At 43.5% G+C, this 72,089-nt stretch overlaps 1 long non-coding RNA gene across 1 annotated transcript; it reads right to left on the bottom strand.

The window, feature by feature from the left end:
• Positions 1-31,425: 31,425 nt before the first annotated feature.
• LOC132249979 (uncharacterized) lies at positions 31,426-37,963 on the bottom strand. The gene is made up of 2 exons (XR_009461540.1): positions 37,521-37,963; positions 31,426-33,421 (listed from the first exon to the last, which is right to left on the bottom strand). It is a non-coding gene; the product is annotated as an uncharacterized LOC132249979 (long non-coding RNA).
• Between the last annotated feature and the right edge of the window lie 34,126 nt (positions 37,964-72,089).

The raw sequence follows: 72,089 nt of genomic DNA on the forward strand, positions 1-72,089 counted from the left end.
GCTCCCTTGTACATGCCTTTGGAAGTTAATTCTAATTAGAATTGCTGTAGAACTGTTTGGCATATGTCTCATAGAATTCTTTACCCCCTGCCCTCCTCCATACTTAATACTTCCTAATTAAGTCTGAAAAGAAAATGAAAAAGAATAAAATTGCATATCAGTTTTCACCCAGACAAACATACTAGAGGTCACCAAAGAGTACCCACAAGAACTTCATTCACATAAAATGAATCAATTAGGAAAAAAAAAAAGAGATGACATTAGCTTTGATATGACCTGAGCACAGTTCTTCATCTTCTAAGACAATGCCCTGCTGCTAAAAATCAACCCAGCCATCAGACAATCTCACACTCTGCAGTTCCTAACATTATTTTGGATCCTAGAGGCTTATGAGTTAAAGAGATAAGCTTGGTATTACTGAATATTTATGAATATATATATATATATATATATATATATATATATATATATCTAATATGATGTAATCAACTTAGCTAATGCTTGCGAGATGACTATGTTCTAAGAATGGACAAAAACAGTAAATATGGAAACTGTAGTGAAGGACTTACTATATGAACAGCTATTAACAACTCTGTGTTGGACTAGATAAAATTTTCTAAGTTTTCATGTTAAGACAAAACCAAATCTATTATTATTGTGATTGTATGGTATATAATGCAATAGAATCTTGGAGTGTGTTTGGGTTCCTATGTGATCTTTTAATTACAAATACAAATAATAATAATAAAATAATAGGAACAAACTACTCTAATTGGTAACAAATTAAGACTTGTTTTTACAGTGTATTCAATGCTGTGATCAACAGTCTTGTGTTTGAATATATTTAAAACATGGGAGAAAATTAGCATTCAAAAAAATCTTGTAGGACTCTTGCAATTTATGTGCATTTTTAACATGGTGTACAGAGCTTGAACTTGCATTTGTATTATTAATCTAGTCTAAAGCACTGATCATTAGGAACTACTGTTATCAAATGTATTTCCTCTTCTGATTATAAAGAAATCAGTTTTGTATCAGATTCCACAGATTCTACATGTGTACATGACAATATGCAAGATCTGATTTACTCTTAGTTTTTCAATTTCTTAATGATTGATAGATCATTAAAGGACAGTCTCTCTTCCTTTTAGTTCCCATAAATGCCAATTTTACAGTAAAATAATCACCATGATATTCATAGATTCATAGATTATAGAGTCAGAAGGGACCCAATGGATCATCATGTCTGACCCCCTGCCCCTGGCAAAAAAGAGGGCTGAGGTCAGACAACCCCAGCCAGGTGACTGCCAAGCTTCCTCTTGAAGACCTGCATGCACAGCGCCCAACTAATCGGTGGCAGCAGGTTCCTGTCAAGGCCACGGCAGTCATACAACTGTTGTGCTTGCTCCCCAGACACCACTCAGGAATAGGTATGCGGCCCTGGCCCCCCTGGAGGAGGAGGCAGAAGAACAGGTCCCCAGAGGAATTGAAGCCACTCAACCTACATCACCGGCTCAGAACAGGCATACCCCAAGAAGAAGGAGATGCAAAGTTCTGGTCATCGGAGACTCCATCCTGAGGGGAACTGATGGTCCAATCTGTCGCCCGGAGCCCTGGTCACAGCAGGTCTGCTGCATGCCCGGAGCAAGGATTTGCAATGTCACAGAGACAATCCCTAAAATCATCAAGCCCTCTGACTACTACCTACTGGTTGTGGTCCATGTGGGTACAAATGATGCATCCAAGGGCAAGTCAGATAACATCATGGAGGACTATAAGGCCTTGGGACACAAATTGAAGAAGACAGGAGCCCAAGTGGTATTTTCCTCCATTCTCCTGGTAAGTGGATGGGGTAGGCATCATGAGGCTTGCATTGCCGTAGTTAACCAGCGGCTACAGAGCTGGTGCCACAAGGCAGGCTTTGGGTTTTTTGACAACGACCCATGTTTTTGTAAGGAAGGCATGCTGGGGCAGGATGGGCTTCACCTCTCCCCTAATGGCAGACGTATCTTTTCCTCTAGGTTGGCTGATCGCATATGGTGGGCTTTAAACTAGCTTCACCGGGGGAGGGGGCTGCTTCGAGTGGAGAGGATGCTTCACCAGCACGCAGGGTGACAAGAGGAAGGGAAGCCCAGGTAAGCATCAACGTCCAGGGAGCAGGGGGCCACAACTGTCCTGGGAGTGGGAGGAAGGCATGTGCACCCTCAGGTGCCTCTAAACTAATGCTTGTAGGATGGGGTGTAAGAAGAAGGAACTGTGTCTTCTGATTGAAAGTAAGAACCCAGACTTAGTAGGGCTCACAGAAACCTGGTGGGACCCTACCTACGACTGGGCAGTGGGCATTCAGGGGTACACCGTATATAGAAGAGACAGGACAGAGAGGAAAGTGGGGGGGGTTGCACTCTATGTCAAAGAGCACCTCGCATCATCAAGGATTAGCTTCGGGTTAGAGGAGGGTCGGGCAGAGACGCTATGGGTCAAACTATAGGAGAGGCATGGTGAAAGGGACCTTACAGTGGGTGTCTACTACAGACCACCCAATCAGGGGGAAGAGCTAGACCAGAACTTCTCCAGTCAGCTTATGGAGGTGGTTAGGTCAAGGGATGTTATTGTCTTGGCTGACCTAAACTACCCAAACATTTGCTGGGAGGAGCAGACAGCCAGATCTGACTGCTCGTGTAGGTTCCTGGCTGTGTTACAGGACCTTCACCTTATCCAGGAAGTGCACAGCCCCACTAGGGGTAATGCCTTGCTGGACCTGGTCCTGGCCACAGGGGATGACCTGGTGAGGGGACTGCAGGCCCTTGACCACCTGGGCAATAGCGATCATCACCTGCTGGATTTCATTATCCAACGCAGGGCGTCTAGGGCTCACACCAAGGCTAAAGTCCTTGACTTCAGAAAGGCCAACTTCAATGAGCTTAGGAGACTAGTGAGGGAAGCACTAAGGGCCCAGAAGGTAGAGGAGATGGGAGTCCATGAGGGATGGTCGTACCTTAAGGGGGCGATCCTCCAGGCCCAAAGGATAACAGTTCCTGAGAGAAGCAAGGTGCGTAAGAGTGCTCAGAAATACCCTTGGCTCAGCAAGGGCATACAGGAATGCCTGAGGACTAAAAGGGAGGCGTACAACCAGTGGAAGGGAGGAGCTATCACCAAGGAGGAGTACTCCTCCTTGGCCCAGGAGTGTAGGAGGGCTATTAGGAAGGCCAAGGTAGAGATGGAACTCAGACTAGCATCCAGGATTAAGGACAACAAAAAGTCTTTTTTCAAGTACATTGGGAGCAAGAAGAGGGCACCAGGCAATGTAGGGCCCCTGCAAGACACAAACGGTAGTCTGGTGGCCACACCAGACAAGAAAGCTGATATTTTTAACAGTTTCTTTGCCTCTGTTTTCTTGAACAGGGACTGGGATATCCCACCTACCAGAGGTAGGGACAATCTTGGGGATAGCTGTATCAAGACTTCAGTCAGTGCAGATGTAGTTAGAGGTCTTCTGGAAGGGCTAGACATCTTTAAATCTGCAGGTCCAGATGCCCTCCACCCAAGGGTGTTGAGGGAGCTGGCAGGGGTCATCGCGGAGCCCTTGGCCTGGCTGTATGAGCATTCATGGTCATCTGGCCAGGTGCTGGGGGATTGGAAACTGGCTAAAGTGGTTCCTATTTTCAAGAAGAGGAGTAAGGAGGACCCAAGTAACTATAGGCCTGTAAGCCTCACCTCAGTGCTTGGGAAGATCTTGGAAAGAATCATCAAGGAGCACATCTGTGGGGGCCTGCAGGGTAGATCATGCTCGGGGGCAATCAGCATGGGTTCATCAAGGGCAGGTCCCGTCTGACCAACGTGATTGCCTTTTATGACCTATGATCATCCACCATGATCTTGGATGATGGTGAAACTGTGGACATAGTCTTTCTAGACTTTAAGAAGGCCTTTGACACTATCTCTCACCCCATCCTCATCAATAAATTAAGTGACTGTGGCATTGATGCCTGCACAGTTGGATGGATAAAAAAAAGGTTGATGAGGCACACCCAGAGAGTGGTGGTGGAAGGGATGTACTCAACTTGGCAAGATGTGAGCAGTGGGGTATCCCAGGGCTCGGTCCTCGGGCCCACACTGTTTAACATCTTCATCAGCAACTTGGACGAGGAGGTGGAAAGCACGCTGTCCAAATTTGCTGATGACACTAAGATGTGGGGCGAGGTGGACACACTTGAAGGGAGAAAGAGGCTGCAACTAGATTTAGAAAGACTACAAAAGTGGGCAGATGAGAATAGGATGGGGTTCAACATAGACAAATGCAAGGTGCTGTACCTTGGGAGAAGGAATCCACAGCATACATACAGGCTGGGGAGTTCCCTTCTTGAAAGCACAAAGGCGGAAAGGGATCTTGGGGTCATTACTGACTCCAAGATGACCATGAGTCACCAATGCCAGACCGCAGCCAGCAAGGCCAGCCATACCTTGTCATGCATCCAAAGGTGCATCTCAAGCCGGTCTAGAGAAATGATACTCCTCCTTTATGCGACTTTGGTCAGGCCGCAGTTGGAGTACTTTATCCAGTACAGGGCACCACAATTCAAAAGGGATGTGGCCAGCCTGGAGAGGGTTCAGAGGAGGGCCACCCATTTGATGGGAGGGAAGGACAGGCCCTACGAGGAGAGACTGAAGGACCTGAACCTGTTCAGCCTCAGCAAGAGGAGGGTGAGGGAGGACCTGGAGGCTGCCTACAAGCTTATCAGGGGGGATCAACACCAAATAGGCAGAGCTCTTTTCTCCCCAGCACCACCTGGGGTGACAAGGAACAATGGTAATAAGCTGATGGAGAATAGGTTTAGGTTAGGGATCAGAAGGCAATATTTTACAGCTAGGGTGGCCAAAATCTGGAACCAACTTCCCAGGGAAGTTGTCCTCGCCCCTACCTTGGGCAAATTCAAGAGGAGGTTGGATGATCACCTGTCTGGGGTCTTGTGAACCCAGTATTCATTCCTGCCTGTGGCAAGGGGTCAGGCTAGATGATCTGTTCAGGTCCCTCCTGACCCTAGCTACTATGAAAACTCCAAGTTAGATGATAGAACCACCTCTCTTGGAAGCCCATTCCAGACTTTTGCCACCCTTACTGTAAAAAAATTCTTCCTAATGTCTAACCTAAATTTACTCCCCACTAGTTTGCACCCATTATCCCTATTTACTTCCTGGGGCACTCTGGTAAACAGTGCATCACCGATTCCCTGCTTCCCTCCCCTAATAAACTTATAGGCAGCTAAAAGTTCACCCCTCAGCCATCTTTTGTAAAGGCTGGAGAGATCTAGATCTCTTAACCTCCCCTCGTAGGGTCTTTCACAGAGGCCACTAATAATTTGAGTGGCCCTCCTCTGAACCCTCTCCAGATTCTTCATGTTCCTCTTGAAGTGGGGCACCCAAAAGTGGACACAGTACTCCAACTGTGGCCTGACCTATGCCTCATAGAGGGGGAGCATCACCTCCCTCAATCTGTTGGTCATGCATCTGCTAATACACGAAAAGGTGCGATTTGCTTTGTTGATGCTCTCGTGACACTGTCGGTTCATGTTCATCTTGGAGTCAACTATGATTCCAAGATCTCTCTCAGCCTCTGAGCTGCTGAGGAGGTCATCCCCCAATCTGTAGATGTGGTGGAGATTCCTAATTCCTAGGTGGAGTACCTTACATTTATCTTTATTGAACTGCATCCTATTTCATTCCACCCATTGATCCAACCTGTCCAGGTTGGCCTATATCTGCTCCCTGCCCTCCAGTGTATTAACTGTGCCCCATAACTTGGTATCATCTGCATACTTGGAAAGGGTGCTTTCCACACCCTCATCCAAATCACTGATGAAGATATTAAATAACACTGGCCCAAGGACTGAACCCTGCGGGACCCCACTGCCCACCTCCTTCCAGACTGAGAACAACCCATCCAGCACCACCCTCTGGCTGTGGGCCCTAAGCCAGTTAGCCACCCACCTGACTGTGTAGGTGTCCAATCCACTGCCTGTTAGCTTTCCTATGAGAATAGGATGCGAAACTGTCAAAGGCCTTCCTAAATTTCAGGTAAATGACATCACCCTCAGCTCCTGTGTCAAGGCAGCATGTGATTTGGTCATGAAAGGCTATAAGGTTTGTTGGGCAGGATCTACCTGTGACAAGCCCCTGCTGGTTTCCTTTCAGCATTGTTTCCCCTGCTGGGCCTTTACAAATGCGCTCTTTGATGATTTTTTCCAGTATTATCCCAGGGATAGAGGTAAGACTGATTGGCCTAAAGTTACCCAGCTCATCTCTTCTTCCCTTCTTAAAAATGGGCACCATGTTGGCCTTTTTCCAGTCCTCAAGGACCTGGCTGGAGTACCATGAGTGCTCAAACAACCATGCCAGAAGCTCAGCTATGACACTGGCTAATTCCTTCAGCACCCGTGGATGGAGATCATCCAGGCCGGCTGGCTTGTATCCATCCATCCCGTCCAAGTGCTCTTTAAGTCAGCACTAACCTTTGGCAGTCTGGTGCCTTTTGGACATCTGTCTATGCTCAAGGTGGGGGAATTGTCTTGGTCAATATTAAGGAATACTGAAGCGAAGAACTCATTGAAGAGCTCTGCCTTTTTCTCTGCGCCAACCACCAACTGACCTGATTTGTCCTGCAGGGGCCCTATGTTACTTTGTGCTTTCCTTTTGTTTGCTATGTATTTGTAGAAGGACTTTTTATTGTCCTTTAATTGTTAAAGCCAACCTAAGCTCCAGTCCTGCCTTGGCCTACCTGACTCCCTGCAATAACGTGCCAGGGTGTTGTATGCCTCCTTGTATGACTGCCCCCTGCTTCTACAGCCTATAAATCTCTTTCTTTGTCCCCAGTCTTTCCTGGAGCTCCCTGTTCATATCTAAACACTTGAACAAGATTGCATAAAAAGCAGAACATTGGAGAGATGGGGGAAGGGAGAAAAAGAAAACTCACAGTTGCAAACATTGAAATATTTAGGTTTATTCAAGTTCCAAGAGAATTCCCATTCATAGCCTAAAATTATGTGCAAAAAGAACATAAATTATAAGTGAAATTCAGTGAAATTTCAGGGAAATTACATTATTTTCATCTGAAAGTTAGCAATTTGTTTTAACATGACTTGCTGATTTCTGTCATACTCCTCCTGTTCTAGAAGTCTATCTCCTGCTCAACAGCAGGTGTAAGTATATTTTGCATAATGTACAAATCAAAACACTTCCCTTGATGAATTTCATTAATACAGATTCTTCTTAATATTTTTCTTGCAGTTCCATATAACCACAGAAATGACACCGGGGAAGCTCATGGCAGGATCTAGGCTCAACTTTAAATGGTATTCAACAAATTCACTAAATATCTGTCAGGTTAGTGGGCAATTATTTCATCTGGAGGTCTGCTTAAAGTGTTTTGGTGAGTTGTTGTGGCCAGCAAAGGTTGTCCATCCCTTACAGATGCCCCTGACAGATGCCCTGCCCCTTGGTTGCCATCTCAGGACTGGAAGTCTCACCCCTAACCTTTGCCACCCAAAGTCCTTCTCGTTTGCACTGGAGGGTGGGGGTGGGGAGGGACTGCCATCTTGGAATCAGTAAAAAAACAAATCATATACTTAAAAAAAAATCAAACATTTATTATAACATATTTTATTTTTTTAAATTGTCCTGATGTATGTGTGTTTGCATAGTGTATCTAGACTTGATTGCATAATAGCTCAAAATACAGTCTTACTCTTGTATATTGGGGGGAGGGGTAAGGGGGTGCATGTTTGGCAAAGTGGGGGTTTGTGTGTGGGGTGTGGGTATGGTGGGTGAGGTGTATGTGTAGGTGTGGTGGAAGGTGTGGGTATATGTGTGGGGTGGGTGGGTGAAGGGGTGTGGCAGGGTGTGTGGGGGCTGTAGGAAAGTGTCGGTGTGTGTGGGGGTATGGTGAGAGTGAGGTGGTGGGAAGGTATGGGTGTGTGTGGAGAGGGAGTGTGGGTTGTCAGAGTCCCTGAAGTGTGTGAGTCCTTGGAGCCTCATATAGTGACAGTGAGTGGGGCCAGCCCTGCCTGGCCACACAGCATGCATTTTCTGTGCTCCCATCCATGTCCCCGGCTGCATATGGTGGCAGGTGCAGAGCCAGCTGCACCCAGTCCAATAACAAGCAGCTCCTGTACTTCCACCTGAGTCCCTGGCCACATGTGGCAGTAGGGTGTGGGGTCTGTCCTGCCCGGCCCCTTAGTGCACAGCTCCTGTGCTCCTCCCTGAGTCCCTGGGCACACAGGGTGGCAGCATGCAGGGCCAGCCCCACCCAGCCCCATAGCACTCCCACATGACACCCTGACCACACATGGTGGCAGATAGAGGAGACAGCCCCACCTACCCCATAGTGTGCAGCTCTTGGACTCATGCCTGAGTCCCTGGCCACATGAAGAGACAGCATATGGGACCAGTCCTACCCAGCCCCATAGTGTGCAGCTTCCATGCTCCTGCTGTGTGCGGAGCCAGCCCAGCCTGACCCTATAGCATGCAGCTCCCCATGCCTAGTGTCCCCTACCTTGGGGCTGGGAGTGGGTCAGGCCAGGCTGGGGTGGGGGTTAGTTGCTTAGCAACCAGAGTGGCACTTCCTGCATGGAGGTCCTGGCTTTCAGAGGGGAAGTCAAGGGTTAGGGCCTATGATAATTATTTCAGCTGACAGAATGTCCTCAAGGGCTGGGTGGAATCGTGTGGCAGGCCAGATCCAGCCCTTGGGCTGTATTTTGCCCACCCTAGCTTACTCTATAAGGTAGTTATTTTGAAATAACTGTTGTCCATAGCTAAGCATCAAATTGAATTAGGTACAATAGTATCTGAAAACAGCTGCTCCATTCATGCCTGACAGCATTCTCAGTCCTGGCTGTGATTAGCATATTCTATAATCTGTTGTGGACAAGGCCTAAAATTAATTCAGAATCTTTTTTACAATAGCTTCCCCAGGAATGAAGTCACACAATTATTACCATCTGCATTTAGAGGAAGCTACCATATTGTGATATTAAATTAAAATATGTTTAATTTAATGTATTATATTGTTTTAATGAAAAGAGCATAAATTCTGATAAATGACATACTTTAATCCAAGTTCATTTATTTTTCAGTTCAATTGAAAATATATCTAGATATTTAGAAGAGTTTCTTCAAGAAGGTAATCATCAGTTAACTAAGGATTGAAGTAAAGTTGACTGAACCGAGTGCTACCAAATGACTAAAAATAATCAAATGTGGAAGGGAACCCAATAGGATCATGGGATCATAAGAAAGTAGGGTTGAAGTTATCAAGTCCAGCCTCCTCAGAACAGGAACATTCCTGACTACATCAGTCCAGAGAAGTGTCTGTCTGATCTTCATCCATTTCTAGGGATGGTGGTTCTAGGTAGCCTGTTCCAATTCTTACCCATGCTTATAGTCAAAAAGTTCTTCCTAATTTCTAACCTAAATTTCACCAGCAGCAGTTTGAGGCCATTTCTTCTACACCCAAAGACGAAAGGCCATCTCCATCCTCTCTATAATTACCCTTCAGGTTTTAAGATGATGAGATGACTGGTTCTGTGAATGTGGGGAGATTGGTGGATGTGGTGTACCTTAATTTTAGCAAGGCTTTTGGCATGGTCTCCCACAACATTCTCATAGGCAACCTAAGGAAGTATGGGCTTGATGAATAGACTATCAGGTAGAAAGAAAGCTGTCTGGAGCATCTGGCTCAAAGAGTAGTAATCAATGGCAGAAAGGGATCTGTGGGCTACGGTGCACAATAAGCTGAATATGAGCCAGCAGTGTGCCCTTGTTGCAAAGAAGACTAATGGATTATTGGGCTGCATTGGTAGGTGTGTTGCCAGTAAGCCAAGGAAAGTGATTATTCACCTCTATTCAGCATTGGTGGGGCCACATCCGGAGTACTGTGTCCAGTTTTGGGGTCCCCACTACAGAAAGGATGTGGCCAAATTAGAGAGAGTCCAGCAGAGGGCAACACAAATGGTGAGGGGGCTGGGACAAATGACTTGAGGACAGGCTGAGGAAATTGCACTTATTTAGTCTAGAGAAGAGGAGTCTGAGGAGGGATTTTATAGCAACCTTCAGATACCTGAAGGGGAGTTCAAAAGGATGGAGCTACACTGTTCTCAGTGGTGGGAGATGACTTAACAAGGAGCAATGGTCTCAAGTTGCAACAAGTTTAGGTTAGATATTAGGAAGAATTTTCTCATTAGGAGGGTAGTAAAACACTGGAACAGGTTACCCAGTGAGGTAGTGGAATCTCCAATCTTAGAGGTTTTCAAGACCCAGCTAGACAAAGCTTTGGCTGGTCTGATCTAGTTGGGCATGGTCCTGCTCTGAGCAGGGGGTTGGACTAAATGACCTCCTGAGGTCCCTTCCAACCCTAATTTCCTGTGATTCTAAGAATGATATCAAAACCCTGCTGAGGCTTCTCTTCACTAGACTAAATAACCTTAGTTCTTTTGGCCTTTCCCAGTCTTTCTTCCCAGGACCGTAATAATTTGTGTTGCTCTCCACTGGACTCTTTTCAATTTGTCTACTTTCTCCTTAAAGTTCAGTGATCTAGGTGAGGCTTCACCAGTGCTGAGAACAGAGCAGGAGAATCATTTCCCTTGATTTTTAAGGGACATTAACCCCTGTCTAATGTGCCATTGGCTTTTTTTTTTTTTTTTTTCCAATAGAAGTAGCATTGGCTCATTTTCATCTTATGTCTTCTGTAACACCCAGGTCCTTCTCTGCAGTATTTCATCCTAGCCAATAATTCCCTATTTGTACATATAATTATTCTGTCCCAGATACAGATTTCCCTGTGACTTATTTTGTCATGGCATTTTAGGGGTTACTTGTAACTGCAGTAAGTTATAGCAGTGTAAAACAGAAATGGAGGCAAGCTCTTTCATCTGTGGTGGGTAATGCCATGGAAAAAGTTCTCTTTCTATTGATTTGAATGGAAGTATGTGTGCCATTTTATATCGGCAAAGATTCTGCTCCTCCCACCAAACCTTGTTGTTTCTCTTGTTGTTAAGTTGAAGGCTTCATTAGAAATGGATCCTTTGTGTGACAGGTCAGTGCTTTGGTCCCCATCTCTTTCTGTCCATATTCTTCAGATTGCCATCAGATGAGAAGCAGGAGGCAAAGTAATCAATGTTTTCAGAGGGAAGCGGCCCTTGTGACTGTGGTAGTTCTTTCCTTGGTTTTTTAGAGCTATTATCATGGCCTTTTTGCCAACCCCATACCTAGCTGATGTGACTCTTCATCTGTTTTTTTTTTTGTAGAGACTCTCTATCATGCTCTCTTTCTCTGTATCCAAAACCAACACAGGGCTCCTCAGGCCCTGAACCTTGTTTACACTTCAGCCCTTTTTCACCTCGCTAAGACCCCTCAGCTCAGGTCCACTATTTTGAGCCATGGCTCTCTGAGTCTCAGACCTGCAGTGGCTGTGTAGCAAAACCCCAGTTTTTCTTTTTTTTTTTAATTTTAAAATGCATTCCCTCCCCTTCCTCAACAATTTCTGACTTTTTTTTTCTCCCTCTCTATTCCCTATAGATAAGTATAAATGAGCTCAGACTTAGGATAAGCTTCAGCAGTTTATTTTGGTAATGAGTAGTGTTTGTTTTGGGTTTTTTTCTCCTTCTTTTCAAATAAGTGCCCTGTTATGGGTATCCACTGTTTTGTATTGTATAATTATTATGTTTATATTGATTTTTACTGTTCTATATTACTGTTTTACTGATACTGTTATCTGTTTTACTGAACCTGTTATTTTGAAACCCTGAGTTGGGTTTTTGTCTGTTTCCTAACTGGCCACTACTTATCTGCCCCCTGATCTCCCAGCTGTCTGCCTCAGTTTCCAGCCCCAATCTCTCAGCTGTCTGCCTCAGTTTCCAGGCCCAAGCTGCCAAGTTTCTGCTTCTCTCTCTTTCCTGGCTATCTCCTCCTTGCCGCTAGGCTTCTCCCTTTGCACCAGTGACCTCCAGTAACCCTGGGTCCACTTGACCTTAAGTAACCCCAGCTACCCTTCAGTCTGCAGATTCTAATCCTGGCCCCAGCAACTTTCACTCCTGGCACTTTCACTGTCTCATTTTAACCTCCATCCATGTTCCTCCTTCCCTACCTTCTGGAGATCTTTGACCCTTGATTCCCCCTGGCATAGTCACCAAGCACCCTAGGTATCCCAAGTACCCTAAGCACACACGCACACCCCACACCACCCAAATTAGGAACTCACCTGTGTGTACGTGTAGGTGGGTGGTTTGTGTGTGAACTGATGAATATACACATATGTCATCATGTGTGTGATATACGAATTAGTGATTCGTGTATGTGTATTGGGTGTGCGGGTATTGACAATTGATTTTTGTCTAACTTTTGGTGTGTATAGTGTATAGGTGCTTGAACTGGTGATAGGTGTGTGTGTGTTTAGGCTGGTATTTTTGGATGTGTGTGTGTGCCTGATTTGGTAGTGTGTGGGTATATGCGCCTAGTGTGTGTATGTGCCTAATGGATTTTTGAGTGTGTGCATGTGCAATTGTACACCATGCCCTCCTGTGTAACAGCACAATATTGAGATCCTGAGCATTGGCCTGACCCCACAGGGCAACAGAGGGTGTGTTAGGTACCTTGCTCTTGGTTTCCTCTACCTCTACAGTCACATGTAGTCCTTCGATGTTTAACTTAATTCCAAAACAAAGAATCAGAACAAAAAGGGGTTTTGTTACAAGCTACTCCCAACCCTCCAGGGTTATAGCAAGTTCCCACTGTCTGGATCTACTGAGGCTTCCTTCCCCAGCTCACAGGAATTCCCCTTACACCCAGACCTATGACCTACAGGCTAGAAACCTCCTCCCCTCACAGCTTGGGGCCTGGGTTTATAGTCTTAAGCCCTGCCTTCATTTGTTACCTGGCTTTTGCCCTGAAGGAGAAGGAGCTGTCCAAGTATCCCTATTTAGCTTAATAGGCTGCCTGGCTTCCCATGTTTTGCAGCCTTTCCTGGATCCTTAGCTGCTCTTGTCTTCCAGGCTTCAGTGTCTTTTGAGCTGCCTGCTGCATCCCCGTTGCCTGTGAGTCCCAAAAGTTCAGCTCCTAGAAAGGGCCTGCTTCCCTTTCTTCTCCCTCTGTTGTGTACAAGTAACAGGGTTTGAGTTTCCTGTTATGCCTTGTTTTCTAATTCTCTTATCATGCCTATAATTGCTAGAAATCTTCTGTGTAAAAATGCATCCCTGAACATTTTGGCACTGTTTTCATTCATTTGAAAATGCCCTAGTCAGACTCCTTAGTCTATATTTATACACTCCCTAGGAGAATGTATGCCAGCAGTGAAACAGACTCAGAATTATCAAACGATTTTAAAAACATAACTGTCAATATCAAAGGATGAAATAAGGATGGCTATATAACTTTTTCCAATACATTCTTTTGCATCCTAGACCATTGTCCCTCCCATCTCCCCATTTTCACTGGCAAACTTCCTTTTTTTTCCAGTTATTTTTCAGTGTAATCTATTCCTAATCAAGCATTAGTTGATGCCTCCCTAAAGAAAGAAAAGAATAATATATGCCTACTTTAAAGAGGATTGACTTGTCTAGCCCTCTTCTCAGTAGAATAGACACAGGGATTCCAGTAATGCAACTCAGCACAGCCATTATTAAACCCTTGTAAATGAAATAATTCTATACTGTATTTATCATGTATCCTACTTTACTATCATCTTCTGGTAACATTCACTTAGTAGCAATGTTGAGAGGGGAAGTTAGAATTGATAGGGTAAAGGGATCCCAGATCTCAGATAGCTGGAACTGGCTCTCTGCTTTGTCCCCTGGACTATGTTCTAACCTGGCATAAGACCTCATTAGGGAGCCATGCTACTACTGAATGACAGCCCCGCCCCCAGCTCCTCATTAGCAGACAAAGAAGATATCCTGCAAAAGTTGTTGCTGTTTTAAATAGCATTAGCTCTTTAAATTAGTTCAAATATTCTTATACTAAGAAAGGAAATACCTCGTATGACTGCTATTCCACTTCTCTCCACCAAGCCCTTTCATGCACTCTTACATGTGTGAAAGGAACAATACCCGCTATAGATTTCCTTCCTTATAAATCAACAGAAGAAAGGCAAGCAGGCAGCCCTGAGGAGAGGAGAACCAATGTCTAAGGCTTCCACCCCCTTTCATAACACAATAGAAAACTCCAGCCTCCTCATTGCCCTCATATGGGCACCATAAAATACAACATCTTCCTTGCTTTAAAGAGCTTAATTTGGAAAGCAGTATAAATAATAACGAAATATTTTTTACAAGATTTAGGATGATAGTCAGGAAAACAGTTTTGCCATACCCATATAAAGAATGTCTAGGTATGCACACTTAGTCTCACCTCTTGGTGAGCTGATGCCTGATAGGCAGGAACACTGGAAAGGTGGATCTTTCGGTTTGCATGATACTGGTGTGTACCTTTTTCCAAATAACTTAGTGAAGACCGCCTTTCCCCAGCACATAATAGAGCTGGGTTCTAGGTCCACTTTACCCTGATGGGATCTGACTCTAAATCCATCACTTTTCAAGACAAGAGAGCAAGCTAGGCAGAGCATAAAGAAAGTAGCACATGTAGCCTACTGGATCACTTCTGTGCATGTACTGCATTCTAAATCCAGAAACCTGTGGCTCTTTTCAGACCAAGAAGGGGAAACAAACGTATTATTTTACTTTTATACAACATGGAGCAGCTAAGTCCCTGATTTCTTTTGCAGGCTTCCACACCGGAAATTAGGAGGGAAGTTCTATGTTATGAAGGAATGTAACTTCAACTTTGGTTTTGTTTTCTTATAGAGAAAATGAGAAAATGAGCAGTGGCTTTAGTTTAGAATGAAAGAAATGGACGAGTTCCTTAACTGGTGTCAGTCTTCAAAATCAATGGAACCTCTACTAAATTAGTTGGATAAGCATATAGTCCATATAGATTTTTTTTTGGGGGGGGGAGGGGAAAGGGGAAGGAGGGAATATGATGATGTATGTGAAAGCATGAGGGAGGTAGCATAGCAAATAATATGGGTTATCAAATAAAGGAGAATAATGACAACTGGCTTGGCTTTATTCAGCACATGTTGCTCAAACAGAATTAAGTTGCTTTGTAAGCTTGTAATATTTTCTATATGAAAGAGATAACAGGGATCCAGAGGACTACTGGTACTGTAAGAGGAAGCTTCAGCGGACTGAGCTGGCTCTGGGAGCTCTGGCAGCTAGGAAGCAGGATAACTGCTAGTGAATGATCTGCTGGCAAACAGGCAGATATGCAGCTGCACTGATAGAAGCTACCCCTGGGGAGAGTAACTCTCCCAGGGAATAGTTACAGAAAAGTAAGCTGCACCAGGGTAAGTATGTAGGCATCTCAAAAGCACAGAACCACAAGCAGCTGAGCCAAGTAGTAGTAAGGAAAATCAGGCTGGTCATCAGGCCCAGAATGAAAATGTGTGGGTGGCTGGAGAGTCACCTGGCTAGCAGAGGCAGGGCTTAAAAGGCATATAAAGCCAGTGCCTGAGACCAGGTGGTCACTTGGGCCTTGCAGAGCTTCAGGGTGGAATGGGTACTAGAGAGGGATTGACCGGAAATGTGCAATGCAAGGGAAGGATTGTGGCTTGCAAGAAAGTATAACCTGGTTTAGGGGAGTTTAGTCGTAGCCAGTGGGCTTGTCTTTTTGCATAAGCTTTTTAGCAGTGGACTAGAAGTGGGTATAAGGGATTGGGAGGAGACCAGAGAAGGGTGCCCGAGGACACACTGCGGTTTAGCCCACAGTAGGGCACCTGAGAAGTACATGCCTACTTAAGCCACAGTGGGATGTCTGAAGCACACATTGGTGCCTGAGGGGCATGCATGCACACACTGGTGCCTGAGGGGCATGCATGGTTCTGGAGCCCTGCCAGGGACTAAAGATTAAGACCAAGCAGGCAGAAAGCAGAGAAGAGCAAAGCCTGTGAGGCCAAGGACTGAGAGCTAAAGAAGGTAAAATCAGAGCCAAGACTCCAGAGCTGAGGAGGGAGAGACAAGGTACAAGGGCCCACAGGCTGAAAGGGGTGATACTGGGGCCGGGGGCCCAAAGCCCAAGGAAGGGCAATAAGACAGGGGCTGGAACCTGGAAGTCAGGTCTGGCACAATGGACCTAGGCTGAGGGGCCCACCCACGTGCCAAATCTGGGAAGGTAGAAGCCCCAGTGAGGGTGTGAAGACATGTCAAGGGGTAACTTGGTAAGTGGTAACACCTGCAAGTCATGGCTGTGACTGGGACCAGTGGGATCCAGGAGGGACCTGCTGGCTGGCAGACAGATGAGGGCTTTCTTTGGAATCCTAGGGCAGCCTCCCTTTTCATAATCAAATGATTACAACCAAGCTGTGTCAGGCAAGAGGAAAGGGAGGGTACCCTAGGAGCTGGAGCAGTGCATGAGTCATGTGGCCATCAGCAGGCATCACAGCCACCCCTGGGGGCCCAACTCTGTTATAAAAGGCTCCTTAAAATGACCCAAGCAAATTAGAAGATGTGAACATAGTCCAGTTTTGCCTTAAACTTCAATACTGGACTTTTTTGGACTCAAGGCATCGTCCAAAACTTCAGAAAATGGAGTGGCAACCAATTTAAAAAAAAATGATTTTTTTACAAACAAATGAAACAAATATAATTATAAACTTAAATATGTTTAATTTACCAGGGCTTCTGGTGTTAGACAATCTAGTTATACCTATTTGGTGTCACCAAATTGTGGAATGGGTGGTCAGAGAAAGGGTGTTGTAATCCGCAAGTGGATTGCATGAATTCAGTTAGTGCTCTTGGCCAGACCCTATCAAAAGGGCCATCAAAGAGTCTAACCTGCAAATTAAATCTATGCTGCCATAGTGGAGTCCCTAAAGAAGGTGCAAATACTGCTTGCTCTCCCTCACAGGCAGTTCTTGTGTGGCACAGACTTCTCTGCTAGTGCAAATTGCAAATGGATAAGAACCAAACCCATATATGACATCTTTTAGCTGTGGTTTGTAGTGACAAAATATTCTTTTCATCTCTTTTCTATATGTTCATTATTCACTTCAGAATCAGCTTCAAGCTAAGATAAATTTCAACTAAACCTTGAAGTAGAATCCAATTTAGATGTTCTGCTAATTCAGTAGGGCTAATTAACTTGGTTCTGCTTTTTTGAAGCAGTTTGCTTGAATTTAATGCTTATGTTTGGTAAGCAGTGAGATAAAGAGATAAATGGGTCACTGTATTTATGACTGCTCATTATTTCCTTTAATATCCATGCTGAATTGTGTAAGCTCTGATTACAATTAAAATGCTTTTATTCCATTTTAGCAGTAATTGACTGAAACAGGCGATTTGTACTTTGATTCTGTCTGTTAAGTAATTGACGATCACAAACCATTTCTTGATAGCACACTTAATCATTCAGCTCTTTTTGGAGTGTTTAGAATTAGTTGAAGAATATGATCTTGTTCTATGCAGTGGGAGTGCATATAGTATATTCTTCCTCTTCTGCCTGTCCTCTGATTACTCTAATCACTCCCCCAGTGTTTCCTTTGGAAGACAGTCTCTGATTTTCTTTGGGAATTTATACAGCTTTGTAGTTGGCCCTCTCTGCCCTCTGTGTACACTTTATCTCCAGGTAATCTCAGCCACTAACATGAATTCAGCTACCATTTCTATGCAGAAGACTAGCAGCCATAACCCTCTATGCCAAATCTGTCTCTTTCTACCTGAACTAAAAGTATTTACGCCCTTGAGATTTTCCTAAACCATTTGAGGCAGATGCCTATTCAAATTCTTCTTGAAAACTTCCCCTGAAGGAGATTCCATAACTTCTGGAGACACCTTGTTCTCTTGTGCCACTGTTCTGAGAGCTAAGCAGTGTTTTGCCTTAATATTTAATCTGAACATGTTTAATTCAGTTTTTACCCATTGCCTTATGGCCTACACACTGTGAGCAGTTATCCCTCTTCTTTGCAGTAGATTTTCAAATATTTGAAAAGTGGTATCTTGTCCTCCTTTGATCTTCTTTTCTCCATATTACTTATTCCTAGTTCCCTCAAACCTTCCTTGCACATCTTGCATTTCAACCTCTTTGTCGGTCATCTTTGTCACTTACCCCTGAATCCTCTGTACTTTCTCTACCTCCTCATTAAAATGATGTGCCCAGACCTGAACTCCAGTTCAGGAACCAAGTGTGGTACTATCACCCCCTAATAGTGGTACTATCACCCTCTGTGGCTTGTCTACAATATTCTATGAATGCAGCCCAAATTCCATTAACATTTTTGTATTAGTCCCATATGAAACAAAGTTTTAAAACACAAAGCATGCAACTAATGGCTTCTATGGCAGCTGCAACCAAAGTTCAGCTTTAGGCAAATCATCAAAGGCTTTCAGCAGACAGTGATCACATCAATAAAGTTCGTACCTGTCATTGTGCACCTGTGCTTGAATTGTGGGTGCAAATGCTCTTGCAAATTAGCATCTGTAAGTGCTTTATTGTACCCAAATTTACCATGTGGGTGCAAAGCCATGAATACAAATTGCATGGCTTTAATACATGTAAACATATCAAAATAAAACAATCTCAGTAGGGCATTTTTTTTTTTTTTAAGAATGCTAGATATTTTATGACTCATAATCAGATGATACCAATCAGAATTCAAAACATTCTCTGTGTGCATTAATTTAAGGCCAAATCTTTAATTACGTTTGATTTCTTCTTCCTTTCAGATGTTGCTGGACTCATAAAGACAACTTAGTTTTATAGATAAAGGAATAAAAGAAAAGTAGGTCCCATTAAAGGATTTACACCTGCTTTAAATAATCTTATGCCTTTCTTAATAAGCTTTCTGTAAAGCCATTGGCATATTGAAACTAGAGGGATGCAAAATTTAGAGTCCTGAGCACTGATTCTTCATCCACATATTTGTCTGGGGGTTCCCTGCACAGAAGATCTCAAGGGATGTGTGAATCAGGAGGTCATTTAGTCCACTACCCTCCTCAAGACAAGATCATCCCTGTCTAAAACAGTCAAGCCAAGTATTCTTCTAACCTGATTTTAAACTTTTCCAAGGATAGAGTCCATAACCTCTTTAAGTAATCTCTCTCAATCCTTAACCAGTATTAATCCTTAATTCTTGAAATTCTCCCTGTTACCCAACTTAAATTTCCTTTGATGCAATTTAAGATGGTTTCTTCTTTCTAGTTCCTCTGGCAAATTATTATGATCCTTTTCATAACGACCCTTCAGATATTTGAGGACTGTTGTAAAATCCCACCTCAATCATCTCTTCTCCAAGTAAAATAATCTGTTTTTCCAAACTTTTATTGTAATATCATATGTCATGTTTCTGAGACCTCCAATCACTTTTGTTACTCTTTAGATTTTCTAATTTGTTTACATCTTGAAGTGTGATGCCCATAACTGGATACAGTACTCAAGGTAAGGCCTCACCAGTAATGTAAAAGGAGGAATAATTACTTCCATAAACCTTCAGGAGACATTCCTGTTAATACAAGCCAATATGATGTTGGCTTTTTTATTTTTGCAACAAGAGCACACTGGTGACTCATATTCAGTTTCTGGTCCACTATAGCTCCCACGTGATGTTCTGCAATATTGCACCCTAACCAGTTCAATTTGTATTTTTGCATTTGGTCATTTCATCTCAAGTGCAGTACTTTGCACTTGTCTTGTTTGAATTCCATCTGATTAATTATAGGCCATTTATCTGTCTTATCAAGGTTGTTCTGAATCCTGACCCTATCTTCCAAAGTACTTACAACTCCTAACATGTGGAGTTGTAATGTGTGACATCTAAATTTGCTATCTGTGCACTCTTTCACATCTACCAAGTCATAAATGAAGAAATCAGATAGTATCATATTCAGGACAGACTTGAAACCTCCTGCCAGTTAGAAATTGAATGTTTGATGACCATTCCTTCCATTCCTTAAGTATGATGATCCAACTTGTAATGTATCCACCTTACAGTCCTTCTAAATTGCATTGCATTAGCTTGCTAATGAGAATGTCATGGAGCCAATGTTAAAACCCTTTGACCCATGTTAATGGATCAAATCATTTCATGTGAAATTTCAAAGGGTTTACATAGCTTCATAAATGAGGACATCCAAGTGAATATGCAAGTATCACTTAATCATTTAACTTCTTTTCAGACTTCTACTTGTTATAGTGAAACCTTCTGTAGTCATTGATTTTAATACAATAAGTCTATAACAGGCTCTTGGATCTTGTACAAATACTTGAACAATGGCTTTAAATGAGATTATTTTTTCTAGGGCTAAATAGAATAATAAGTCAATGATCCATTTGTAGCTTCATGGTAGTTTACTTATCTCCGAGAAAAAAAAAAATTACATCCTTTTTTCGATACGTTCAACAAATATAACGTTCATTCTGCTTTTTTAATTTTCTTTTTCTACATGGTTTACACCAGTGATATTCAATGTGTTGGCACCACAGACTAGATGGGTTGTCTGAGGCTGGTCCATGGGCTGGATGGGGGCCTGCATGCCATCCCTGCCTAGCCCCACATACTGGAATTAGGCCCTACATGTTAGGATCAGGTCCTGGCACAATACCAGGGGCTGGATTTGGCCTATGGGCACAGGATTAAGCACCCCTGATTTACACTGATTACCCTTATAACTTCTTCATTTGTATTTCAAATAAATTCATGATATTAATTTAGCATGCCCATTGCAGTATTCTCTTCACATACTACTATTGCTAGCACACTGTGGTAACGCATTCTTTTTTTTAAGTTTGGAATGTTAAAGAAGCCAGTAACATAAATGGGGATTTGCCACTGACTTCAGTGGAGCCAGGATTTCACCCTAAGTTTGACAAACATAAGTTTGGTAAATATCTTCCATAGAAGCCTGGATACAAATGTATGGATTAGCTGACTTAGCCCCTCTCCAAGCTGATATAGATTGCCCTCTGGTTTTCAGAATTTGTGCAACAGTCATGCATATGTCTAGTTGGTCCAATAAGTATACACCAGCATGAATCCTTGCCCCTCAGATTTGTCTAGAATATTGATTTTTTTTTTTTTTCATAAAGCACATACCAGAGTGGTATCATTGAAAATTGCTTAATTTCCATAACATACATTTTTTTACAGAGAAATGAATGATGGTTCACATGCCAAATCCTGCCCAACAAAAATCATCCACATCCTTGGTCTCAGCAGGGACTATGGATTCTTATCCTGCTACCTGGTATAGATAAACAGCTATTTGCCAGATTGCAACATAACCACAAAAACTTTCCACAGTAAAGCAGGTCTCAATAAAAAAAAATGCCAATAAGATTTGTGAACTCAAATACTCTCATTTTAATTGCTTTGGGGGTGGGGTTTGTTTGTTTGTTTCTTGAGGATCTCATAAACAATTTGACTTTACTCTGAGTTGTTTGTTTTTTTTAGACGGCGCTAGTATGAAGCTAGGTGTATATATTCATATGTTGTTATTTAGCATGTTGAAATGATCCCACAAATAAGTACATTCAGGCTTTAGGTTGCCATTATTGATTGGATAAATACTTTAGTCTAAATTACTATTTGGGAAGTAATTTCAATCAAGATCTCTCATAAGTTCCAGATGGCAAACTGACTGCTAATTGTCCAGATCTTTGCACTAGTGATAGAGTGCACAGACAAAATCTATAATATAAAGAAGTACCAAAAGCCCTTTTTTTCCTTTTCCAAGGGGAAAAATGCATTTTTTTAATTATTTGGTTGAGAATCAATTAGGCTAGCTGTTGCCTTAACATGTATTTCCTATTTACAGTACCCTTTCTAAATATTTGATAGCATCTAAAAATAGTTGTCAAAATTTAATTAATTACCAAAAGGTAAAACATCCATGTTTTCTCATTTTAATTGCTACTTCTCAAAATGTCTCTGAACCCCTGCACACAAAAGGAAACCAAATTTCATTCTATGTTAATGAACTTCAGGAATCAAAAGGGAAAAGTGATAAAATATACATCTTATTGGACTTTCCTCCTGCTGTGTATAGAGTAAGTCAAACTGGCACTTGGGACTGTAGACGTGCTAAAAATTTTAGCTTCATTTCCTCCATTCTCAACACAATAACCTATCAAGAACTCACAATTAACTAAATTGGAAATACTATTTCATGTCTTACGTATGCTATTTTCAAAAATTTTAAAAATCATTAAAACCAATCTAAAATGTACTCATTGGATTTGTAGTAAGGCAAAAATGTTCTACAGAGTTTCCATTAACCTAAATGGTGGGAACATTTGCTTAAACCATGATGAGTAGATTGTTAACTGAGTTCAGCAGCAGGGGAGAGTACACATAATCAGTTCTCCTTTCACCAGAAAATACAGAGGAGTTAATAAGAGCTAGACTTTAGCATCTAGATCCCCTAGATATACAGTAAATTGTATTATAAGATGAAGTTTGATCTGTTTACCTATATATCCATAATACTAAAAATGGAGTACAAGACATTATTCCTGTACTTAAATAAAACATATTGTTAAAAAGAGTACACACTATTAAAAAGGCAGTCTAAGAAATTATAGGGTGAAAACATTTTATAAATTTATAAATTAGTATGGCCAATTAGCAATGGTTTCGGTTTAAAAACAAAAAACAAAAACAAAAAAAAATCCTGGGATTTGGGTCAATGATTTTTTTTTTTTTAAAGGCAAATTTTGATTGTACACTTTAAATAAAAATGGATTTAAAATAGCTTTACTCATTACACATATATTTTAACATGAAAACATTGAATAAAAATCTTCTAAATTATTGGAGAGATCTATAACAGACTCATGCCTGACAGAGTGGAATCTGTTGCCAACCCCCCCCCCCCCCCCAAAAATAGAGCATCTCCATGGGTATATTAGTTATAACACTTGAATAAGAAAGCATTTGAACTCATTTTCAAAGTAGCATTTACTTAGGAATTAGAAGCCAGTTCAATCATGAGGCAAGGACTCCCAAAGATATCAAATTCAGCCCAAGCCCATTCAAGCATCCGTTTTAACTCATTTTCCCATTATGTTGTTGTTAAATTCTGAAGATGCACATGTCAGAATCAGAATTTCCTTCCAGTCTAACAGTAGGAAGTCTATGAGCTAATCAGCTTTGTCTCACCACTGGCTGTGACTATAGTCTGTGTGAATTAAAATGGAGGTATTTAAAAGAATTTCACTAGCTAAAGAGGCATAGCACAAATTGTACAAAGGGCCATTGAGAAACTACAAATGGATGAAGACTCTGAAGTGTCAAGGAAACATTCAGAAGCTAAATCTTCATTTTTCATTTGTTTGAGCTATGCCTTGATAAGCTTTTTCTTGCCTCCATCTGTTTGGTAGGGAGCATTATTAATGCTCAGTATTTTGATGCCTTCTACAAAATGTGTGTTACAGTTATCAATGCTCAGGTACAGTAACTTTGATTCCTAAACCATTCAGAAAGATTAGGACTTTATCTTGGCTGTTTTCTATAGGCAAATCTCCTTCCTCTTTCAAGTTTGAAGAGTTTCGTTATACAAATGTGTAATAATTATGCATAGGTTTATGATTAAGAAAAGACAGGGAGGAGAGGTGCAGCAGATACAACCCCTCAGACAATGGGGGAATAAGGGGAGGTGCATTTGGAGACCCTGGGCTGGCAGGCAACACCAGGGCCCCAGGAAGGGAGCAGTGGGCAGGAAAGAGGAACCTTCCTACAACTGCTGCTGTCCTCTGATGAGCCTGGCATACCATGCAGCCACCCCCTGTAGCCCCAGCTGTCATGGAGTAGAAGAGGCTCTCAGGCTTCCTCCAAGCCCAAAACAGTGGTCATATCCCTGTTTATCACCCTTGCTCCCTGCCTGATCCCACTGGATGTTCCCCACCAGCCTGGGTGCTCCAGTTTTGAAGACCAGCTGCATGGGCTGCTGGGTTTAGCAGGGGATAGTGTCATAGAGGGCAGCCCCTCATCTTGTTCCTGCTCTCTGCCTAGCTCCCTGTGCCCCAGCTGTAGCTATACCTAACAGAATTGTCCCCTCACCCTGGTGTTGCTTGTAGCACTCCAGGCTGCTGCAGTTGGAGAAATAATTGCAGCTTGGTCTGACTTCTTCTCGTATTCCTTCCCTCCCCCATGGTCTGACTTCATTTCAGAGAGTTTTGGACTGTGGAGAACTGGAGTCAGCCAGCATGAATTAAGGAGAGCTAGTTCCAGCATACAGTGCATGGGGGTGGGGAGGGGGTAACCACACCATTGCACCCCTTTGGATCCATCCTTGTTAGTATGAAAGTAGCATTTCACATATGAGGGTATATGTTCTCATGTCTCCCTGCACCTAAATCTCACTCTATAAATCCCAAAGTAATTTAAAAGCCTGTTGGGAGATCGGATCTAGCTATCATGGGAAAGTGTCAGAAAACTGTGGGATTAATTAAGTAATTGTAGGAGTTCCTTGTCTAATCAAGGCTTTGGGTCCGAATGAAGCAAATGAGATCCATAGTGTTACATTAACAACACCAGCAAGCTTTGTTCCATAATGTATAAAATACCGAGCAGAGAGAAGCGGCAGTGATACAACACATGCAGCCATCCTAGAAATTGTCATGTTATTAGATAAAGGGTTAGAACAAAAGCCCTTTGTCTCAGTCAGTAGAAAGGAGGAGGAGGCTGTGAAAATGGAGACAGGGAATGGGATGTCATTTTTAATAAGAGATCAGATATGTTGGGCCACTACAACCACGTTTGCAGTATTTGAGCCAGAGTCTTGGTCTCTGTCCCCTTCAGTAGGACAAAGTGTCTAGAAATTATCTGTATCTGGTCAACTAAGGATTTTCCCAATATATAAATTTCTTATGGGCTATTTCTATGGCATCCCTCTTGTCAAGTATCTTTGGTTGGCTTTGCTGGCTGTGTCCCTATGTGCTGGGGTGTGTGCCACTGCTTATCTCCCCATGGCAACTGCACCCCCTGCACATGGGGTTAGCACAGGAAAAAATGCTCCAGGTGCGTTGGGGAGTCTGTGGCCAACATCTGGGCTGGCTTCAGCAGCCTACTTGGGGTCCTCGGGACCTCCCCAGACTCCAGCATTGGCGATCCAAGCACGAGTGGCTCCACCTAGCCAGGCTCTGGTTTCACATGGCACACACAGCTGCCACACACACTGCCCCACTTTTTTCAGCATGCTTCTTTTTGATAGCAAGATTTCCTTTATCTAAATTTGGCTCTGTGCTGCAAATAAACAGTGTGGAGAACCAAATCATGTGCTCAGGGTGTGTTTTGTGGCACCTCAGAAGCCTTTGAGGCACTGCAAAATGCACATGCACACTTGTGTGGACATGGCTGCTGTGTCTTATGTACCCCTCAAAACTATCAGCTTGGAAAGAATACTAGGAAGGAGGAGGTGTAAAGCAGGAAGATAAGATTTGGCCTAAACAGAATACAAGTAGAGCACTGCTATATTCTGGTGATAGTATGGGTGTTTGTGAGTCATTCCCAGACAGCAAAAACTAAACCTTCCCCAGGAACTGAGTGTTAAAGGGCCACAGATTCATCTTTGACATATCTTAAGTATGGCAAAGAAGCCTCAAAGAACTGGTCCCATTTCATTCACTTGATTGTTTTTGAATTTACCAAACTGAAACATAATCTAGGCATTCTCAAATATACATAACCACATACAAATTGAAGAAAGGTTTAGATCATCTCTACTCCCCTCTTGAATGTTTCCTCGAGGTTCCTTTGGTTTAGTTTTAAGCATCTTTTCCACTGAGGAAATATTCTGCCATTTGTACAGGTGTGGCTTCATGATATTCAGTTTTCTATAAAAACTGAAATGATCTCTGCTTTAATTTAATCATATTATTCCTAGTTATTCCTTTGTGCATTCAAGTTGGCTTTATCTAAGATCTTCAGAATACTACAATTATATTATAGGTGACATGTTGGTTTTGAAAGACATATTGTAGGGCAGATAATTTTGTTTTTAAAAAGACCTTTCATTCCTGAAAAGAGACAAATTAGCTATGACAGTTAGAAGACAAAGAAAGAGTGCACATACACAGAAGCAGAAAATGGATAATTATACCCATTATCTTTAATGGTGAATGGCAAGCTACATTATGTGAATAGAAATCTAATTTTAATCATAAAAGACCAAATTTTGCCCTTACTCCTACCTGTGCAATCCCATTAAAGTTACTGTGACTGCATGAATGAAACAGTGCAGAATTTGGCCTTCAGAGATATGTCATTAATATTAATAATGGCAACATTTTAGTTAAAGTGCATTTGAGTTCTCTAGACAGTTATTTATTAACAGTCTTGGAGAGAAGTCAAGCTCTTTCTTGCTTTAGATTAGAAAGATTATGGACAAGAGAGAGAGCCAACGTTTTTTAGAGAACTAGCCAGTCACTCCAGGGTCTCTTTCCTGAGTTATAAGAGGTAGTTTGGAGGCCAGCACTGTGTACATATATGTTTCAGATTATTTTCATCCATGTTCATTGCTTTGCCCTTATCAATACTAAAGTTAATTTCCCACATTTTTGCCCATTCCATTTTGTTTTATCTTTCAGCACCTTTTCATTTTAAGATCAGTATTTGGCTACTTGGAATAATTTAGTATTGTCTAACTGGAACTAGAACCAGCCACCACTTTCTACATCAGTGAAAGATTGCATCATCATCCCTACGACTATTAAATGACTTCTTGTCTATTTTTTGTTATTAATTAAAATCATTTTCAAGAAGATCAGTGAAGAAGCAGCTCTCATCATTAAGTTCTAGAGTTCTTTTCACACTTTTAATCTCCTTTTAATTTCCTGCAACTGATTATCAGTAGATCTGCAGACATTCCCTTTGAGAATCTGTTTTGCACATTAGTTTGAAGGATATACATTTTCTCTAAAACATCCTAATGAAAACATTTGTTGAAGGTTTTGTAAGGGAATAATTATACCTTCCTACCCTCAGCTACAATTTTGCCGTTGACAGAGTTGTAAAGTATCTAAAACATGTAATCAAAGCAAAGCAGAGTTTATGCTTAGGCTGTGATTGCTTACATGTTAAATATTGTAATCAACAATTCAGCATTGCTCTATGTGCAGTAAGCTTCAATACATGTGTCAAGGATACATTGTACAATTTCAGTTAGACCTTGTTTGGGTTACCTACACATAAACTTATTCCTCAGTTGCTATAGTCTGAATATGTAAAATTCCAATTCAGTTTAAAATATTCAGATTTACATACCCTATATCTTTTCCTTTGGCCAATATTTACTAATGGTATAAGGTGCCTTTCTTCTTGAATGTCCAAATTAAAAGCATCAGGACACAGGAAACTTAATTAGGGAAAGATGCACAGGGATTTACAGTGTGTCCAGTGTTCCATGACAACTGCTCATGTGCATGATCTGACCAACTTTTAAGTGAAAGCTTAACCCATAGTAACTAATTCACTATGTAGTTAATTGTGGGTTTTCTTTCATTCACTACAAAATGCAAGGCCAAAATGTGCACACTGGAAGTGGTGGATCCAAACTGGGTGCAATGGCATGGTCACACCTCACTTTTAGACCATGTGGCAGGAGCAGCAGCTGGGGTCATTTTTAAGTCCCAGAAGAAGAAAATAATTCTTCCCCTCCCTTTCCCTTTGTCCTCATGTTCCTCCCCTCTCCTGCCTGCTGCTGCCACTGTCACTGCTGCTGACCCTGTTGTCCCAGGGGTGAGGGAGATCCAGCGCTGCTTCAGCTGGGCTGTGCAGAGGCTGTTTCCACACCCTGCACAGCCCAGCTGGAGTAGGACACTCACCCTGGGGATATTGGGGGCAGTGCCAGTGGCAAGTGGAGGAGGGAGAAGGAAATGGGAGGGAGGTGCACTCCTGATCAGGAAGAGAAAGGAGGGTGGGAATTCTTATCTGTTTTGAGGAGTTAAAAAAAAAGGGTCCTTGACAGCTGCTTCTGTGGCATGGGGCAGAGGAGGAAACCAGAAGCAGGGGGCACAGCACCCCTACAGCATCAATCACTGTTCCCACATACGCCTTTGAAAAATCCTGGATCTGCTTCTGCACATGGGCAGTTATTCTGGTGTAGCTGACATGCTGTAAACCCCCATTCTTCTTCACTTCCCAATAGCTTACTTATGTGCCTATGTGTTATGATACTTTTAAGAGGTCTGATTTTCAAGGCCCTTTATAACCTCTCAAGTTGGATACCTAAAAAGCAAGGAAGACAAGTCACTGGTTCCTTTCACTGGACTTCTTAAGCTTAAGTCATGTGAAAAGGTAGTATGTGTCTGCCATCATCTTTAATGTGATTAAAATTCTTATTTTAACAATGATATTTTTTTATCCTCTACCCTCAAGGATCATAGCCAGCATGTGTCATTTCCTATCAATAGTATATTGCTATTTTTTTTACTCTTTGAAGACATTTTTTCTTTTACACTCTGCCTTATGTGGTCTCGTGGTAAAGAATCAAAATGGAAAACAACATGCTTCTGAAGACAGAAGTAATGAAAGTGTGTGAACTACACTTGTGTATGAACACAGTACAATATTTTATTGTCTGGTAACATTTTATGAGTTTAAATATCTAAAAAAGAGCTGTGTAAACAAAAATGAAGTGATGGAGAAGTGGGCAACACTTCATTAAAACAAAAAGAATGGGAAACATTAGAGAAAATTGTGACACAGAAATATTTCCAGATAACTTGGATATTAAGGGTATTGTAGTGTTCTGGGTTAGTTGAGACATCTGGTCAGTTTATGTGAGGCTTATTATGAGACAGATCCGATACATAATATTTTTCTTTTAATTCCCCACTTTCCTAAAGTTCTGCATCATTCCCTCTAAGTAGTAATGATAATAGGTTAGGTTAAGATAAACCACACTAATTATTGCAGCTCTGACTATTAGATGCCCCGGGAAGTGCCCAAGAGTCTACTTTGTGCCATTATCGGCTGATTTCATAGCAGCCTTCTTGGCATTGCATCAAACTAACACATATGGGCAAAAAAAAGTATATGGTCACTTTTTGAAAATGCAAATTAGTACTATACTAAATAATCTAAAATTATGTTGTGCAATAAGTTGTTTCAGGAAATAAAAATAATTGTTTTGCAAATGCATTTTAAAATAAATACAAATTCCTTGCATAGAAATAGAAAAAGGGTTCTACATTGCTTTCCTTCAAAAGAAAATACAAACCGAGACTATCATTAACTATATTAAAAGATGACAGTGCTGGCCTTTTATCTCAGAGAAACAGAGCTGCAATTTTGCTTGAATATCTACCTGAATTGAAAACCCTCTTGTCTCAAAATAAGTTAATACAAAAGAAAACCAGGCTGAAATACTAAAATGAACTATAGACTTAACAGGAAAAGTATATTTTTGAATATAGACACTTTTAAAAATAATTTTAAAATATTTTTTGTAAACAATAGATCTGATTTTGCATTCAGTTGCATCGTTACAAAAACGTGCAACTCCAGTGACCTATTCTGGACTTATGCCAGGTCTCCTGAAAGCAGAGTGGTTCAGGGAGCTATCTATTGCACCTTCCTCTGAAGACTAGACTTATTTTTAATGCGGGACTCTGGCCAACAATTAATAGAGCTCAGAGTAATATTAACTCCCTGTGGGTCTCTTCTTTTAACTACTATTCCACAGAGACAGGAAGCCCCAGCCAACAGATTCAGTACTTTACAATAAGGAACAAAGAGGTCCTTCTTCTAAGTCCTTCATCATAGCTGCAAAGCTATGCATTACTATTACACTGAGTCTGATTGCTTTTAAAACACACTGAGACACCCACCTTTTTCTTAAAGCTTTTCCATCGCAATCAGAAGATATTTTATATTTAAAATATAACAGACATACAACTTAATCTGAAGATGCTAAAACTTGATAAAATGATAAAAAATAATATCTTAAGAGATGTGGATGATATAAAAGAAAACGGATTGATATGCATAATTATGTAGGTTGATTAGACAATTGGACAGTAGAATTAATTGCTTGGAGATCACTGGGGCCGCAAGACAGATGTTCAAGAAGTCAGAGGAACAATTGTTTTAAGTTACATGCTTTCTAGAAGTGGCCTAGGTTAGAATGGTAGTGAACAGAGTACATATTTGCCCTTTGGTGGGCTGCTTGCAGTAGCCTAGGCCCACAGATTGTGTTTTCCCCTGCATGCCTCCCAGCATGCCCTGCTGTCTCCCTGGGATGCTAGATGTTGCTGGGCATAGCTGATCACCTGTGCCACCCCTGATTGGCTGTCATGCATGGGCAAGCCTGCCCCCAGCCCACTGCCATGTCACTGTGGACCCTCCCCCAGACTCAGACAGAGGCTTCCAGAAAAGCCCCAGAGTGATTGCCCTCTGCTATGAATTACACATGCCTCCATGTTGGGACATGGCCTGCCCTACCCTGCCATGGCATCCCACCACCCATGCCCAAGCATGGAGACCCAGGAGCTGTGGTATGTCCTGCTTGTCACCTTGAATCACTCTTGCCAGAGGCTGTGGGACAAGTTGCAGCAAGGGAAGTTTAGATTAGATATTAGTAAGAATTTTTTCACCAGGAGGGTAGTAAAACACCAGGACAGGTTACCCAGAGAGGTGGTGGAAGCTCCATCCTTGGAGGTTTTCAAAACCTGGCTAGACAAAGCTTTGGCTGGGATAATCTAGTTGGGGAGGTCTTTCTTTGAGCACAGGGTTGGTCTAAATGACCTCCTAAGGTCCCTTCTAACCCTAATTGTCTATGATTCTATTATTCTTTGACATCACATGTGCCCACCTGGACATGACAGAGCAGCTGGTCACTGTGGGACATGGTTTTGTGTCCCCAAACCAGAAGCTGGACATCCCACATGGGGCCATCCACCACAGCCTGCAGATGCCAAGTGTCCTGGATTGGGTTACTAACTTTCCCATGGCTGACAAGGATGAGGCCACCCAGGATACTATGAACTCTGGAGTGCTCTGGCACCACCTCCAGACCATTGAATGCTAGTTTTGGAACCATGCCACCAGCACTGACTAATGGGAGCATATTGTCCTGGTTCAGACCTTCCACATGCACTGGGCCATCCTCATGGACATTGTCACCCAGCTGGCCCCCCACATCACACACCAGGATGTCAGCATGCTGCTGGAGAAGTGTCCTGAAGCTGGCCACCCCCTGCAGTTACTGCTGCAATGCTAACCAGTTTGGTACGGGCAAGATGAAAGCTGAAGAGGTCATCTGGGATGTGTGCCTGGCTATCTAGGACGTTCTGCATGGGGGCTGTGGGCGGCACCCACACCCTGATCCTCTTGTTGTCCCCAAAGGACAGTGAGTTCATGCCCAGTGCACTTGTGCCAATAAACACACAGGGGTGAAGGATCCAACTTAATCTTTATTTCTGCGCAGAAAGTGGTGCTTGGCAATCGTTCGCAAAGCAAGCACCCACACCTCAGTGGGCGTCTGCCTTATATAGCTACGTAACAGGTTAAACTTACTGATGTGATGAAATGTATAGCAAGCCCAGCAAGTAACCCCCCTTCCAGCTCCCCCCCCAAGTAACCCCTCTTCCAGCGCCGGACTTTGTTGATACAGCTTTCCTTCTAGCAAGGCCAGCAATTAAGCAACTAAGCAACAAGCGATCTCCCCCAGCCTAAACAACCTACTCTATGCCCTTGGTTAGATAAAATACTTTTCAAAACATACAAAGCTGTTCCCAAAGTAGAAAATTAAGTGAAAGTCCAGGGGTGCTTCATCAAATCCCCCCTTCAAGGCTATGGCCTTTATGGAAAAAGCCCATAGTCCTCAACTATTTTTTTTTTATTTCCAGAAATCTCTTCGCTTCCTCCCGATTATTTTGGATCGGGTTTGTAACTGATGATTTTATAAACATCACACGGTGAACGGGGGAAGAAATTGATTTCTTGAGTACCTCACAACACATTGGCGCACATTGTATCCCACAACAGATCATCAAGAAAATACACATACTTGCCACAATTAATAGGAAAATTTGCTTAAGCCATGAAAAATTAGGGAGCCAAGAAGTAAGCTATGAGAAGTCGAACCATTCCCCTTGCTTAATGTGGGACAGAACCTTTTTTAACTTCTGCATTTCTGACTCTATTAACTCAGAGTTATCTGTCAAATTAAAACAACACATTTCCTCAAACTCTTCACATCCGTGGTTATGCCTCAGCAACAGGTAATCTATGGCTGCTTTATTTTGCAGAGTAGCTCCTCTTAGTTCTTTTATTTCAATATTGAGGGCAGCTAGGGCCTGTGAAGTTGTATTTAGGCCCTTTGCCAGGGCACAGGCCACCTTACCAAGCTGCCTCTCAGCATTCACTACTAGGTCTGGCACCCTTACTAGGAAAACTGCTAAGGACACTACCTCGGCCTCACTCAGGAGGTTTATGTCACTATCACAGGATTTATCTAGCACCTTTGAACCTCTCCGGTGACGCTTACTAGAGGTCTTAGGCATACCTGGTAGCTAGACAGTCAACCGGCCTAGAGCACAAGGGCCTCCTGTGGCATTGGCTGGGATATATGAATAGGCAGTCTTCCCACAAGGAGGAACCACCCCCGGGGTAATATAACATGAACGTAGTTGTAAGATACATCAGTCATGTCTGAGCAATTGAAAATTTTCGGGTTTTTTTGTTTTTGTTTTTGTTTAGGCTTTTGTAAGCTTGGGTACAGTTCACAAAATTGGTACAGCTGGTGTTACCAGGGGAGGTGACTGTCAACAAATCTATTTTAAAGGTACTAGCATTTCTTTCTGTGGTAATGGTTCCCCACATGGAGTTGTTAGTATAATTGATTGGACCTCCTATTCCCCCAGATGTGAACCAAGTCTGATTCCGGAGTGCTTCCATTGGAGTGGGCACCCCTATAAGGCATGACGTGAAAATATCATTAACCGATATTTCACCTGCCAAACAAAAATGAGTGACATTTAATATGTCCTTTGTCAAATGAACCCACACATTTTGACTCTTATCGAAATTTTGATGCACCAACCCCTTAGACTCTAGAAACATTATACCTATGCAAAGAACTATTTTTCACATGGTTGACGTTTAAACAGAAATGTAAGTCCTTTTACTGGCTCTGCTGTCCAACAGTGTCCGTTTGTGTTGGCTTCCGGTGCGACACTCTCAGCAACTTCTCCTGCAGGTGGTACTTCTGGTGCGGCCTTCACCCGAGTGTAGTGTATTCACGGTTTTACCCCCTGAACCTTCACTGCAACGTGAGTGGTGAGAATCACAGGATACGGTCCCTTCCACGTTCGGACCAGCACCTCGTCTCCGATCTGGAACTTGTGGACTGGTGTATCTAAGGGGAGTGGAAGTCGTTCCTGGACATACCTGTGGAGAGAAGACAATACAGCAGACAAAGAATACAAATAATCTTTTACCCAACCTTCCCCTTTTACATGTATTTGATTCCCATGCGTCACCACTGGATTCTTAGGATATGGCTTGCCATACATTAATTCAAATGGACTAACTCCCAATTTAGTTCTAGGGGCTATGCACACTCTAAGCAAGGCAAGAGGCAGAGCTTTGGGCCATTTCAACTGAGTCTCCTGGCAAAGTTTAGTCAGCTGTCTTTTTAGAGTCTGATTCATTCGTTCCACCTGTCCACTTGACTGCGGTCTCCATGCTGTGTGAAGGTCCCATTGTATCCCCAGAGCCCGGGAAACTGCCTAGGTCACTTCTGACACAAAGTGTGGCCCTCGATTCGGGGCTAATCCCTCTGGGATTCCGAATTGTGGAATCATTTCTTTTAGCATCACCCAGGCCACTTCTTTTGCTTGGTTGGTTCGGCACGGGAAGGCCTTAGTCCATCCAGTCAGAGTGTCCATGAGCACTAACAGGTACTTGTAGTGTCCCTTCTTGGGAACTTCAGAGAAATCTACCTGTCAATATTCTCCTGCTAATAGTCCTTGCCTTCCTGCTCCTGGCGGAGGTTTGGGGGAAATCTTAGGATTGTTGGCACAACAGACAGAGCATCTACGCACTATTTGTTCTGCTGTTTTTTTCATCTTAGGCCCCACTACAATTCTTTGGAGACCTTGGGTCATGGCATTAGCTCCCATATGGGTGCTCTGGTGGTACTCTTGGAGCACTTTGCTAAGAATCGGTTTTGGCATCAGGACTTGTCCCTTAGGCAAAACCCACCATCCATCTTGTTGTTCTTTGCTTCCCAATTTCTCTGCGAGTTGGTTCTCTTTTTCAGTATATTTGGGAGGTTCCTCAGGCAACACTATCTGAGGCATCAATGCCAACATTTGAGTCTCTTGAACTTGTCCTCTAGCTGCCTTCTTCGCCGCAGCATCTGCTCATCAATTTCCTTTAATAACGTCAGCATCTCCCTTTTGATGGGCCTTACAGTGCACCACAGCTACCTCTAGTGGTTCCATCACAGCTTCAAGTAATCTCAGGATCTCTGTTCCATGCTTTACTGGGCTTTTACTTGCCGTTAAGAGTTCTCTCTCTTTCCATATAGCTCCGTGGGCGTGTAAGACTCCAAAGGCGTACTTCGAATCCGTGTATATAGTGGCTATCTTTCCTTTTGCCAAATGGAGAGCTCGGGTCAGCGCAATAAGCTCAGCTTTCTGTGCAGAGGTATTTGGAGGCAAGGTGTTTGCCTCCACGGTATCCCATGATGTAACCACGGCGTATCCCGCCTTTCGGATTCCATTGTCCATGAAGCTGCTTCCATCTGTGTAGAATTCAAGGTCTGCATTAGGTAGTGGGGCATCTTTAAGATCCAGCCGGCTAGCATACACACTCTCAATAGTTTCAATGCAATCATGTTGTAATCCTTCGTCCTGTTCCAATGGCATCAACGTAGCTGGGTTCAGGGCACTAGAGGTTTGCAACTGGATATCTCCTTGATTCAGGAGAGTCGCCTGGTACTTAGCCATTCGTCCAGGGGAAAGCCAGGTTCCCCCCTTTGCATTCATCACCGCCAGCACTGAATGTGGGGTATACACAGTCATTGGTTGTCCTAAAGTAAGTTTCTTAGATTCCTTTACCAGCATTACATAAAGTTGATGATTGACACTCCCGAAGTAAACCATATTTAAGGAATCTCTTTATTAATGGTTCCAGGCCTTTCCAAGCTTCTATTTTCAATCGATACTGTGGCACCCTGGGCGGGGTAATTCCCGGCTTTAAATAAATGCTTACAGGGGTAGCCAGTTTGGCTCTTCCTGGCTTCTCTCCTGCCCATACCCATGGTACTACAGCGTCTTCTACTTCTGGGGGAATTCTCCCTTCCTCCCTCTCCTGCAATAGGAGACACACCTGAGCTTTCCAGGCTTCCTCATTTGGTATCTTCATAGTAATTTTCCCCTCTGAAAAGGTCAATTGGGCCTGCAATTTGCACAGCAAATCCCTCCCAAATAAAGGTATAGGGCACTCAGGCATATACAGGAACTGATGAGACACTTTCTTTCCTCCCAATTTGCATTCCATGGGTGGCACAAAAGGACAATACGTCCGCTGGCCGGTGGCTCCGATTACGGGGATCTTGGTTTTTGATAAGGGTCCTTTAAAATTGGTTACAACTGAATGCGTGGCTCCACTATCTACTAGAAAATCAATAAGTTCTCCCCCTACTTGCATTTTAACCAGGGGCTCGTCGGGGGAGACAGAGATTACTTCAGTGTTAGCCCTTGGTCCCCGTCACTCCTGGTCAGAACCATCCAACATCAACAATCTTTCTTCCTCCTCTCGTCTCTTCTTCTCCCTCTTGGGGCACTCATTTTTCCAATGCCCTTCCTGCTTGCAAATAGCACACTGATTAGGTCCCAACCTGGGACCCTGGCCATAGCCTCCCAGAGCATAGCCCACGCCTCCTCTATGCCCTCTACTTCCCTTGCCTCGTCCCCGACTCCTCTGATCTACAATTGCCACTGCCAACAACGATGCTTGTAACGACGCCTGTGCCTTTATTCTCTTATCTTCCCTTTTCTCCTTAACCTGATCTCTATTGGAGTATACTTTATAAGCAATCTCAATCATTTGGCTAATGCTCATTCCAGCTGCTCCTTCAGTCTTCTGTAGTTTTCTTCTAATATCTGGGGCTGACTGTCCTATAAACAGTGTGTTAAACATCTTGGCATTTTCTGGCAGCTCCGGATCTAAATCCGTCCACTGTCTGGCTGCCTCGCATAACCTCCCATAAAAACTGGATGGATCCTCCTTCGGACCCTGCCGCACTTCATAAAATTTAGACAAATTTTTCTGCTTGGGGATAGCCTCCCGGAGAGCAGCCAGCACAAACTCCCAATACAGCTCTAACTCCTTCCGGTCCCCTCGGGTGTTGGGATCCCAGTCTTGATTTTCCTTAGGGCAAACTTCATCTACCTCACCGGCTGGGTGACGCTGCTGTGCTATCGTGTGTGCTTTCTCTATGACCAACCTCTTTTCTTCTGGAGTCAGAAGAGTGGCCAGTAAGGCCTGAATATCTATCCAGTTTGGTTGGTGGGTGAGGAAAATAGTAGAGAACAACTGGGCCATTGCCTCTGGATTCTGGCGATATTGGCCCACAGACTGTTTCCAATTTATCAAGTCTGCCGTGCTGAATGGCACATGGACAAAAACTGGTTCACCCTCAGGACCCACCGCTTGTCGTAAAGGGGCCTGAACTACTGGTTGGGCCCCTGATCGTAAGCGACTCACCACAGGGCTAAACGCCCCATCTCCTACAGTCCCCTCTACCACCAGATTGTTAACATCCGCCGGACCCAGGGACGGCAACCCAAGGCTGTCAGGGGAGGTGGGGGACGACGGACTGGATGAGCCAGCCAGGAGTCCCTGACAAGCCATTACAGGTGCAGTGGAAGTCCCCTGTGGTGACGCAGGGCTCACAGTATAAGATGGGGGAGCCGTGGGAGCAATTAGCAACTGCACGTCTCCCTCCTCCGGCTCCTCCAGACATACTGTGGTGACCCCCTGCAAAGCCATTACCCTACTTCCCCTAAATATCCCACACAGCTTCTGCGTAACCCCATCCCCATACAAAGTCATATATACCTCTACATAAAGCATCTCATCCCACTTCCCTTGGCGCCTACAAAACAACTGTAACTGCAAGATTGTGTTATAATCCAAAGACCCATTCTCCGGCCAGGCTGCACCATCCGCAAGTTGGTGCTGTGGCCAACATGTATTGCAATACCGAATCATCTGTTGTTTTGTCATAGGGTCACTTCCAAACTTTGGCCAATTTTTCAAAATGCATCCTAAGGGGCTGCAGGGTGGAATCTTAGACTGGTTACTTCCCATTATCCAACTACCGGACGACGACCGCCGCTCAGCCTCAGAACCAAACTGATTAAAGGGAGTTCACGGGGCTGCCACCCGATCTCACTCGCCTAGGGCATCTATATGGTCGGAACTTTCAAAGCCGTCTCTTTCCCAACCTGCCCAAAATATGGAAAGAAGTACTCACCAGTCCATTGAAACCTCCCTCGCCCCACCTGATTAAGTTGGTCCTTCGAGCGTTGCGCCGTTGTGCCCCTCCCTGACTCTGTCAGGCAACCAGGAGACGGTCAGACCTCCGATGAATAAGCTCAGTGGCGCCTGGCCCTCACGCCGTCCACAGTTGTTGCCGGAGCCAAAGAAGTGGACCGGGCAAGGCAGTCAGCTAGGGTCCCATCTGGGTCGCCAGAAATTGTTGTCCCCAAACAACGGTTAGTTCGTGCCCAGTGCGCTTGTGCCAATAAACACACAGGGGTGAAGGATCCAACTTAATCTTTATTTCTGCGCAGAAAGTGGTGCTTGGCAATCGTTTGCAAAGCAAGCACCCACACCCCAGTGGGCGTCTGCCTTATATAGCTACGTAACAGGTTAAACTTGCTGATGTGATGAAAGGTATAGCAAGCCCAGCAAGTAGCCCCCCTTCCAGCTCCCCCCCAAGTAACCCCCCTTCCAGCTCCAGACTTTGTTGATACAGTTTTCCTTCTAGCAAGGCCAGCAACTAAACAACAAGCGATCTCCCCCAGCCTAAACAACCTACTCTATGCCCTTGGTTAGATAAAATACTTTTCAAAACATACAAAGCTGTTCCCAAAGTAGAAAATTAAGTGAAAGTCCAGGGGTGCTTCATCACTCTGCCTGGCTCAAGGCATGCTGGCATTCAGCAACCACAAGGGCTACTTCACCATTGTCCTGTAGGGCATTATTGATCACCACTCCATCTTCACCCACATCTTTGCCAACTGTGTGGGCAATGCCCATGATGCCCACTTCTTCCACAACTGCTCACTCCTCAGGCTGATAAAGAGTGAGCACTATGCACCTGGGGCCCCCAATTTCATCGTCAGTGATGTAATCATCCCTCCCCTCATCATCAAGGACCAAGATTTCCCCCCTATGCCCTGGCTGATGAAGCCTTATGGGGGGCAGCCTGACCACCAGAAGGAGCACTTCAACCACTGCTTGAGCAGGTGCTGCATGATGGCAGAGTGCATCTTCAGCCATATCCAAGTGCACTGGTGGGCTTTCAGCACCCACCTCAAGATGGACAAGGCGAACCTGACACAACTCATCATCAATACATGTGTTCCCCACAATATGTGTGAGGCCAGGGCAGAGGTCTTCTGTGAGACCTAGGCATAAGAGGCATGGTATGCTGGCTGGGCATGGCAGGCTGTTCATATGTAGTGCAGGGAGTGGAAGAGCTCACTGTCAGGTACCCCCATCTGGTGGGTGGATGAAATGAGACCCTGGATAAATGTACAATTGCCACCACTATTGATGCTCTGCTAAACCCATGACCTGACCCCGGGAGAAGAGTCATGCTGTGCACCACCCTTGGCTTTCCAGCACCATTCTTGTACTTTGAATGCTCTGGGAGGGGTTGGGGTTGGAGGGCGCTGTTCAGGACTGGGATGGGGCTACGATTACAGGAGGGGAGTTGGGGGTTGACTTGATGGGTCAGTACAGTGGCTGCCTGTGCTGTAAGATTTGGAGTCACCTGGCACTCATGGACTCAGAGATCAGATCAGAGGGGGTGGGGGGATGTGCTTGATTGCCACTTTCAAGCTTCTCCAGGTGCAGAACTTGGGAGTCACCCCGGATGGGGCAATGGAGGAGGGAAGAAAGGGGAAAGGTTGCTGAAAGAATTCTCTCAAGCATTTAGTGTCCTGGGGCCCTCTGCTTTGAGTGATCAGGGCTGGGCAATTCACTGTCCCAGCCCATGCCCCTCCATCCCTGCACCCCCCAACCCTTTCTGGGCTTCTTGTCCACAACAGTCTGAGTGAGAGCTGTGACCATGGGGATGGTCTGTAGGGGCTGCAGGACCCCCACTTCCCTTTCCTTCCCCACTTTCCCCCAGAGGCTTCACATATCCCCAGTGCCTGGAGATCATCATGGCTGCATTGAGTGGGCACAAACTGTACCTTCCTGGGCTGCATGGTGTCTTCAATTGCTTGCTGACTCATCAGCAGAAGTTGGGGTAGGGCTGGCCATGGGTTCTGTGGGCCATGCTGCAGCAGTGGCATCTGTCCTGGTAGTAGTAGGGGCTGAGGAGGCACCCTGCATGTCTGGGGGGAGGGGGAGCAGTGCGGAGTGGGTCTGGAACACCCGTGGCAGCAGTGTTGGGAACAGTATCCCAGGGCCTCACCTGAGGTCTCAACTCCGTGTTCTTGGGGAACCCTGGCACAGGATGCAGCCTGTCTGACTCACAAAGAATCCCCTCCCCCCCTCTACGTGAACAAGAACTGATTATGAAAGACAATGAAGATGCAGTGGGAGACATACCTAAAGCCCTCTAGATAAGGGAGCAATCCCCCTGGTCTCATTTGCATCTGAGATGGAACCAGATGACAACTCATTTAAATGGGAGATGGCACAGGAATGCACCTTCATTACCATTCAGGATGGAGAACAGAGATTCCAAGGCAAGGACTGCACTGAATTCTGGGATCAGAAAAGCAGGGGAGCACTGCATGATGGGGAATCTGGGCTCCAAATGCTAATCAACCCACATTTACTCACTCAGCTCAGCATTTATCAGACCAATTCTAATCTGGATCTACAAAGGACTCCCCCCCCCCCCCCCATCTAACCAGAACTAAGCAGAAGTAAAGTTTAATAGGCATCTCAGGCTATACATTCCCTGGTCCCACTATGGGAGGCCTATTAAACTTGATTGACTAAAACTTTGTTTTTGGGTTAGGAAATTCTGAGGCAAGAGACCAGGTCAGAGGGGGTATGGGTGACATTTGAACAATGGTTAAGGGTTCATCACAGCATCCAGCCCATTGGACCCCAACCACAAATGCTGGCATACTTTTCCCAGGATGACTGGTGGAAGTCCTCCCCCCAAAGTTTATGAAGACTCCAAGTAATCAATCCCTTTTAGCAAGATCTGGAAAAGTCTTGCTAAGCTGAGGCCTATTCACAACAGGTAAAAATACAAAACCCTGAAGCTGCAAGCTATCTATTGTTTCTGAAGAAACAATGACATATCCCATCCAGTATATCTACTATCCAAAAGAATTTCAAGCTGGCTCTTAAATGCCTGGTTACTCCTTAAAAGCTTATATTTTTTCCTGGTTGTTAATCAGTTTCCAAACCAGATAACCCCTTGTCAGTAGAAAAGACAATTATTTACACTATTAAAAAATGCTTTAAAGAAAGTGAACTAAAGGTATAAAAATCTGTAAAATCAGCAAGCAAGTGTGCTTCAAGAGACGAAATCTCTCTGACACCATCCGCTGTTGTTCCCGAGACGCTGGAAAAAACAGATCGTCTCCCTTCAAGGATTGGGCTAAGAACTTTACCTGTCAGCATTAAAACCCGAGTGCCTTGGACTGGTAAAATACCAGCTCTCACTCACTCTCTCTTTTCTCTTTTCTCTCTAGGCATAGATTTCTGAACCTGAACTGTATTAGTTAAGCTTAAGCTAAGTTTCCCCAAATACTTAGTGAAATCAGGGTAGTATTATAATTGTTTGTGTTTGTTTTCCTTTGCATGTCTATTATTACTAGTACCATTATACATTCCATATACTCAGCAAAAAATAACTTGTATAGTCAAACTGGTAGTAACTGGGTATATTTTTCCCTCTCTACTTCTCCTTCCCCACTTGTTCTGCAGCAACGCTTCTTTTACCTAAGCTAAAGATCCCTGTAAAGCCCAGAAATACTGTAGAGTCTGCTCATCAAGAGGCTACCATTACTAGGACAGTTAAGGCAAAAGATTGGGACACGTTCAGTTTGAAACACATAAGGGATCAGCTTGTACAGGCTGATTGACTCAGTTTGGCTCAGATATGCCCTAATAAACTGAATGCTGGCCCATGAGGGTGTCAGCTGGACACCCAGCTGGATTCAGAAGTATTCTGTTCACCTGTGTGCTTGTGTCTGACTGCATTTTATTGTTACCTTAATAAACTGATTCCTGGCATATGAAGGTTTCAGCCTGCCCATGCTGATCAACCCAGCCGGGTCAGGCATGTCACAGTAATCGGTGTGTGTTTGTGTGTATGACTGATTTAGTGACTGAAAGAACCCAGACCCCTTAAAACTGAGTCCTGCAAGATAGCTCCATTGGGGGTGAGGACTTGCAGAAGGGAGATATATAGCTCCGTATAGAAACACAAGTAACACAAGCAGCACATTAATACAATTACAAAGACCCTAAAAACATATCCCCAATAAATGAGCACACCCCCAAATGATAGGCAAATCTAGTAACAGAGTTTCAATTGCTGTGGCATCAGAGCTTTTCCCCTGCTTCTGTACACTGTGCTCCCTGCTCTTGACCATGCCTAAGAAGATGCCCTACATTGATCTAAGTATAGCTTGAACTAGGTCTGTCTTAGACCTGGTTTCATTTTTAGACTGGTCCATATGCACCGAACTTCTGTACGGTTATGAATTTAAATCAATTTCAGATCACTTAGACCAGTCTAAGTGTAATATTTGTACCTGGCCTAAATGTATCTGAAAGCATGAATATAAAGAGCTACAAACACTGAATATGAATCACTGAAACTCTTAATTTCTAGGATTTTGATAATACAATGAGATGTGCAGAAAGGTATGTGTTAACATATTTTCCAGTTGCCATATGTTGAGTATCTATTTGTGGCCGTATAGGTCACAGAAAATGAGTATCTCCAAATTCCTATGAATAATTTAGACTGTATTGCATCACTCTTATTATCTTTTGTTATATTGTTTCCATAGTAATGATAAAAAAAAAGCCTTGTTGGCAAACTATGTTGTCTGTAACATGGTAAGAAATCTGAAGTCATTATGCTGTCTTCTCTAGGGTTACTCAAGATTTACACTTGTATTACTAGCTGCAGAATGTGGTTCATATTATTTCCAAAGATGAGTCCATAGGCAAATTCCAGATGTTCAAATCCAAATGCTGGGAGCTAGAAACAGATTTAGAATTTTTATTGATGTGATTTCTTATGTCTCTCTCCAAAACTTTTAAGGTCCCCAAACTGAAAGACTTGAAGGCATTAGTGAAAATGAATTTTAGGCTGAAATGAATGACTTCTGCAGCACATGAACCTTATGCTGCAAGTCCAATTTTTCCTAAAGGTACTGAGGTATAAATACATCTAAATATAGTATATGAGGCAATTTTGGATGAATCTAGCTAGGCAGATAGAAACTGGATCTAAAATCCAATTGTCAAAATGCAGTGATATGCAAATACATGAATGGCACTTAGATGCCTTTAGTCACAATAGGATTTGGGTCATAATGTTCATTTCCCTATATGGTCTTTTCCATGTTTTTTTAGTCTCTTCCATTTGCTTCTTTATTCTATTCTCATGCCTCTGTTGCCCATTTCTGCCTCTGATTTTATTATCCACTTTCCTTTCCAACTCTTTTTATTTCTCCAGCCATTATTTCAATGTGCCTCCTGGCACACTCCGGAAAGGTGAGACATATGGGTTTGAACATTCCTAGGCAGAGGATGCACTAGAAGCCAGGGGCAGAATTCTATTACCCTTCATGTGTTTAAATAGCATGTATCCAGCTGTATAAATGTTTTTTTTGTTTGTTTGTTTGTTTTTTAATACTTATACCCAGCTTTCACAATTACCTTCTATTACATATGCAGCATAGTTACATAGGCATACATACATATACTGAGCATTCTTAGTTATCTGCACACTAACTGGGCAGGTATGCAGCCATGTACATATGCCCAGTGTTCGTGGATAAGTTCCAAAATTGTAGCTAGTCAAAAACCCATGATTAGTGGATGTTGGATGACAGCTGCAGTTGCAATGGGCAACAGCTGCTCCTGTTCTTTTTAGCCCAAACATCGGAGTGGCTAGGGCACTTATCCAGGAAGCGTGAGACCCACGCCTCCTTCACACAGAGAGGGTGAGAACCTGCGCCTGTCTGGGGACAATGGGTTAGAGAACTGTGCTAGGAAGTTGGAGAGATGCAGTTTCAAATGTTGTCTTGGTGGTGGGGCATAAAACCACTGTTCCTTATTCTTAGGGGAGTGCCCTAACCATTTGGTTACTAGAGCTGAAACATGAGTAGGCCCCTCACCTTCATTTTTCCAGGGCTTTGCTCCGCTGTACATGCACACATAGCCATTTCATTTTGTAGTCAGTACATAGACTACTGCACATGTTCAATATAAGCACATATGTTTCTTGTCCACACTGCATGTAAAATAGAAATGGTGTGTATATTCAAGAATGCCACTTACTTGGTTGGATAAATGTCATTTAGGTACAAAAAGGGTAACAGAATTCTGTTCTAGGCCTCTCATTTCCTGGACCAGTGCTTTAACTACTAATCTATTATGCAAGAGATGGCTATTACCATACCACTGGCTCTGTTCTTGATGGAGACTGATGCATTTTATACTGAACTAAATGCCTTTCCTCTGCACACTTAGATGCTTCTCATGTGCTCCTTCTGAATCTTTTGTTGGTGTGCCTGATATAAGAGCTTAATATGCAGTCTTAAGTTAAATACTTAGTCTCTGAAGAGGAATTTCAGATCCACTCATGTGCCTAAAATTTCCTATTGGTTACATATGGACACATCCATGATCAATACTTAGATATCCTGTTAACTGTTTACATGGCTGTCAGGTTGTACAGCCTTGTGCCTTGGACAAGGCAGTTACATGTGCAGAAGCCTAAATGAAGGTTTCTATGACAGTTATTTGGATCTGGCCATAAATGAATATGTTCCCACAAGAATGACTAAGAACTCTGCCCTTTTATCTCACACATCACTGACAATTTATGATGAAATTTCAGTCCCAAAAAGAAGAACTGCTTTCTTCATCTTAATGTGAACATCAGAGCTAACCTGGTGGACATACATAATAATCTGGAGTAGTACCTCAAAACATAATTTACTTTCAATTGATCTCTCTTTTTCCCCCTCCCTAACCTTGTTATGCTTACATCTATTGGGAGGCCAGAGTAGTAATAATTAATCATTTTCAATAAGAATTAATAGCTGCATGTAGTGCTATGATCTGATATTATACAACTTATTACACTTTGAAGAAAGGTGAAAGGAAGTAAAATTCTTCTTTATTAAGAAAGTTATCTATCATCAGTACACAGTGCCTGAATGCAGCTGTAAGCAGTATTGTTTCCTCTTCAAAAAATATATTTGAAAAAAAATACCATTAAGTATACAAAAAAGCAGAAAAAACCAAATTCCTATCACATCCTATTACATCCAGAACCACCTAGTTTTAGCTGCATTTGAACTGGAGAATGATAGAACATTATGAACCTAAAACTTCATATCTACACATGGGCTAGCCACAGATGGCTTCCTCAAGAGGCAGCATAAAAGCAAGATCATAACTTTCCTGCTACAGGTCTGCTGACTTCTGAGACTAAAATTCATGCTACTGAAAAAATAAATTACAGCAGGTACTGCTGTATTTAGGAAAATGTGGAAGAAGGATTTGATTCGTCTTTGTCTCCCAGCTTCTAACACTGAATCCAGAACTAGGCAGGAAGGACTTCTTAGAGACTCAGGTTCTATGTATCTTTAAGTGAGTAAAATGCATAGAAAAATAAAACAGCCTAACACTAAAGTCATTAGAATAATTAAGTAAGATTTGTGGGGCCAACATATATTAATGATGTAATTAGACTGTTCTCTCAGTATTCAATCAGAACATTTTGTCTCCTCTTCTAACTGGCTGCTTGCTCTAAATCTTGAATGCCCCCCACCTCTTGCCTCTGCCCTCCTTTCCCGTGTAGGGCATAGTGAGTCAGGCAACCCTTGGTCCATGAAAACAGCTCCTTGTGCACCACTGGGGACACACGCAGCAGGGACATGCTCAGGGTGTAGCACCAGTGTGGTGGGGGGCTGGCCCTGGGGTGCCTCCCTGAAGAGGTCCTCTGCCAGAAAGGTGGGTGCATAACCATCTCCATGTCCCAGTTATTTGTGAGCTAACCCAGTCACCATGGGCATGACAGCAGCACAGGAGAGCAGCTGGCTTGCAGGAGAAGGGGCAGCAGTAGGGTTTGGATTCACTGTAGCAGGTGTTACCAGGAACCAGGTCTGTCCCTCTGGGCACTTCCACATACTCAACCCTGGATCTGAGGCTGGGCAGTACACAGCCCCTGGTATGGAGCATCTTATCTCAGAAATGTTGCAAACTCCCACAAATTACCATGAGAAACTGGTTCTTTCTTGTGGTGGTGTAGACCCTACAGCTGCACATGGGGGAGATGCCACAGTTGGAAGCCAGGATGTGGGCTTAGGGTCATCACTGCCCACACCTGGGCCCCTGAGGATGCACCAGCTCCACCAGAGGTGGACCCAGGACTGCACTGTCCTCTTGGACTGGCTGGTGACAGCACTAGAGCATTATCTGGCAGCTGCATGGACCTCTCAAGAGAAGGAGGTGACCTGCAAGGACATGCACAGCTAATGTGAGGACGCAGATTGAGAGTTCTGGGTGAAGCTCTGAGCTCTGGGGTGTGAGTGGGTCGAGGCCCTGCAGAAGCAAACCACAATCCTGGGCAGGGCAGTGAAGGCCATGAATGATGACTTTTGCATGCTGGATACTGCCCTGGCTCTGGTAGTCTCCTTTATGCCACCCACTGCCTGCCCCCTGACTGTAGCCCCACCTGCCCCCTGGCAGCCTTCCTCTTTCCAGAAGCAGCATCCTCTGTCCACCCTCCTGAACCCTAGGCCTAGTCCACCTCCAGCAGCCAGAAGCCTCTGCCCCAGACCCTGCCCTAGGTTTCCCACCACCTAGCCGCCCAACTTGGCTCCAGACCTGCTGCCTTCCCTGGCTTCATGGAAGCACAGAGCCAGAGTTGCCTCCAGCAGGGGCAGGACAGAACACTGGCCCTGCTGGCCTTGGACACAGGCTGTTGAAGGGGTAACCAGCTATGTTGGGTGATCACTGGCCACTGGTGTTCATGGGTGAGCCCCCTGCCCGCTGGACTTGCCATAGCATGTACACCTGAGGCGGAACAGCCAGAAGCCAGGGTACTGGCTGCCTGCCCCAGGATCTGCCCCTAGGCACCATCATCCCAAATCCCCCCACCCCAGGATGGCACACAAACCACATTGTATATAATTTGCACAAAGAAGAGGGTGTTTTACTGTTGGTGGGTGGTGGAGGGACTCTGTTGGAGAGGAAAGTGGGAGGGGGCCTCTGTTTGATGTGAGGAGAATAAAACTGTTATTTTTTCTGAGACATGTCCATGGTAAGAATGGTCCTGGGGGTGGGTGGTGGGGTTGGTGGTCTGTGGGTAACTGTCCACACAAGCTACAGTGGGGAGTACAGGAGGAGGTGGTCAGCCAGTGCCTCTTGCACCTGGTGCCCTGGCCCATGAGGGTGTGACTTGCCTGGTGCCTTGGTGGGGGAGCCTGCTGCTGTCGCTGGCACTGTTGCTGCTCCCACAGGTGGTGTTCCCACTGCCAGGCATCCTTTGCTTACTGTTCCTCTTCCACCTAGGCCTCACAGAAAAGCCCCACCCCCAAGCCTCACAGATGTTATGCAGGCTGTGATGATGAACCAAGGCAAGTTAGACTCAGCAAAGTTGTGGCGGGCAGTGAGGATGTGCCAGTGTGCCTTCAGGCACTCTTTGGGTGCCCTGCCTTCCACCAGGGCATAGGTCCAGCCCAGTCACTGATTAAAATGGGCCTAGTTTGGGTCCAGCTGGCCTGTGGTGGGCTGCATGAGCCATGGAAAAAGCAGGTAGGTGGGGTCCATGATGAGGAAAGGCAGGACTACCATGGCACCCAAGCATGTCCAGTCCCCTCAGCACAAAGCAGCTACTCTGCACCAGGTCTGGCAGGGTGGAGTTGCAGAACACACTGTGTTGTGGGCACTGCCTGCCCAAGTGGCCCTCACATTCATGAAGGTGTCATGGTGGTACACAACAGCCTGGAGGACAGGGGAGTGAAAAGCCTTCTGGTTATACTAGGGGCAGTCACTGTGCAGTAGGCAGGTGATGGGGATGTGGGTCCCATCCAGGGTCCCAATGCACTGGAGGAATCCCAGGGTACAGGACCCCACCACAACTTCCAGGGGGTTGTCCACCCAGAGCACAGTGAGCCCCACAACATCCTGGAGGGCACACTTCCAGGACAGCCTGTCTGGTAGTAGCTTTGCCCCCACCAAGGAGATGATCCACATAGTGGAGGCTGGCAGCCATGACCGGCTTGAGCAGGGTGAGGGCCAGCCAGGTGTCTCTGGGGAAGAGTGTTTGCATATTGCTATCCTGCCACTCCTGGTATGTCTGGAGCTGCTTCAGGAGGTAACAGAAAGTGGTCTGGGTCATGTGGCATGCCTCCAGCAACTTCTTGTCACCCCAGGTCTGCTGGTTGACTTGCAGCCACCAGTTCTGGCTGGTGCGGTGAGCCCAGAGGAGGTGGGGCTAGAAACCCAGGGCAAGGGTGGAGGTGTCTGGCAGCCTGTCATTGGTATGCCTTCCAGAGTCTAGCCACCTGGACAGGGTCCAGGCAGCAGGTGTATGGTGGTGGCAGCTCTTGGATGGTGCACTGTGTGTGGGGGAGCCAGGAAGACCCAGAGAGCTGTGGGCCAGTCAGTGGTCGGTGTGGTGGGTCAGTGCAGTGATCATCAGAAGCTCAGGGCACTGGTAGTTGCTGCCATGGGCAGCAGCTATAGTGTGGGAAGGCAGAGTTTCATAGATTCATAGAGTTATATTGTAAAGGAGTGGAAGGGGCCTCACAAGATCATCGGGTCCAGCCCCTCTGCACTAGGCAGGAATTGGAATCAGGTGACCCCAGTGAGATGACCATCTGCTACCAGTCTCTGCTTGAAGATTTCCAGGGTAGGTGATTACAGCACCTTTGGAGGGAGTTTATTCCACAGTCTAGACACCCTAACTGTGAAGTTTTTCCTAGTGTTAAGCCTGAAACAGTCTTCCAGGAGCTGGTGGCCATTACTCCTGGTTTTCCCCAAGGGTGCCCTGGTGAACAGTTATTTGCCAAGACCTTGTTGTATTCCCCAGGTGTAATGGTAAGCTGCTACCAAGTCTCCTCTCAGCCCTCTCTTTTTCAGGCTGAAGAGGCCCAAGTCCATCAGCTTTTCCGCAGATGGCTTGCCTTGCAAGTCTCTGATCATACGAGTGGCTCTTCTCTGTACTCTCTGAAGCTTTTCCACATCCTTGTTGAAGTGCAGCACCCAGAACTGGACACAGTACTCCAGTTGGTTAGGAGAGAGCTACTGTGTGCTGCTCCTGCACTGCGCACATTGCTCCTGGCCAGGGAAGTAGCTGGCCAGGGAGCATAGAGTGAGGCTGTTTTTTTAAGAGGATTGCCAGCTGCTGGGAGCCAGAGCCAGAGCCTCAAGCTTCCTCCGGTAGTGGTAGGGGCCCATTGCAGAGCTGCAGGAAGTGGAAGCAGTTTGATTCTAAGAGCAGCAAATCTGCTGCCACATCCCTGCATGTCTAGAGGCCTGCCCAGAAGTGTTTACTTACAAATAAACTAATTTCAGATCAAAGGCAAGTGTAGATGCACCCTGGAAAGTGAACATGCCCCACAGAAATTCATTCATCTTTTCATAATCTTTTCAGTCACTCGTGGTTTACCGCTGAATACCACCTTATTTGTTTACTACCCCTACTCTTGCCAATGAGAGAACTTAAGTATGCTTCAGTCCACAAGAGCAAAGAAGAAATTAGTCCTAAACAAAAAACATTATACTGAAAAGCCCACTGGACATGTTCAAGCATATTTTGGGGCATGAAAAAGGCTGAAGTTTGTCCATTCCAATGGATTAGATCCTGACTACTACATGAGCAATGCTATTGGGTGCATCAAGACATGGAGTGCAGCAGACTAAGTCTATGGTGCATTAGAGTGACAGGCAGAGACCATGCTAATGCACAATAGATTTAGTCTAATGTGCAGTAGCATCACAAAAAAAAAATGTTCATCTGCACTAATGTGCAGTAGCCTTAATTACAACCCATTAAATTAGTATCACATTACAAATACTAAACTAAATTTGCCATAATTATGGTACATTAATGAATGTATAGACATGCCCAGTGAGAACTTACTAACCACTTTTTTGTATCTGAGCTAGTAATGGAAGGTAAAAGAACTGAGGAGTTTTTCATCTGTTCCTGTTCGCTCATATTGAGCAATATGTGTTAGAGTGTAAAAGGAAAAAAAGTGTCCATTTGATTAAAAGATATAAGGAACTAATTTCAATTTTTTTAAAGAGCAATTAATTGTTGGATGAAGTTATTGAATGTCATAGGCTAAGATACTCAAATTTGTAGAGGTACCTAAGTCAGTGTGTAATCACAAAGGTCCCTTCTGTCCTGGACCCAACCCTATTACAGCATGTTGGATCCTCTTTCAAGCACCTGTTTTGTGCTCCATCTTTTACTTGAAGGAAAGAAAGGAAGTTTCAAACCTGTGAGCATCTAATAACTAATGCTGCTATTTGTATCTGGAACAATCCTGAATCGATAACAATTGGTTGTAGCAATGTGGGCAACCCTCAGATCCATTAATTTAGATACCTAATCCAATAATGTATTTGTAAACATTGCTAATTCATTGCTTGTGAAACTAGATAAGAGAGGAGAGATGGATTAGAGCACTACAAAAGCTACTCATAAGTAGGACCTCATATTGGCATCATGAATAGGATGTGCCTGGAAATGAACCTACTTCTCCCCCATCTCTGTGCAAATGTAGGGTTTTGGAAAGTGGGAGCAGATGGTATGGTGCGTCATGCCATAATACAACACACATATTTTAAACAATTAAAAATAAACTAGAATATTTACTAATATGCTAGGGGCCTAAGACTATATTATTCTTTTTATGAACTGAGTAAAAAAAAAAAATCTAATTGAGTCTGTGGGAGTTGACTTCCATCTCTGGGTCTGGCAGGCACCCAGTGCTGGGGTGGAGGGTACAGTTGTTACCCCTAGCATGGCCATGAGATGAAATGTTCCCTGCATCCTTTACAAGTTCCCTAGATGTTCCACCATTGCCACACAGTGCCCCTCACTGACCTTTACACATTGGCCCTGACACTTCAAATGCTCCCTGGTTCCACTTTGTCCCCCATTATGCCACATATCCCCATGCTCAGTCCCTCTCCATCATTTTTCAAACTCATCAGACCCTGCCATCTCCACCATGCCCCACACATCCTATCCTGGCCCCCACTTCACCCATAAATCCACTGCAACTTGCACAGACTTGTTCCCATCATGCTGTAGCCCACTTGACCCTTCACCATACCCTTCATATCCCACCAAGCCCTCACTGCACCTCTGAGTATCCATACCTCACTGCAGCCCCTCACACACTCTAGCCCCTCACTCACAATCCTTTTTGCTCCCAATTCCACCCACACCCCATTTCATCCCACAGGCCCCACCACCCCTCAGCCCCAAGCCCAATCTGCTCCTCACACCTTCCCACTCCTACAGCATCCCCTACCCCTCATCACCCCACATCCCTCTACCCCACAGCCACCCCACCCCTCAAAATCTTGTGGTGTCTATGACCACCCCCCACCCATCCAGCTCCCCATAGCCTTTGGGGCCTCTTCCACTCAATACCTTTCCCAAACATTTCCTCTGACCATGGGACAGGTGGAAGTCAGGGAAGGATTCAGTTTAGGCACTGGCAATACCCCTACCCAGGGTAACCAACTCCTCTCACCCATCCGTGCCTAGCTTTCTGACATTCTCTTTGTGCTGCTAATTCAGACTCCCAAAGCCTCTATCATTTTCTGCAATGAATAACTCAGGAAAGGGAATTGCAGTAACGTACCTCTTCACTTCACCTTTGCAACTTGCTCCTGTTTCTGACTGCTGTGCTACTGCATCGCTCAGCCTGCTCTTACCCTTTCCTCTCCCTTCCCTGTCTCTGATGTGTTGTGGGTTGGAATCCCCTAGCAACAAAACCACCTGGTACAAGCTCCTAAGAAGCAGTTTTTGAACATGATTAGGGTGAGCAAAGAAACATTGAGAAAAGTGGATAAAAGACATGATAATTGTCAAAAATACTCTAGCTTGATTAAAAGACGAGCAAGGATTGCTAACACCTATGGACTGAAGAGATTAGCAGAAATCAAGTAGTAATTAATGAAGTCAATTGACTCCCTCAGTTCCACATGAATAGAAATGAGGCTGTCCCTGATAGGCAGTTTGTTTTAAACTTTCAGGATGTGGACACCTCCCATTTATATGATCAAGAGGAAATCAAACTTGTATTGCTTAACAGAGCTTGGCAAGGTATTCAAGTCCTATTCAGGAAGGCCAAGCCAGAGAAGTTGGTGGAAGTCTATGGCTAGACCCAATGTGGGGAAGGGGGGAGAAGGGGTAGGAGGCCTGTAGAATTATATTTTGAATATTTGAACATCTGCCAGGAATACAATGCACTCATTTTACTTATGTCGGTGAAGGTGATATTATCGATGGAGTTTGGAAGAGTAAAATCCCCCTTTCTCCCTAGAGTTTGACATCATAGTTTGAACATCTGTACAATCTACTGTGGTACACATCATCCACTTATTTTGCTGAATTGTGCAGACCTTATCTTGTGTGTGAACCCTGGAAGAATACTGCCTTTTTCTTTTCTCTCAATTTTTCCCTTACTTGCTTCTGCCCTCAAACTGTATAGCTCTCATTGATTTCCTTCAGTAAGCTGATCTTAGAATACAGGCCAAATTTAAAGTGATAAATGCAGTAGATTAAATTAGTAGTATATGAGAATCTATAAATGAAGCAAGAAGGATCCAAACTAGGTCAAATAATCAATGTCATAGCTGCCATCACCCGCTTACAATGTTCCTCTGATATCTACATTTGACAGATGCAACAATCCCTATGTGTAAAGATCAATGAACACAGACCTGACATCAAAGCATGAAAGACAGATAAGTCTATGTATAGCAGAACTCTTTAACCTCCGCCGATATTCTATTGTTGACCTCAGACGGTGCGTCCCTAGAGCAGAAACATGTGTTTCCCTACAGACAAACAGCAGCAGCACAATGTGTTGTATTGTACAATGTGTGCTGCTGCTACTTTTCCCTAGGTAATCCCTGAGCCACATGCACTCTGGTGTACAGCACATTGCCCCAGGTAGGGTAGGGAAAGCTGGGGCCAGCATAGCTCCAGTTTTGGGCAGCATAGGCTGCCACTGTGTGCTGCTCCGCTTTTTTTAAGCACGGGTTTGTTTGGTTTTTATCTCAGGATCAAAAAAACCTCCCAAAACCCCACACTGCTAATTAGCAGTGCAGGTAACACCTGTGTGTGCCCAGAGTGGCTGTTCCTAAACAACAAAACTTTAAGTGAACTCAAATGGGAAACTACAAAACAAGAAAATAATTTATAGACTGGATTGTGTTAAGTGTGTTCTAGACTGAGCTACAGACCCTTATCCCATTGGTCACATCTACACGTGTGTTTTAATGTGTATTGGCCTCTTTTAACACACGTTAAAGCATCACAAAAAAGATCACTTACTAATGTGCATCAAAATAGGCAAATGCGCCTTTTTCTAGTTCCTCACAGCGGAGCTACTAAATTTAATGTGCATTAGCAAAAGAGCATTAACGAATGCGTAGACCCATCCATCATTACTTAGATTAGCTTTGATAAGTAGCATATTCTTGTCATATAACGAGGTTCTAGGGATGGCCGTAATGTCCCCTGGAAACTCCATAACCATGCCCACTCCACCCCTAGGTTGTAGGGCCATGCAAAACAGCTGTGTTTCAATTCGATTTCAGATTTGGTCATTTCAAAGGACAGTGATTTGTTTCAGTGCTTTGGATCACTGTCCCATTTTGTTTTGGCTGAATCTGTTTTGAATGGGCTGCAAGGGAAGCTTCACACAGCCCTACCCAGTCAGGCAGGACTTGGGGCCAGGAGCTGCAGAGCTCCAGCAGGGAGCAGGATGGGGCCATGGGTGGCTCATCCGGGGGAGCACCATTGCCCTCCATGCAGGTGAGGAGACCCCCAATGGATCTGTGATCCCTGTAACTCTGGGTCACAGGGCAGGGAAACAGTGCAGAGCAGCAAGCAACACTGCTGGTCCCTGCCATGTGACTTGGCAATGCAGGGAGCAGAGATCTACGCAGGGGTCTCCTTACCACTGTTGCCCGCCTCATGCTGCCCCAGTGATGTGGGGCTGCGCAGGGCAGGCAGCAGTGGTGAGAAGATGCCAGTGCAGATCTCTGCTCCCTGTGGAGCCAGGTCGTGCAGCAAGGCAGTGCTTGTCCCTGCTGCATGACTTGGCTCCACAGGGAGCAGAGATCCAGGGCTGCACAGGGTGGGCAGCAGTGGGGAGAAGACCCCAGCACAGGTCTCTGCTCCCTGCAAAGCCAGGTCACATGGCAGGGATCCCCCAGCCCCTGGTTTGATTCCCCAGTCCTCAGTTTTCTAATCATTCCCCCAGCTCTTTCTGGAGGGGTGCAGGCCTACAGATCTGCACACTGGGATTCAGCAGGCTTCCACTGCAGTCTGGGACCAGCGGCAGCACCACAGTGTTCCCAGTGCTTGGCACAGGCTGCACCAAGTGGCTGCCACTGGCCCCAGCAATGGCAGCCTGCTACAACCCTGCACACAGATCAGGGGCCCATACCCCACAGGAAGAGCTGTGGAAATCATCAGAGAGATGGGGGAAGTGATCAGAGAGCTGGGGAATCAAACTGGGAGCCAGATGTCAATATCAGAGCAGTACTTTCCCCTCCCTCTTCTTAGTTTTTGTTGCCCTGCAAGCCCAGCTCCAAAACTCTTAAATTCCCTGAAACATTTTGGAGCTTTCCAGTTCATTTCAGAGCTGTTTTGGAGCCTTCCATTTTGATTTTGATTTGGTGTTTCAGGCGCCGATGTTTCAGCCCTACTAGGGTGCCATCTTGTCGCACCTGCCACACCTTGATGGAAATATAGGAAGAGGGAGGCAGCCCTGATCTTATTATAATGACCACACAGATTGTGGTCATGGACTTTTAGGCTATTAATGTGGCTCCATGTCTTCCCTACACCATGTCCTATGCCTCGCTGATAGCATCCTTACTGATGTTCTACCAATTGCTGATGTAGCCCCCTTACTGGGCTTTCTGACCCATCAGCCTCTCTCAGCCCCACTCCAGGCCTTCAGGCCCCTTAGGCTGTCTCTCAGCCCCCACTCAGGCTACCAGACATCTCAGTTTTTCCTCTGGCCCTTCTCTGGGCCCTCAGACCCTTTGGTCTCATCAACAACTCCCTGGGATACCATCTCTTCCCCTATCCAGGCTGCTAGACCCTTCAGGTCCCTCATTCTGGACCCCTCTATTGTGAGCCCTTTGCTGGGCCACTGGATCACTCTGCTTAATGGGCCCTACTATGTGCCTCAGGCCCCTCCCTGGGCCTCATTGTCCAGTCCCTTGGACCATCTGGTCCTGCACACTCTATTCCTGGCCTCTTGCCAGGCCTAATTATGCAGTTCAGACCCCTCACTGGGTCTCACTATGTGATCCAGACCCCTCACTGGGCCTCTGGACTCATGCACTCCTGGCCCTTCCATGCCAAGTGACTTTCTATCAGGGAGTGCTCTCCAACCCTTCTTCCTCCATGGTGTAACCCAAAAGGCAGTGGGAGCTGAGGCTTTCTAGTCCCCATCCTCACCTTTCCTTGGAGTGGCCCATGTATGGCATTTCATGGAGGCTGCCCCACCACAGACAGCTCTACAACACCAACCAACTCCAGTACAGTACATTTAGGTCTTACCCAGGACTTGTATGGGCCTACCTGATCTTATTCATCCTGCTCTGGGCTTCCCCTAGATGCCCCATGCCCAGACCAGGACCCCTGACCATCTCCACTTGGTCCTGGCCCCATCTCAGGGCCAGTCAAGACTTCAGGCTCCTGGTTCTGGCAGTCTCTCATGGTGGGCTATTTCACCCTTCAGGGTTCCCTGGGTCCTGGCCCTAACTTGGACCAGTTGAGGTTCCCAGGGTCAGTCCTCCAACTGCCAGCCTTCTCCTCTCTGTGGGTCTGCCCTCTTGGTCCTCTTCACAGATCATTCCCTCTCTCTCTCTAGGTTCACCCAGAGCCCCCAATAGGTCATTATTAACACAGCCCCATTCCTTCTCTGGGCTAATCTGGGCCCCTCAACAGGCCCCTGTGCTCTGCCAGTCACTAGGTTCATCCTGGCTCTTCCCTAGGTTTCTCACACATTTAGGCATCTTTTCAGGGCTCACCTAGCCTGACAACAGGCCCGCAAACTCTCAGCCCCTCTCCCAGGGTTTGTCTGGCCTCTTACTAGGCCCCAGGCACTCAGTCCCCTTCTCAGGGCTCTGGACCTCCACACTGGGTCCCCAAGAATATCCTCCATCTCCTTAGTTCCTATCCAAACCTCCAGATGATTTAGATGTTATTCTCCATGCTGGGATTCAGGAGCTGCAACATTCCTGATGGATTATGTTCCTTTACCAGCTCCCAAAATGTTACTGCCAGCCCTGCTCTCAGGCTCTTGACTTATACCCTGTCTAAACCCAGACTTCCTCTAATCAGGTCTCTCTTTTGCAATCAGATGACTCCCATCATCAAGCATCACCTCACTTGCTGGCCCTTGGGTCAGGTGACTCTCCAGTTAGGCCTGACCCCCCACCTGCAGGTGCAGAGCTCAGCAGGCTGCCTGACCTCTTAAAGTGGCAGGCATATCAAGTGCCCTTCCACAGTCCCTCAGCAGGTTAACTACTTTGTTTTTCTCTCTTTTCTACCCACCTTCTCTCAGCAGTGCCCCTCCCTGCTTCCCTACCATTTGTAGTGTAATCATCATTTTCTTTCTAAGAGTGCTGCTTTCTGGAGTCCCTTCATAGCAGTTGATCAGGTAAGCCCTCTGCTTACATAAGCTTATGCTATACAGTTCTGATTTCTCTTAGTCTATGGTGGTGTAACTTTCCCCTGCCTTCTGCCTGATTTAAGATTAATACAGCTAATATTTTTTGTATGGAAATGTTGACATAGGAGTAGGGACTAGGATGGGGACTAATATTGTAAATTTAAATGCATATAAATAACTTAAAAATAAATTAATTTACATATGATCAAGTTAATTACCAGTAATCCTTAAAATATATACTTTATGCTTTTCAAATTTAATCCATGTATTATTGTGCTTTTCAGCAGTAGAAAAAGTTATTTAAAATCAACATGTAGTATGTTAATCCTTTATAGTAATGTCTACACGAGACGCTACATTGTGGCAGTGACAAGCTATGGCAACACAGCTCATCACTATGGCGATGTTGCATCGGTGGGCACGAACCATGATGCCGATTCTACTGTGCAGTAGCAACAAGCCACCGTGCAGTAGCTCATTTCTACTGCACAGTAGGGTTAGAAATAACCCATGTGCCACCAGGACTGCACAGTAATGGCAGTTACTGTACAGTCATTTAGTACTTGCCAAAGTAAGTACTAAATAACTGTGCAGTAACAACTGTGCAGTCAGGGGCATGTGTAGAGACACCCACTATCTCCTAATGTTTAGTCATGTGGTATGCATTGTTTTTTGGTACAAACTTTCTTTTATGTGTATAAAATTAGATGAGACACTACGACTCTACAACATAGTGTTGCAGATTAAAAATAAAGAACAGCTTTTTCTAAATAATCAAAAAAAAGAATAGTTACTATATTATTGATTTATCAGATTACTCAGGAGCTGAACGCAATTTTGTTTATGTTGTCAACAATGCAATTATTCTGATTCCTGTGTTTCACAAGGAATTGCATTTATTGTGCCCATCTAATCAGACGTGTACTCATAGTTAAGTTCCCAGTGTATAAATAAACCCAAACTATAGAAGATTTCCAGATAAAGTTCTAGAAAAAATAGCCTTGAATAACAGAACTGAAAGCTTGCATAACTCCATAAAGCAATTATGCCTTCCATTTCTATGCTATTTAGAAAGAAATCACATTATGGTTTAGCATTTTTGAAGAAAGGATTATTACTCTAGAATATTTATCTGAAGTCTGAAAACACTGAAAGCATTCTTACATTCAGGCTACAGAGAGTAATTGTAATAGGTTTTATGAGCGCAAAAGGAATTTTAGAATTTGAAGTTTAGATATAAACCTTTCACTCCATATTGATCGAGATATACTATAATTACAGTGTGTTGGAATCTAATTCTTCTCACCTACCTTTTTTAAATTAAAAGATTGTCCAGCTTGATCTGTTTCCATATTAAGTAATATAGAAAAAAAATAAAGGTAAAAACAAATGGAAGGTGAGTTTATAACTGACACTCTGCTCATGTAACAAGTGAGAAAGAGTGAGGAGGCAAAACATTGAGGGTAAATTATTTGAGGATGAAGTTTACAGCTGAGAAGGAAAGGGATGAATGAAACTGGGTGCATCTGCACAAGACATTTACTGTGGAACTGCCTAATTGATTCTGCAGTAAAGTTTCAATATCTACATATGCCGCCCTATTAGCATAGGTGGCACGTAGGTAGGCACAGGGGGGCACATAGTCCCCCTGAAATTGGCCGCCACCGATACTGTTGTAAGCGTCTGCGGGTGATCTCTGCTCACTGATGCCATTGCTGGAGTCTGGGGGCAGTTGCTGATTGCCGCCGCCATTGCCAGCATCTGCAGGTGGTCCTCGCTTGCCACTTGTCACCCCCCACTGCCATTGCTGGCTTCTGCAGGCGGTCATCACTCACCACCCCTGCAGTCACCATTCACTACTTGCCACTGCTGTTGCCAGTGTCAGTGGGCAGTCGCTGCTCACTGCTTGCCTCTCACCGCTGCTGTTGCCGGCATCTGCAGGTGGTCCCTGCTTGCTCCCGACACTAGCACCTACAAATGGTGCCCCCTCAGGCTCAGAAGGCTCATTCATGCCTATTAGGGCCATACTTTTAAGTGCTATCCTGCAGCAGTGTTCTTTAGTGCACATGTAGATGCTGACATGGCTGGCTGGGACACGAGCTTGCTTCAGTGCAGGAGCTGCCTGACAGCTAGTCCCACAATAGAGCACTCTCATGCCTCAGCCAGCCCCTCTGCAGCAATTTGAGCCAGGTCAGAGCAGCCCTGGGCCGGCAGGCTCAACCCCTGGGGTCTCTGCCACCTGGGGCTGCTCTGACTGGCTCAACATGCTGTGGTCCCAGGTGCACATCAAGACATGGTGGCTGGGAGTGATACATTCTGGTGCTATATGTACCAAAGTGTATTGCTTTGCATTAGTTTCAAATGTCGATGTACTCAGTGAGACCAAAGTTGGGGAGGGAGGGGGGCAGAACCCAGCTTAAATCAATGCAAATTGTGTTGGCACCACTGATTAGGTACAGCCTATGCTAAATACTACAACATCATCTCAGTCTGCATAAGTTATTTACAGGCAGTTTGGGCCCCTTGAGCAGCTTAGCATCAGCACAAGGCCAATATGGTTTAAGCCATTTTAACTCTTTCTCTTCAAGGCTTGAAATAACCCCCCCAAGTAAATGTTGGGGTCTTGTTGTCTTCTGCTTTATGTTGCTCTAGGGTTTATGTTATAAGATCTTCTTTTTATCGCCATGAGGCCCAGAAGCCTTTTTATTTTATTTTATTTTTTAAATGAAGGCTGAGATTCTGAGGCAATTGTCTACATCCAGCAATGGGGTTCCAGAGAAACCTCCAAATATCACAAGAGTGATAATTAATTGCAAAAGGTGGACTCATGGGGAGGAATCCTATTTCATTTTTATGCACCTAAATGGCAGTTAACCATGTGAGTACCCAGCTGTGTAAGTATTATTTTTGGTACTTATGCACAGTTTCAGATTTTATGTTGACTGTTGGCAAAATAGACTTGCTCTGCAGGCCTACAGGATATAAAATGGTGGGGAATACTCCTGTGTTTTAACCCCAAACCTTGGTTAGGGTATTACAGCAGGGCAGTCCAGCCTTCCTCTTAAAGCTGCCCTGCTGCATCTTTTAGCAGGCATTGGATAAAATGGATAGAGAGCAGTGGAGAAGTTTGTATCCAAAGGGGAACTAAGGCCTAGGTTAGATCACAGACAAGATCTCCCAACTACAGTAGCAGTCATTTCACTGAGCCACACACCCTCTGACTAACTTACTGCCTCCTCACTTTATCTTTGCTGCCCCGGAGCCAGCTTCAAGATGGATACTGAAGCAGAAGACTGTGTAACACCCAATCTGTGGCTTGGTGATGAGATATAAGCACTATACTTGAAAGTAGGACTTGCAAATTGAAACCTCCTGGTGAGAAGAACGTGTGGGGGCAGGATACTAGAATCTAGCTCTCCTGCTGTCTAGGTGAAGGCTCTCATTCCTGAGTTACTGGATGATAATTCCTAATTCCTAAAAATATTTTGGTTAGGAGCAAACTTCTAAGTGGATTAATTTAATCTACATCACTGAGTCATGTTGGGTTCAGTGTAGGTATTCTTGATCTAATGATGCAGGTATTCCTGATCTAATTCTAGACATTAACAATCCAAAATTTAACTTGTATAAGGGAGAATTTTCTGTTTACTGTACTTTTACATGGTATTATTCGAGCATGTAATAAGTGTTAGAGAAGATCTCTTAAAAATCAGTGTCTCTAACTACAAGATTCTTTTTTCACCTACGTATTTTATCATAGGACAGAACAGTAATAGAGCTTTGGACACGTGTTGGTAAGTTATCTTCAGTCATTTTGTATCTGTTTTGGGGGGGTTTTGTAGTCCAAGTTTGTATTTCTACATCTGAGGAAAGCATCTGTTTTCTCTAAGCATGAAAGCCTCTATTTACTTCAAATTTTAAAAGCAAGTGCTAATAAAAGAGAAAAAGGATGCTTTGGACATCCTCTATCCTTTGACTTTCACATCTATAATTACTAGATTCCTATGTCTTCTACCTGGTTTTAAGTGGATCCTCTATGATTGTGTTATTTCTTTTTTCTCCTTATTTTATTATTTCAAAGCCCTTCTCTGTCTTCAGTTAAGCTAGCCTAAGCTTTTGAATAATATGTACTCAGAACTCTTAAGAAAATAATAGTAAGCTGTCTGACCAAATGGATTTGTATGAGTTCTTTATGCTTTATGCGACATGCACTATAAGAGGTACACTTTCCTTAGAGCTTATGTGCAGAAAATGGGTTTCAATTTGTGGTCCTACCTGCTTTTATTATTGTCCTTGATGACATGCTGTACCTCCTTTTATCTGTTCGTGAAATGAAGAAATTATGAAGTGGTCATAACATAAAAAGGTTGCACTCAAAGCTGATGTCAGAGAGCTGAAACATAGGCAACTAATAATGACTGCTGGCCATATACTGAGATGGGATCAGATTCTGTCACTTATTCACAGTAACACCTTACTCTCTAAATAGTCTCATTGATTTCAATGAGACTAATCAAAGTAAAAATTGCTGTGAGTGTGGGCTTTTAGTGAGCACATCCTACCTGAATAGTTTTTGAAAGAAACATATTTTTTTTAGTGGTTAAAACAAAGTAGTGTAATTCCTAACTATTCAGTTTTAATCCTGGTTCTGACCTTTGCTAGTTTGGAGAAGCTACACATTCTGTTTGTATAAAAAAGAAAAAAATATATATTTTAAGAAAAGGCACAGAACCTCAAAGAGGTATTTTGAGTATTGAGTATTTCATTTTTTCTAATACATTCAGATGCTTCAATTAAGACACTTTATATTTACAGGATAACTGGAGGTGCATTTAGTTTTCCTAATTTCAAATGCACTTCAGTAAAGGCTGTTCATAATTTAAAACTTAACTGATTTGTTAGCAAATATATCTATATTAATTAAGAGAGACTGGAGGAAAATAATAGAAAAGGAATAAAGAAAGCACAATAAAATTGCTTTACTGCATATGGGAGGCGCATTTTGTCAGTCTAGTTTTCTTTATCATGCATTATACACTTCCTTTGGGTAAAACCAAACCATGAACAAGCTGATGAAAAATCTGTATTTATAAGTTGAAAGTTGGTGGTTTGGCTCCAAATTTTGACACTGATTTCACATTTAACAAATTAATTAAAAATATGTACAATGAAGTTCTGAAAAAATACTGTGAAACCTAAAATGTGGCTAGTGATTACAGTAACCCCAAGTTCTACTAGTATGCACATACCTGACCAACCTGATTTCCTTCAGTGAGAAGGTGAAGGCTCTGTGGATATAGGAAGAGCAGTGGATATGTTGGGTGGAGTTGCTGGAGGGTAAGGCTAAGATCCAGAATGACCTGGATAAACAGGACAAATAGCCTGCAGTTGACCAAATGAAATTCAACAAGGACAAGGGCCAAGTCCTGTACTTGGGACAGAATAATTGTATGTACAAATGCAGACTGGGGTATGACTAGCTAGGCTGCAGTACTGTAGAGAAGGACCTAGGAGTTACACTGGACATAAGATGAATATGAGCCAACATTGTGCTCTTGTCACAAACAAGTCAACTGTATTAATAGGAACATCTCTTGCAAATGAAGGACAGTAATTCTTCCCTCTGTTTGGCACTGTTAAGGTCTCACCTAGAGTACTATATCCAGTTTTGGGTCCCACACTTCAAATAAGATGTGTACAGACTGGAAAAATCCAGGAGAGAGTGACAAAAATGATTAGAGACCTGATAAATATGACTTAAGAAGAAAGGTTGAAAGTTCTATGATAATTTAATCTGGAGAAGACATGACTGAGGGGGTATCAGATAAAATTCTTCAAATACCTGAAGGGAGATTATAAAGAGAATGAAGACTTTTTTCTGTGGCTGTGGGAGACAGAAATAGGAGCAAGGGCCTCAAATTGAAGAAGCAGCAATTTAGGTTGGAGATTAGAAGAAACTTTCTGACTATGAGGTCAAATATTGGAACAGGCTGCCTAGAGAAGTTGTGGAATCATATTTCTGGATATTTTCAAGCGCAGGTTAGACAGACCCTTGGGTGGGATGGTTTAATCAGGGATGAGTCTGCCTTGAGCAGAGGGTTGGACTAAACAACCTCACAAGGTCCTTTCCAACTCTACATTCCTAAGATCCTATGATCTTTTTAGCAAAGTGTTTATTTACTATAATGAGGAGGAGGTATGATAGAAGTCTACAAAGTCATGCAGGATGTGAATACATTTAACAGGGAACTGTTATTCACCAAACCCTAGAATCCTAAGTTAAATTAACAGGGGACAGGTTTGAAGTAAACTAGAGGAGGTATTTTTCTGTCACATACTTAACTTGTAGGACGTTTTGCCACAGTTGTAAAGGCAGATATAGCTAGGTTCAAAAAGTGATTAGATGAACCTTTGGAAGATCTAATCTTAATATCCTGTTTAATACCATTTAAACAGGAATGTATCCTCTGCCTTCCCTAAGCCAATGATAAATGGTAACATATGACAAGAGAAGGGTTACTTTAGAGATGTCCTATTCATATAGTCCCCATCCACATCATCTACTATTGCCAGTGTCAGAGACATGATACTAGGTTATATGAACCATTGATATGACCCAGTATGGCACTTTTTACATTTCTGAACATATGCATAGGACTGGAAAGCACCTCCTGAACCACTGATCTCCTATGTTCACAGGTAATCATTTACTCAAATCTCCAAGCCCTCACAAACAACTACAATATCCAAAATGCTAAGAAGTCTAAGGCTACAGGTAAAAGCAGGGGACAGAAGGACTATGCCCTTGTCATTATTGCCCTATAGCTGCAATAATAAGGAAGTAGTTAGTTAATATATGTTCAGATGATTCTAGGAGAGGGACCATGCCCCGTGCAATAGGGAATTGAGTTATTCATTATGTTTTTGACCCTACTGGTCAAGATTCCAAGACATGAATTGTCTGATAAGCAAATATGGTATATAGCAAAATAGTATTGATTTATTTTGTGTTATAAGCCAATAAAACCCAATTCTACATTTCGAGTACATACCTTCCACATAAACTATAGCATCATTAATCTAATTGCTGTAGAAATGAGCCATGAGAGAAAAATCATTGTTATTTCAAAACTGTAATAGAAGCAATTCTCCTATTGCATGTCAGGATTTGCATTTAAGGTCCATTAAAAGTCTACAGGGCTAAGAATTGTACCTATTTTTTCCTTCAGAATTATTCCACCTGCGTACAAATCACTTTTAATATTTTAATAAATACCTGAAAGATATTACTGTCACCAAAACAAAGAGAAAGCTGATTAAATTGATATGCTTTTAAAGGAAGGACATTTTTACAGTTTTCAAAGTGTGGGAAAAAGAAGGAAAATGTTTCTTGCTTTTTGCATGTACAAAACACACCCACATTTCTGAAATCCTCTGATAACATTTGTTTGCTTAGCATTTTAATGATCAATCACTGAGGTTAAGTAGGAAATTCTGTATCATCAAGGGAGGGTCAGACCCAGTTCCTTAAAGGTACTTAGATGCCTGATCTTAGCCACCCACATTCTATTAATTTCAGTGAGATGTATGTACCTAAATACCTTTCAAGATTTGAGTCTTAGTCTTTTTTATGGCAGCTCGTGAGGGATAGCACTAGAGCCTAGGCACTAACCACTGGTATTAGCATGGAGCTCTGTCTCAGAAATCCTGTTTCCCAAATAGGAAGGCATATTGTTGAATTTCCTTAGGAGTTACACCGAGAGACAGAAGCATTAACTAGGGCACCTATACAGGTGCCAGGTGTCTGCTCTGATTTGTGCTACTTAGCATGTGTTTTATTCACATCTGATGGAGCGTACTAATTAGTACACTCCTGAAGCCTCCATGTGACATGTATTCAGCATCCCCGTGCTTCAAAATGGCAGTGAGGGTGCTTTCACTAAAACTTATATGAGCTTTAACTAAGGGGCTTCCACTGCCATTTGGAAGTGCAGGACGCTGCATACACATGATGCTGTGGGCACTTTAATTTGACTGGTTCTGAGAGCTGCTTTAATGAAAGCACCCCCCCCCCCTACCCCCACATGCATACAAACTCCTGGAGCATGTGTATAAATGCCCTAAAAGTTAGGCATGGCAATGCTTAGCATTGCAGTGCCAACCTCTGCTTTTTTGGATCTAGACCCTAGTCACTGCAGACTCTGAAAACACTCCTCCTTTCACTCAAACAAAAAGGAGGTAAGAGGATAAATGTATTGTTTCTTAAATTATGTAGCATTAATATGTGCTAGATACATACAGTTTTATCCAGTTTAGAGTAAAACAGTGAAAAACTGAGTAGCCATAGGGGTAAAACTGTGGTTATAAAACCCTTTGGGTTTAAATGCAAGAATTTCTGCACCTGTAAAATGAATCTAATGACACTAGTGACCCTTTAGAAAGTGCCTTGTGATCTACTGATGAAAAGCAATATATAAGAGGTGTGGTTGTTGTTGTTACTATTATTTATGTGGTTTTTATCCATTGTCACATAATAGTTAGGAAGATGGAGGGCAGGCAGGTATTTTGAAGAAGGTAGGGACAAAGGCACTATACTAGAATGAATTTCAGATCCAATGCTGATAAGTGTGTGAGCAAGTAGAGGGAATATTGGTGTCCTGAATATGGCTCAGTACTATATTAATGAGGATACATGCATCTATCTATCTATCTATCTATCTATCTATCTATCTATCTATGGAATCCTAATTTCCATCAACTGAAAACAAGACCTAAGTTTTCTAGGCAGACAAGAGATGAACTACAGAAATTTCATTTTAACTATGATACCAAGCAGATGAGGGCATAATTCCACCCTTACAGACCTGGATATGTTTTCAGTGAATCTAAGAACATTAAACTTGTTACATTGCCTGTTAAATCTTTACAGTAGACATCTATTTTATATGTTTGTATATCCTGTCCTTCACATACTGGTTTCCTTTTTTTTAATGCCACCCACATGGTCTCTTTAAAAAAAGAAAAAAGAATAGTTTTAGCTTAAATTAATGTCACCCACTACATTCAGGACACTTTCATGTTTTCCAAAAATAGTGCCCCAAGCTATAAACCTGATTAAATAAGAGTGCTTAATTTTGTTGCATTCTGCTTCCATTTGTACAATAGTATAATTCCACTAAGATGTCTAAATTCCTTATACGTCTATTTGATATGCCTTATGTGGCTCAGAAGTGAATCAATATGGCCACAAAGGCATCTGTATGGCAAAGGAGTTCAATCATGCTATTGATATGCATACATTTCACAAAAGTGCCATGAAAATGTGGTTAAGGAAAATCACCACTAGTGCCTGTTTATTCTACATGCAGGGTGCATCTACATGTGCTATTAGTGCAATGCAATGAACTCCAGTGTAATTTGTTCTGGAGTCAGTGGCTCCCAGGAACAGTGTTTAGACATGCACCAAGGACCACAGTCGTCTGAGCTGGGATAGAGTAACCCTGGGCTGGCAGGGGCCCAGGAGGTCAGTCCCAGGCTTTGGGTGGTGGCGAAGGGCAATGCAGGGGCTAACTAGGGCACAAGGGTGTTATAGTGTAGGACTATGTAACCCCCACACTTTAGCACTGTTAAGCCCAAGCCACCCTCATTCACCGTCTACATGTGCATTTGGGCAAAGTAAATTATTCCGTTGTAGGATAATAATGTTTCCAACAGTACTATCCTATGGTAAAGTTAATTGATTTACAGTGCCTTAATACTGACACACATGCAGACTGTGATACTTTACTAAGGAGCTAATTAGTCAACTCCATAGTAAAGTGCACAAGTAGATGCACCCACAGTGTAGGGGAATATGGCAGTAGTGCCTACCTTCTGCCCAGTAACATAGTGGTTAAAGCACTTGGAAGAAAGTGAGAGTGTGGAAGTCTAATCCCATCACTCACAAATGGATTTGTATTGATTTTACCTGTACCCTAACAACCAAGCCATGTAGAGTAAAATAGCCAAAAGTGTAAGACTCATGGGACTAGAACCAAAAGGGAGCCTGACTGTGGCTGTTGACCAGGAAGTAGCCCTGGAAGTGGGGATGAAAGATTTTTCTTCCAATGATAAATGTTCATTTTATGTTAAATAGTCATTGAGAAACACACAGGCAGCATCAGGACAGGATCTGATCTACTGCAGTGAGAATGAACTCTAACCTGTTGTGCACCATGTGATCTTTAAACCAATAGATCCCTTGTTCTTAAAATGCCCACTTCTCTTGTTTGTTTTAGGTGGATGCATAGTGAGAGGAGTTACAGGGGAAATGTAACTTTGGGAAGGATTTGGCAAGGAAGAGAGATGTCCTATAAGGCAGAAAGGGCTAGTTATGGAAGTTGAAGTGTGCTGAGTATCACGTGCATATAGACTTTTTGTATAGACTTTTCTTTTCTGATGGAAAAGTCAGAGACCATGAGCACTATTACCCCCAGTGCATCAGGCCTTATTTTTCTCCCTTCAAGCACAAGCATACAATCCATCCTGTTAAGGAATCTAATGCCTTCCACAGACATGCCCTGTATGAAAACAGTATTGTAATGAGCCCCATCAAAGACTTTCCAAATAGTTCAATAAGCTTCAGCAAGCCTGAATCACAATGGAGCATCAGTGAAGTTATATATTTCTGGGCTACTTTTTTAATATCTCTGACCCTGTGCAGTGGATCCAAACTTGGTTAGAAAGACTGAAAATGTACCTGTGTAAAGCACTTAGCCATGTAGGCATGGTTCTTTTTTTTTACCCAAAGTGAAGTATAAAAGCACTGAATGACTTAGATGCCCCAAAGCATAAATACATAAATACCACATTTACTCAAACATAAGATGACCCTGAATATAAGATGACCCCCAATAATTAGATTCTATATATAGAAAATTTATAAATTTATTATACTTTTCTTGACCCCCTGCCCTTTGCTACAGAAAGGAAAGCAGTAACTGATGGGAGAGTTAGGTGGCCCCCTTGCCCTCTGACCCACCCACTTCTTCCCCCTAAAGACTTCCTGATCCCAAGCCACCTGTATACCCCCTCCTCCAGCTTCCATATTCTCTAACCTTCACCCCAAATTCCCTCTAGTTTTTGCCTCTTTCCTCTTCTGCTCCCCAGTTTTTGCCTCTTCCCTCCAAACTCCTCTGAGTCTCTGCCCCTTCTCCCCTAGCTTCCCAGCCTCATTCTCTTCCACTCCTGCTCCTTTACTGTCAGATGATGCTCAGCTTGTCCACCCCATAGCACAGCACATGGAAGCTCAGCCCTTCTTTGGTTATGCTGTAGTGTCAGAACTGTTGACTGGCCAAGCAGACAATGCAGCAGCAGCAGCCCTGCTGATTGGCCAGATAAAGGAAGGCGTTTCCATGTGTTCCATGCCCAAGAGAGACCCCAGCCCAGTTCTGACAGTAAGAGGAAGAAAAACATGGGTGGCAGAAGCTGCCAAGAGAGAGAAGTGAAGGGAGGGGGCAGGAGTTTCTGTGGGTCCAACTCTGACCCCGACCCAGGCTCAGGGCCACAGTCAGAGTGACAGCAGCTACCTACTCCCCGCTCTGCTTCATATGAAAATGTGAGGGACTTTTTCCTGCATGCCTATTGGGGGGAATCTTATAGTTGAGTAAATACAGTAAAATACATTCAAATAAATGAAATAGAATTGCTATAAGTGTGTAACTTATGCTAATTTGCATTATAAAGTCCAATTTTTGAGAGTCTGAGAAAAACCATGAACACTGGCTATTTGATACAGATAGTGATGGTACAGGGACTTGGAATAAGATCTAGCCTTAAATGTTTCATGGACTTCAGAGGAGCTAGATTTCCAAAGATGTTAATCTAGACCAGTATTAAACACTTGAACAGAAAATTATGATAAGTAAAGGGCCGTACAATTAAATATACAAATTGTATACATATATACATTCAAAATAGAATTTCCAGTCTAATCTTTTGAAATGTTTTCAATTGGATTCTTTTGATTAAAAAAATATTTCACACTTCATTATTTTGAATTTCTTCCACTTTGCAAAGTTAAATAAATTGACTTTTGTATTCAGGTGCATGATACTGTGACACATTAAACCCAATTTTGACATTTTAAAGAAGAATAATGAAAATTCATAGCTAGATAATATTGTATCTTTTATGCTTATTTAGAGTGCCACAGCATGAGTGACTAGTTGTCCTACTACATTCACCTTTTCCTTCATGTGTTACAAATATTACAGGAGATAGATATTTTCACAAATTAATTAGCTATTAAAAAAAAAACTTCATAAATAAAGTCAATTCATAAAGACATGCCTTATAAAAATGCAAACTATTATTCCAGATGACTTTTAAATAAGAAATGAACAGAAATGCTAAAGACTGACTACTAACCATGCAAGAACATCTTCAAAAACAATTTGTTGAATATTAATGAACTGAAAATGTCATTTCTGGTCCAATTACTACAAGTAATTAGGTTTTTTTTAATTATGGAGGAAGTGGAATTTTAATAAGGTCAATTTTACAATTACAGGTTTGAAAAATCCTAATTGTATTGTCATCATATCTTATAAAATACATGAAATTAACTTGCTAACATCTGTTGATTTTAATGTAAATAAAGAAAAAATATATTGTTAATTTAGTAGGAAGTTACATTTTAATGAGTTCAGATTTATGTTTAAAACTAGAAAAAAATATTTTACTTATTCAGACATTGGCTCTGATAAACATTATGGAACTCTTACATACACAGAATAAAACAATATTTTTATGCAATGTATTTGTAAACACTCTTTGTAAGTAATTTTTCTTTGACATTTGGATGTGTATCTATTAAAAATACTAAGGGCATAGTAACTACTTCCTGAAAGAACATATAGATAGCTCTTCACTGCTAACTGGCACCTTTCCACTGAGTAAGAGTCCTTCTAGTGAAAGAACACAAGTCATTCAAGATTCTATTATCTGTATGAACCTATCCAAACTGAGGAGGCAGACAACCTTTTCCACATGCAGATCCTGAGGCCAACCCCAACTTTCACGGGCTTATCACAGTGCCCCCCCCCCATGCCTTTGATTGGCTGAGGGCCCTAGTAGCCCCACCCCTCTCCTCTATTGTTTGAGAGGGATGTCCATTCTACAACCCTGCGTCTTGCTGCTGACTGGCTGCAATGGTTGTCTGTCATGTGACCTCCTAGCTGGTGATTGGTGGAGAAGGGCAGGGCCAAATGACAGACAGCCCATCAGCAGTGAGGGGTGGGGGTAGCCACCAATTTGGTTGCTCCCCTTTGTCCCGGCGCTCCCCCCCCCCATGTCCCTTTGGTGGGCTGCACAGCCAGGTGACAGTACCCATGAGGACAGCTAACTTATTATTAAATTGTGAATTGAGTAGGTCTCTAATTATCTTTTGCAGTAATATTTGGAGACTCCAAATCCTAAATGTCAACTGCTATTAAGTACATTAGATTAATGATGTATATGTTACAGGAAGTCTTCTTGCTAAAAGTTCTTGAGGTAAATTTAAAATTGAATTTAAACTGTGTTTTGACTTCCATTTTTGTTTATATTAACAAAGCTCTTTTCATTTTATGGAACAGGCTAACATTTTAATATTTAGATTTTTATCAAAGGTTCATGTATATAATTTCCATTAGAAGCTTAATATTCATAGTGGGATGCAATGCCTGCACTTACAGATTTGTCACTTGTACATGAAAATCAATTATTGTGAATAAAAACAGAAATTCAGGTGCACAGTCATTCTTGGGATGCAGAAAATTTATAGCCAATTTTTGGGTGAAAATGTTGCCTTTGACTTGCAAATCTGATTAAATATTTAAGTATTTTTTATCTGTACATATTGCATTATATAGACATCAGATATTGAAGTCAGTGTGGTTACATACAGAAGACAAGAGAAACAGTAGCTATAAGAAAGTGCAGAACCTATATAGTTGGAAAGGAATTCTGGGGAAGTTTTTGAATGATTTTTTGACCCTTGGATGAAAAAAAAATATATTTTTTTTAAAGGGGAAGGCAGTTGCAGCATGTTGGCAAGTAATAGTTGAAGAAGCTCCAAAACCATGTTCCCTTTTGGAAGAATGAAATTGTTAGTGATATTTTGGTCATGCTAATATTTTTGTAAAAAAATGGATTAGGAAGAAAATACTTCCAGCTATTAGCTTTATATGTCACATCTTTAAAAATAAGTTAACTCTTCATCTCAGGGAACAATTTGAAAAGAAAGTGATGACTATGACTGTGACTAAGTTATTATGATTTCACATTTTCAAAAGTAACAGAAGCATCTTGTTGGAACAGGCTTCTTTCTGGGTCAGACAGTGATTAATCAATGTGTCTTTTTAATAGATAAAGCTAATGGGTTTAAAACAACTATAAGAATCAGTACTGCATAATCCTAGGATTATGTTGCGCACTTGTCCTGCAAAGATAGCTTTTAATTAAAGAAATGCAAAAAGTAAATCAAGAAAATTCATTTTCAAATCTATGTGTGTTTGATATCCTTATTTTATTTTATCTGATTATTCCTCTCATTAAAATGATGATTTTATATTGTTTCTTCTTTACAAAAACATGCTGGCTTCTATTAATTAAAAGCTAAATTAAATACAAGGATATTTCAGTCCCATTCTAGCACCACACTCATTGCAAACACATTTCAGAACAACATTTTTTATTCCGCCCACATCAAAGAGACGCCCACCCCTCCCCAACAATGGACCCTCCTTCCCCCTCCCTACCCAACAACAGAGCCCCTCTAACACCCACCCCACCCACCAACAATAAAACACCCTCTTCCCAATGCAAAGTATTTAAAACAATGTGGTGATTCATGCGGGTGCCCTCTAGGGGTGGGGGGCCATGAGGTGGGGGCACCTATGAGGCAGAGTCCAGGGACAGGTAGCCAGCACCCCAGCCTCTGGGCCAGCACCCCAGCCTCTCGCCTATGGGTGACCATGCTGCAGCAAGCCCAGCAGGCAGGGGCAACAGTGGCAGTTGGTCCTCCAAAGCAGGCAGTTCCCCCTCTGGCAGCTGGTGTCCAGGGCCAGCAGGGCTGGCACACAGCCCTGGCTAGCTGCAAGCATCTTCTGCTCCATGCCTACATGAAGCTGGGGTGAGCGGTGGTGCTGGGCCCAGATGGAGGGGAGGGGTGCTGGGTGGTAAGGGACACAGGGAAAGGGCCGGGGCAGGGGCCCCTGGCCCATGGAGGTGGCTCTGGACCTCCACCCAGGCCCGTGAGGTGGCCTTCTGCTAGGTAGCAGGTGGCTGGCAGAGACCAGGTGGGGCTTCAATTGGGGGCAGGGCAGTGAGAGGCCTCTATGCACTCCTGCTACAGGGCCAGAAGCTGAGCCCTGAATTAATAGTCTTCCTGGTCCTGTGTGTCCTCACGGGTAATGTCTTCTGCTTGCCATGCCTACGCATCTGCCAGACAGTCCTCTGCAGCAGTCAGCAGCCAATCCAGGAGGATGGTCTGTCCCTGCACCCTCCTCCTGCAGGGTTTGTGCATCCTCAGGGTCTTGGGAATGGGTAGCAGCAACCATGAGGCCCCACCCCAGCTGCCAATTGCAACCTTTCCCCTGCATGCAGCTTCAGGGCCTACAGAGCCATGAGAAACAAGCTGTTTGTGATATTTTGCAACATTTCTAAGATAAGAT

Source organism: Alligator mississippiensis, chromosome 4 (genome assembly GCF_030867095.1).
Source record: "Alligator mississippiensis isolate rAllMis1 chromosome 4, rAllMis1, whole genome shotgun sequence".
Taxonomy (NCBI): Eukaryota; Metazoa; Chordata; order Crocodylia; family Alligatoridae; genus Alligator; species Alligator mississippiensis.